Source organism: Camellia sinensis, chromosome 2 (assembly GCF_055761805.1).
Source record: "Camellia sinensis isolate YWXY chromosome 2, ASM5576180v1, whole genome shotgun sequence".
NCBI lineage: Eukaryota > Viridiplantae > Streptophyta > Magnoliopsida > Ericales > Theaceae > Camellia > Camellia sinensis.
This window is the reverse complement of record NC_138962.1, coordinates 21,591,320-21,663,408: the sequence shown is the minus strand read 5'-3', so window position 1 is coordinate 21,663,408 and position 72,089 is coordinate 21,591,320. Positions and strand designations below refer to the sequence as shown.

Genomic DNA, 72,089 nt, shown 5'->3' with positions numbered 1-72,089 from the left:
TCCCTGTGGAAGTCTTCATTGTTACAACTACCGAATGAATGAATAAAATGAGATCTTTGAGTTAATGAGTTTCCAAAAATTCTCAGTTGACTCTGACCCTAGTTCTACATCTGTCTCTCTTCAAAAACACACTTTAGATCTAAATTAACCCTACATAATTGCCTTGATAAGCAGGCCCCATCATATATTCTCTAAATCTCAAGTATAAGATATTTTAATGAGATTACTGTGTTGGAAAGATATTGGGTGACATTGAGATCATGGGAATAGGAACCCAAAGAAAAAAAAGAAAAAAAGCATCAAATTAAGTTTTATCTTTTCATCTTTAAATTTTTATTTGGGCATAAACATTTTTCTAGAATGTCATGTTGAGCATAATCAATATTTCAGCTTAGAAGCTTAATTTCATCTGTTTACTTATTATGTTTGAATAAAAAAGAATATTTACAAAGTGGGAGAGAAATTCAAACCAATTCAAAGGGAATAAGATTCACATACAAGTTTGAAGTTCTGGTCAAAGATATTAAAATTTATTATGTTTAAATTACAAGAATAAATGAATGCCATTATTGAGAATTTTCAACTCCTATAAAATAAACAAGAACATATAGTTATATTATTGCATAAATTTCATGGGCATTCCCCATTTGGTGCCTCAATATGAACATAATTTTAGTTCCTAAGTTATGTTACTGTTTCCACTTAATGAGGAACTGAAGATGATTGGTGAACTAACTACCTGTTTGCAAATGATCCTTCTGGTCTCCCATCACATGGCCTTGACCACATCACAAACAACATGTTATTATAATATTAATTTTGAAATATTATGTAATATTGTTTATGAGTACTCTTAATTAATGATGCAATGAAATTTTTTTATTGGTAAGAAAATACTAACTTGCTTTTATTAAGTAATTAGAAAATAAAAAATAATTCATTAATTTTTTATTAGGATTTCGTTAACGAGTATTTTAAGAATATTAATTAACAAAGTTTTAAAATTATACAAATATTTTAACAAATGCCCGAGCACTGTTAACAATTTTTAATTTTTTTTTAAATGAGAGCTTTAAGAGCTGTTTAGTGCAACTTAAATGAACTGTTAATACTTTTTTATTTTTGTTTTTTAATTATCGACTTTCACTTATAAGAATTTGCATGAATAGGCCCAATGACATAAGGTATTTCATACAACCTAATTATTTTCACAAACAGATAATCTTGCAAAAATCTCCACTCAAGGGCATTTTGGTCATATAATCACCTTATAAAAACTACTCTAATCTACGCTCCTATTGCCTATCAACAAATTCAAACACAAGAGTTCCAATCCAACACTAACCCCACCCCCCCCCCCCCCCCCCCCCCCCCTCTCTCTCTCTCGATCGATATAGCTATAGAGATACATTTTACATATACATACATATATTTTTGTAATTGACGGAAATGCCACCGGCGATTGGAAAATCAAATAAAATCAGACACATTGTCAGAATCCGGCAGATGCTCCGGCGGTGGCGCAACAAGGCACGCATCGCCGCCGGCGGAGTTCCGTCCGACGTACCGGCGGGGCACGTGGCGATCTGCGTGGGGAGAGAGTGTAGGAGGTTCGTAGTTCGCGCGACGTACCTGAACCACCCCATCTTCAAGAGACTCTTGGCTCAAGCCGAGGAAGAGTACGGGTTCACAAACCAAGGACCCTTGGTCCTACCCTGCGACGAGTCGGTCTTCGAAGAGATCCTCCGAGTCGTGTCCCGATCCGAGTCCTGTAACTCGGCTCGGTTCCTCAATCTGGAGGACTTCCAGAGATGTTGCCACGTGGGTCATAGAAGTAATCTTGATATTTTGGGTGAATCTCGGCCGTTGCTTCGTGGGTTTGCTGATAAATCAGTCTGTTAAAAGCAATTCTCTGCTTTGTCCATATGGAGCGAGTCAAGATGAGTCAACTCGCTCTATTTAACTAATTTTTGAGTGAATTTTAGTGGGTTTTTTTATTCTATTATTTTTATTTTTCTTGGGTGGTGAGTGATAACTCAATGTTTTTATTTTTAGCTCTGGAGATGGCAAATATGGGTGGTAATTTAACCGAGTCATCCCGAGTTGGAGTTGGACCGAGTTGAGTATCAAGATATGTTTTTTTTTGGTAATATTTTGTAAATTTCTTGATTTATTGACTATTTAATTGTAGGAATTGCAAATAAGCTTGCCAACCAAATTGGTGAATTTCATCATAATATGAACATAATATATATATATATATATCAATGATAACATTTGTTGAAGGTTAGCTGTTTTTTCATTTATGTTATATGATAGAAAATGATATAAATGTAATTCAAAATGCTCTAATAAATAGCAATATTTGATTGTTGGGTAAATATTTTCCGATGTATCCAAAAAAAAAAAAACAAAAAAAAAAAATAAAAATTGTTGGGTAAACAATATAAATTTATGGACTTCAATATTGGGAAAATAGCATTTTAGTATATAATGACAGATATAATATTTTTTTTAAGACTTTTATCAAATATGGAAAATGATTTACACTATATACATGAGCAACTTAAGACCCATGAAATTGGGATTGTTTTTAGTTTAATTAGATTATGATCCCTTCAACAATTAACTAATATCATTTTATCACATCATCTATGATGCCATATATATTTACTCCATTAATTGTGAGAATTGTATAAATATTTTTATTTTGGAAGTGGTTTAAATAGGATCGGTTGAAAGTGAAAGTGATATAATTTTATAAGTGAGATAGTCAAAATTTATAAATGTCTAAATAATCCATTATTTTTCAGTGTCCATCTAAAATATAATTTTTCCTTTAATATTAAACAAGTCGTGGTTTTATCAAGTAAGTCCAGGTGGGAAAAGTGATGATGATTTTGTTTTGGAGTATGGAGTTGGGTTTTGCTTGAAGTATACACATCAGGTGGTTGTGATGGATCCAAACGCCAAACTTTGATGCTAAAAAGGGGGAGAAAAATTTGTGTTGGACCAACACCAACTTCACTCCATTATGGCATGGAAAAAAAGAGAGGAGAAAAGCAAAACACATTTCACTTTAGGTCGATTTTACTCATTTGTTCAACACACTCACATAGCCTTTCCATCATCATGAAATGAGTCATTAATTTTATTTTCAAATTTGAACAAATTTTCCTAGGACAACAAACTTTGGAATGGATCTCAATTATTAGAAAACATAAGTTGTTTAAGTTAGGGCTAGAATAAAAGAGAAGTTAATTAGAAAGTTTGATCAATCAAATAACGATGTATCTATTTTTATGTGAAGAAGATTGATGTTTCCTTACTACAGGAAAAAGGTATTCCGTAGTTTAGGATCATAGCGTAATTTTTTGTTTCAATCAATTATAATTAACGGAATCAGTAAAAGTAACGTTCACAATTTTAAAAATTGTCTTTTTTATATGACATAGAGATGAGTTGAAAGTGCAACTGAAAGAATTTACACTTTACATCTTGTGGGGATATATTTTCTGAGTACCAACATGTGGCATGGTGACGCCGACGTGTCAGCCAAGGTGCCACGTGTCGTGGTAGTTACGCCGAGGTGGTCCCGAAGTAGCCGAGGTTATCTCCGAAGGTATCGGAATCCGAGATAATCGGATGGAGGATAAGAGTCCTAGGACAAAGAGGAGACTTAGCCAAGATAAGAATAAAACTCTTAGGGAGTTTATCTTTATTTCTTGAGGAGTCCAAAGTAAGCACAGAATTGGAATCCATAGAAGTCAGGTTTCAGTGGGATTAGGATTGAGAAAACTATAAAAGAGAGGCACCCCCGTGGGTCTAAGGTACGCAATTTATGTTTTGAGTATTAAGTTTAGTACTTGATTATCTTTGAGAGAAATACTGACTTGATCGTCGGAGTGCCCCCGGGGGGAAGAACCACCGCCGGAGCCTTTTCTTTCTGTTACAGGTTAGCTGAAGCCATCTATTCTGCCAGTGCTCTCCAGTTGATTACTAAGCGGGCAGTGTGGTCAGATTTTTACTCACACAATTTGACGCCGTCTGTGGGAAAGATAGACGAATAGATGGCTAGTGACGGATAGAGGGAGAAGATAGGGGACAACGCTCCTACTGGGAGTGGCAGACCAATTGACCTTGACATCGAAGGAGACAACCACAATGCAGAAACCCGTGACCAGGGTCACAGAGAGAAGGACGTTGGCCAGGAGGGCGACACTTCAAAGAGGACAGACCACAGCAAATACTACAACGAAGATGATCTCCAGGTGTGGAGGGATCGGTGCCTACGGAGGGATGAGGAAGTAAAGGAGTTGGCAAACAAGCTGGCAGACCTACAGTCAGTCGTCAACTTCATGATGCAGAACAATGTTATGCAGCCACCATACCCGCTGCAAGATACGCCGATGCCAGCAATTAATACCCAGAAGGGAGGAAGGAAAGCAATCCCCGAAGCCCCTCAGCACACCAGGAGCGGAAGGCACTCTCACCGACCTTCCAGGGAAGTCGGACGAGAGGAGCCGAGGCAAGAAGAGTCCCAAAAGACGCATCACACAAAGGATCCAGAGCCCAAAGAGCATCGGCATGTTCAAAGGCAAGCACTCTGCTTTGACACAACCCATGGAGAAAGATCGAAAAGGGCCCGCCACGAGGCCGAGAGTAGTATGCCGAAGAAACTAAAGTCGGTAGATAGCCGAGCTCTTGGACGAAGCAAAGAAGACTTGAGAAACTACCTCAAGAGGAAGCAACAGAACGGAGAAGCCGAGGTTACTTCACCCGACAAACCGAAGACACCGTTCTCGGTAGAACTGGACAAATTTGAGGCGCCAAAGAGATTCAGTATGCCGAGGTTTCAAATATACGATGGTAAGTCAGATCCTAACTTCCACGTTGGATTATTCTTGAACTCGATAGCATTGTACAGTGGAAACGAGCCGTTGCTCTACAAAGTGTTCCCCTCGTCCTTTGGGGAGATTGCGTCAGATTGGTTCCACAAACTGCCAAAAGGAAGCGTAAATAACTGGGAAGGCCTGGCCGAGATGTTTGTGGCCAGGTTCGTAACGAACAAACTACAGCCCTTGAGGGTTGACGCTCTAATGGCTTTAAGAATCACCAAGGATGAAGGCCTGAGGGCCTATGCAAAGAGGTACTACGAGGTGTTCAATCGAATACCCGAATGTAACCAAGAGGTGGCGGTCGTGTCTTTTAAGAACAGCCTGAAAGATGATTGCCCACTATGGAAGTCTTTGGCAAAAACACTGCCAAAAAGTATGGAAGAACTCATGGCAAGAATCGAGAAGTATGCCAGAGCCGAGGAAGATACGTCGGGAAACAAAGAGATAAAGCAGGAGAAGGGAAACGGCTCGCCGAAGCGAGGCCGAGGTAACAACGGGGCGACCAAACAAGAGACAAAATTAAGGAATAAACAGGCGGTGACGACAGTGTTCCGAATCCTTATCCATAAAGTCCTAGATCAAATTTGAAACCAACCTTACTTCAAGGCGCCAGCAAGAGCACCGGGAGAGTTTATGGGAAGAAACGTTGGTAGGCGTTGTGCTTACCACAATGAAGAAGGGCACCAAACTCAGGGTTGCAGAACCTTAAAAGCACACTTAGAAGACTTGGTAAGGCAAGGCTTTCTGAGGGACCTGGTCGATGAAGCCAGGATAAGGGAAGAACAGGCAAGATTGCCTCAAGCACCAGCAGCTCCGCCACCTCCAGCACAGTAACCACAGGCAGGAGGACCACGGGTGGTTAATGTGATCCACTCAATGGTCAACGAGAACGAAGTCAGAGGAGAGACCCAGAAGGTAAGGCATTTACAACACGTCTACCAGGTCGGGGAGAAGAGACCTCGCCCAGAAGAGTGCCAGGGACCAATGATAGCCTTTACTGAAGCTGATCTGGAGTTGGTCTAACATCCGCATAATGATGCCTTGGTAGTATCCCTCCAGGTTGGGGAGTGCCAAGTGAAACGCATCCTGATAGATCAAGGCAGCTCTTGTGACATCATGTATGTTAGATGTTACAAGGAGCTGGACCTCCACCCAGACGACATGGAGCAATCGAATGGCCCGATGGTCGGCTTCAACGGAATGCCGACGTGGCTACTGGGCGCAACAAGCTTGGAAGTCCAAGCCGGCACGAAGAAAATCAGGACAGAATTTCTGGTAATTGACACACCCTCACCATACAACATCATCTTGGGAAGGCTGTGGTTGCACGCAATGGGGGCAGTTCCCTCAACGCTGCATCAACTACTGCGGTTCCCAACAGAGCATGGGATTGAAGAAGTCAGAGGAGATCAATTGCAGGCAAAGAATTGCTCCATGGTAGCAATAAAATCTACTTGCAGCATACGGGAGCCAAAGAAGGCAGAAATTGAAGATGAGGACGCAGAGGTCCTAGAAGACGTCGGCAAGGAACCAGCCGAAAAGAGCGAAGAGGGGTTAAAAAAAGTCCTCGTCCAGGAGGGCGACGAAGAGCGTTTCTTTCTTCTTGGCTCAGGCTTAGCCGAAGAAGAGGAAAGAGAACTGGAGGATTTTTTGAGAACAAACATAGAGGTGTTCGCCTGGTCACCTTACGAAATGCCTGGCATTAACCCCGCGGTCACTTGCCGTAGACTGAATGTCGACAGGTCGGCAAAACCTGTGATACAACGAGCCAGAAGACCGACGTTGATGCACGTCGAAGCAGTAGAAGAAGAGATAGACAAACTTCTGGAGGCCAGGGCCATCCGAGAAGTTCACTACCCGACATGGCTGTCCAACACAGTAGTGGTGAAGAAGAAGAACGGCAAATGGAGGGTCTGTGTAGACTTTACCAGCCTCAACAAAGCCTGCCCCAAAGACAGCTTTCCTTTGCCCAAAATCGACCAGCTAGTGGATGCTACTTCGGGGCACGGAAGAATGAGTTTTTTAGATGCCTACCGAGGTTACCACCAGATAGCCATGTACCCTCTAGACGAAGAGAAGACCGCATTCATCACCCCAAAAGGCCTGTACTGTTACAGAGTGATGCCTTTTGGGTTGAAAAACGCAGGAACAACCTACCAAAGGCTGGTGACCAAGATGTTCAAACATCTCATTGGTAAAACGGTAGACGTCTACATCGACGACATGGTCGTGAAGACCAAGGAATCTCAGGGTCATCTCGCCGACCTAAAAGAAGTTTTTGATATACTCAAAACATACCGGCTCCGACTCAACGCATCGAAGTGCGCTTTTGGAGTTGGATCAGGTAAGTTTTTGGGGTACCTGGTAACGAGAAAGGGCATTGAGGCCAGCCTAGACCAAATCAAAGCCATCCTAGAGCTGCAGAGCCCGACGTCGGCAAAACAGGTTCAGATGCTTACTGGAAGGGCCGCAGCCCTAAACAGATTCATCACCAGAAGCTCAGATAGGTGCAGACCCTTCTTTAACTTGGCGAAAAAAGTCACAGACTTCCTGTGGACAGAAGAATGCGAAGTCGCCTTAACCAACCTAAAGAAGTACTTGACCACGGCCCCAGTCCTCTCAACACCTGAACCTGGGGAAGGGCTGTTTTTATACTTAGCAGTTTCAGAACACGCAGTCATTGCAGTGCTAATCTGAGAGGAAAAAGGGGAGCAAAAGGCTGTCTACTATGTAAGTAAAACCTTAGCCGATGCAGAAACAAGGTACTTACCACTAGAGAAACTAATGCTGGCCTTAGTAGTGGCCTCAAAGAAGCTAAACCACTATTTTCAAGCACACAAGATCATAGTGCTAACAGAGCACCCACTGAAGTTCTTGTTACAACAAGGAGATTTGACTGGAAGAATAGCAAGGTGGGCAGTGGCCTTAGGCCAGTATGACCTGGAGTTCAAGCCGAGAACAGCAATCAAGGGCCAAGTTTTGGCCGACTTTGTGGCCGAATTCACGCCAGAGTCCATCGAACATCGGGCTCCGTTGAGCTAAGATGAACGATGTCCAAGCAAACAAGGGGAATCCCAGTCTAAGGCAAAAGAACAAAGGCAGGAAAAACTCAGACCCTGCAGCATCTACATCGGCGACTCATTCAGACTGTTTGTCGATGGAAGTTCGAACCGACAAGGAGCGGGGGCAGGAGTACTGCTGATATCTCCAAATGGAGAAATAATAGAACAGTCTATTCGTTTGGGGTTCAAGGCCTCAAACAATGAAGCGGAATACGAAGCATTAATTGTAGGGCTAAAACTGGCAGCAGCAGCAGAGGCAGATGAGGTAATAGTTTTTTGTGACTCACAACTTATTGTTAACCAATCAACAGGAGAATTTGCAGTCAGAGACGAAAGGATGTCGGCATATGCAAAAGAGGTCATCAGATTGGCAGACCTATTTCAGAACTGCCGACTTCTCTAAGTCAGCCGAGATGACAACACCCACGCCGACGCGTTGGCAAACTTGGCAAGTTCAGTACAGACCGAAAAAACAAGGACAATTATGATTGACTATATGTCGAGCCCGAGCATAGAACAGCCGACCACAGAACAAGAAGCATGTGCGTGGACATGGGGCCAAGCTGGATGGATGCAATTGTTGCATTCTTGAAAGAAGAAAAATTGCCAGAAGATCGTAAGGAGGCACACAAAATCAGATTAAAATCGGCAAGATTCAGTTTGGCAGCAGATGGACACCTCTACAGTTGGTCCTTCACCGGACCCCTTTTAAGGTGCGTACACCCTTTGCAGGTTGAAGATTTCCTATATGAGATTCATGAAGGAATTTGTGGAAGTCATACTGGGGGCAGATCATTAGCCCACAGGGCCATTACCCAGGGGTATTGGTAGCCCTACATGCAAAAGGATGCTGAAGCCTACGTAAAGAAGTGTGAACAATGCCAAAAGTTTGCACCTTTGATACACCAGCCAGCTGCTGACCTAAACCCAGTATCCAACCCTTGGCCGTTTGCCCAATGGGGCATGGATCTTGTTGGGCAACTTCCTCAGGCAACTGGGCAGAGAAAATACTTACTGGTAGTGACAGACTACTTCACAAAGTGGATAGAGGCAGAACCTCTTGCCAAAATCCGAGATGTGGACGTCAAGAACTTTATATGGAGAAACATCATCACCAGATTTGGGATTCCAAGAGCAATAGTTGCCGACAACGGAACACAGTTTGACAGCAAACTCATCAAGAACTTTTGTGCGAAATTCAAGATCAAGAATTACTTTTCAATACCAAGTTTTCCCCAAAGTAATGGACAAGCAGAAGCATCCAACAAAGTAATTTTGGATGGAATAAAGAAAAGGCTGCAGGCAGCAAAAGGAAAATGGGTAGACGAATTGCCCAACGTGCTTTGGGCATATCGGACTACGCCGAGAAGATCAACAGGGGAATCCCCTTTTGCCATGACTTATGGCACAGAAGCAGTCATCCCATTGGAGATCGGCATCCCAGGGATCAGAACCCAGGGAGTAAAGAATGGCACTAATGACATACTCTTAGCCCGAGATCTGGATCTTTTGGAAGAACGAAGAGAGAAGGCTGCAATTCAGCTTGCAGTGTACCAGCAACAGCTTGCCAGAGCTTACAACAAGAAGGTCAATCCAAGAGATTTTCAAGTCGGTGACCTAGTCTTGCGAAAAGTCGTCGGCAACAAGAAGGATCCCAGGGAGGGCAAGCTTGGCCCAAACTGGGAAGGACCCTACAGAATTACTTCGGTATTAGGCAATGGAGCTTATCGGCTTGAAGATAACGAGAGCAAAGCACTGCCAAGACCTTGGAACACTTGTAATTTGAAATTCTTCTATCATTAAATGTGCATTACTTTTGGCCGATGTCATCAATAAAATCTTTTCCCTTTTCTTGGAAACTCATATGATTGATAAAGTTACATATTGGTGTTTTTGGAGACATGAAGAATGAGAACCCAAATAGAACTCAGGTTCACATTGGGGGCAGAGAGAAGACAGTAATTATTCCTTAATTCACTTGTTGAAATTTGTAGCAATTTACAAGTTGGAATTAAGCTGATTCCTTATCTTCACTTGTTGAAATTTGTAGCAATTTACAAGTCGAAGTTAAGCCGAGATTATTCCCTAATTCACTTGTTGAAATTTGTAGCAATTTACAAGTTGGAATTAAGCTGATTCCTTATCTTCACTTGTTAAAATTTGTAGCAATTTATAAGTCGAAGTTAAGCCGAGATTATTCCTTAATTCACTTGTTGAAATTTGTAGCAATTTACAAGTTGGAATTAAGCTAATTCCTTATCTTCACTTGTTGAAATTTGTAGCAATTTACAAGTTGAAGCTAAGCCGATATTATTGCCTAAGCCCTTATAGCAATATATAGGTTGCCTAAACCTAAGGAAGATGCTTAACACTTGTTGAAATTTGTAGCAATTTACAAGTTGATGTTAAGCCGACATATGATCATCCATTGAAATTTGTAGCAATTTACAGGTTGAAGTAAAAGATAAGTATATTGTTTAAACACTTGTTGAAATTTATAGCAATTTACAAGTAGATCATTGCTTAAACACTTGTTATAACTTGAGAAAAGTTTACAACACTTGTTGAAATTTGTAGCAATTTACAAGTAGGTTAGACCGAAATCACAGTTTAAATACTTGTTGAAACTTGAGAAACGTTTGCAGAGTTGACATTCAATAGTATATGTTTTACACTTGTTGAAATTTATGAAAAGTTTGCAGGTCTGTATCTTGCTGAAGTAAAAGTTTTGTAGTTATTATACCCGAGGTATGTAACCCTGAGAAGATTGCACAAGGAAGGAAGAAGTATGTAAATCATACAAAATATTCTAAGTACAGAACCATGCAGAAGCAAAACAAGAGAAATTAAAAGTTTGAAGCATCCATAGAAAAACAGTTGCAATTATGTACAAAGGAAGGCACATCGGCCATAAAAGGAAGCTTATATTGTCCAGAAAAGAAAACAAAATACAAGTAAGCAAAAGAAGAACATAAAACTAAGGGTCTTCTCCTCCAGATTGTTGAATTTGGAGATCAGATACCACCTCGGCCTCCTTCTCTGCCGCTATTTCGGCGTCAATTTCCTAAAGAGTTTGTTCAACAGTCTTAACCTCGGAAGGGATGTCGGCTGGAATAGTGTCAGGAGCAGCTTCAGGAATAACCTCATCACCTTCTTCATCTTGAGTCAAGTCAAGGACTTGCTCATTCTGAGGAGGGGACTTAGCCCCATCAGCATCCTTTGATTTTCTGACCAAAGCCTCATCCTCTTCCTTATCGGCATCTTCAGACTCAGATTCAGATTCTCCTTCAGGTTGACTTGGTGGAGGAGGAGGGGGGAACGACAGAGGAATAGCGTCAGCTTTGCGCAATGGCGACTCGTTAGGAATGTTAAGCTTCTTGGCAAGGGCCATCCAACCAAGGGAGAAGCCCCTATTGCATGCCTGCTTAACTTGCAGTTTGTAGTCCTCAGTGACGTCGGCCATGCCCTGGGTGTAAGCCTTCTCATCAGCTTCTTTGATTTCAGCCTCCTTGGTAGCCAGGGCCTCCTGCAGCTCCTTTTCAACTTGGGCCTTTCTATCCTCGGTCTCTATCTTCTCGGCTTCAGCAACCTTCCTTATAGCCTCGGCTGATTCAGCCTTTTCCTCGACTATTTGTTGGGCCTTAGTTGCAGCCTCAGCCTGATCTTCTAGCTTCTTCATTTTTAATTGAAGACCTTTATTGGTCTTCTGCAGGGCAGAAAGCTCCCTCTTCATATCGGCCAATCTTTGCCGATTTTCAAATGATTGCATTGAAAACGAATGGGCATGCTGGATGGCCTGAAAGAAAACAGAAGTGTTAGAAAATATTTTTAAGTACAAAAACAGAATAGAAGAAAAGTACCAAGCAGGAACACTTACTTGAACAGAGTGCTGGAGCATTAGGGCATAGTTCTCATATTCACTATACCCGGCATTCCGCTCCAAGTCACCAGGAAGGAGCAGCGCCGTAGTAAGGGCAACGCCGACATTAATGTCATCGGCGCTTTCATTGGTCATTATGGGCCTATTTTCCAGAGTAATCTGGGGAGCCCAAGGAACATCAGATTTTTTTGACCCCGAGGTCGTCGCGGACGATGACCTCGGCTTCTTGGGTTGAGTAGATTCTGATGGCTGGGATTCTGTACGCCTCTTCCCAGCGAAAGGTTGAGATTTGCTGCTTTCAGCCAGCTTGGAGATGGGTAGAGCATCCTCAGCCTCAACCTCAGTAGCCTTGGCCTTAGGCTGGGCCTTCTTGGTTCTTCTTGGCTTCGGTGGGGGCATAGATTGGGTCGGAACAGCATCGACGTCGGTTGGAAGGTCGGCTAGGAGATCTTGGGCGACAGGCTTTGGGCGAACCATCTCGGCAGTTTTTACAACTCTGCGTCGGCGTTTGCGTTCGGGTACGGGTATTAAGTATGGGGTTGAAGTTGATGGTTGATCGGTTGGATCAGAGGTTGACCCTTGATCTGTTCGTGATGTAAAGGCGGTTTGAGTTGTGGCAGTTGGGGGAGAAAGGCTCTTTTTCTTCGACCTTGGGACGTCGGGCAGAGTTGACTTGTATGTCGGAATAAAATTCAGTAACACGGGAGCCTTGCGCTTATGGATTGAAAGATCTAGGAGCTTCTTTAAATCTTTTCCTGGGAAGAAGGATTGACGGAAGTTTTTTGGTGGCTGATGAAGATCTGCAAAACAAACAAACAGACATTAGAAACAGACACAGTTTTGAAGACTTAAAAAAGAAACAACTAAGTATTGACGCTGGGCTCTTACCCTTGCCCTCTTTAACTGTTCGAGGAAGAGGGTATAGGTGAACATCTTCGTCTGGGCCAAATTCCCAACTTCCCGAAGCAATGACATAGTCATCCCCGGCTCCCTTGTTGGAGTCTGGGAGGTCGGCAACAATTTTGTATTCGGTAGACCTTGGCTTGAGGTAGTAAATGTAACCTTTTTCCTTCAGGTTAAGGGGGCACATGGTATAACAATATTGAACATCGGCAAAGGTGATCCTAACGTTCTCCTACCTAGTTAGGGCTATGATACCATTAATCACTCGATAGGAATTGATGGTAAGTTGCATAGGGTTCAACTTATAGAAGTGGAGAACTTCGCGAAAAAGGGGATTAAGTGGAAGCCGGAGTCCACATTCAGTAAAGGCTACAATAGGAAAGGGCATCGTGTGATCTGTGGGCATGATGGAATCATCATCCCCGGCTAGCCTGAGGTGAACAACGGCTGGGATGGAGAACTCCTGCCTAAAATATTCGAGTTTTGTTGGGGTATTTACCTTATGTCTCCACATACCCATAACGTCGGCCTAAAGTCAGAGGGCTAGGTCTCAGAAAGAAGGTGTTCTTAAAGGGTTATTGAAACCTCGGCAAAACCCTAGGTAAGGACTGATAAGGCTTGTTTTAGTTTTTCCTAAAAATTGAAGATTCTATAGACAAATCCCAAACTTAAAACTATGAAGACCAAGATCAAGGGCACAAATCTGGAAAAGATACAAAAAGCAGAAAATAAAGACGAAGTTTCAGATTCAAGAACAGGTATGGGCTATCAGAAATACGGGGAATACAAAGGGTTGAAGACCAGGAACAGTGGTGAAATAGTGCAAGTGTTCATTACATGTGCAAGATCAAGAAATAAGACACATTCAGGTGAATGATTCACAAATTAAATGCTTGAACAGAACAATAATAGCAAGAAATTCCAGAAACAATGAAGAAACGGAGAAAAGAAGGGCCAGTTGCTTACCAGACGAAGTGAGGCCGGAACGAAATTCACCGAGGACAGACGACGGTTGTAACAGTGGCGAGAGATTCGCAGGAATAGAAAAATGAAGATGGTTGCAGAGCTTGGAGCTCAGAGCAATGGCATATTCGAAAAGAAAGAGCTTTAGAGAGAGAAAAAAGCAAGTAGAAAATCGAATGCAAAGGTAAAGAAATGAAAACGGAAAGAAAAAGTTTTATCAAAAAACTTGAAACGGCGGCAAAACAGGGCATTTATTGCGCCTGGAAGAATGTACGTGTCAGACGGCGCAGACGGATGAAAGGCGGCTTATAAGCACGTCGCAGACACGGACCAGTAAAGATAAAGCACGTAAGGGGAACGGTTAAAAGTGCATGACAGCTCATGCGCGTGGGAAAGTTCATTTGAATTCTTGTTCTCGGAAGAGAACACGTCGGATTGAAGTGAATGATCTCGGCTAAACAGTTTTTGAGCCAATATGCAGAAAAAAAAATATTGATATAGGTTTCATCACCTCAGAATGCCGAGGTAATAGAACCTAGGGGGCAGTGTGGGGATCTATTTTCTGAGTACCAACATGTGGCATGGTGACGCCGACGTGTCAGCTGAGGTGCCACGTGTCGTGGTAGTTACGCCGAGGTGATCCCAGAGTAGCCGAGGTTATCTCTGAAGATATCGGAATCCGAGATAATCGGATGGAGGACAAGAGTCCTAGGACAAAGAGGAGACTTAGCCAAGATAAGGATAAAGCTCTTAGGGAGTTTATCTTTATCTCTTGAGGAGTTCAAAGTAAGCACAGAATTGGAATCCATAGAAGTCAGGCTTCTAGTGGGACTAGGATTGAGAAAACTATAAAAGAGAGGCACCCTCGTGGGTCTAAGGTATGCAATTTATGTTTTGAGTATTAAGTTTAGTACTTGATTATCTTTGAGAGATATACTGACTTGATCGTCGGAGTACCCCCGGGTGGAAGAACCACCGCCGAAGCCTTTTGTTTCTGTTACAGGTTAGCTGAAGCCATCTATTCTGCCAGTGCTCTCTAGTTGATTACTAAGCGGGCAGTGTGGTCAGATTTTTACTCACACACATCTTATTCAAATAATAATAACAATAATAAAGTGTGGAATGGCAAGTGTTTTTATATCTTATGTTTATTTTCACAATTTTAAAAATTGTCCTTTTTATATGACATAGACATGAGTTGAACGTCAACTGAAAGAATTTACACTTTACATCTTATTCAAATAATAATAATAATAATAATAATAAAAAAGTGTGGAATGGCAAGTGTTTTTATATCTTATACTAAAATAGACAGTTATGTCGTTCATGAAACAATAATTCAATTACATGGAAACTTATATATAAAAATCTCATAATTGTCTCAATTAATTATTCATTACTCATGTCACATACACAAACATTACATCACATGGTGTACACGAGAGGTTTATGCCGTGCAAACAATGCGAAGCTATTACAACAACGCCACAAGTCTCAAGTAACCAATAATTGGACTTGGTTGGGGAATGACAATGTTGTATAGGCAAACCATAAAATTAAGTTGAATTTAATAGCTAAAGCTGTACTAACTACAAAAAGAGTTAGGGGGTTTGATTCTTATTTCTCCTCCATTGATTGAAAAAGAATAATAAAAGATAGAATTGACTTGATGTGGATTCACACCATACTTTGCGTTTGTTTATTACAATATTGTCAATACTGGCATAACAATATGTGAATGCTGAGTTAAGGTAATGTATTTCTAAATTAGATTGACCATCATGAGAATATGACAAGGTTGTCCATAAGGAAAATATACAAATGTGGGTTTTTGTTTGAATGCTAGACTTATGAAGTATTTCCATGTCTAATCAATAATTTTTTTGAAGAAAGATGGAAGATTCATATGTAGATTGCAGTCACTTTCACTTGTGAAAGAAATGTTGATGTTGCACTTATTTATCAATGGGTGGAATTGGCAAATGGTCCTCATTTTCCAAACAACACGCCAATCAGATAAAGATTGGATAAGATTAGATTAGTTCTCCTTCATTTCATATTGGTGAAACTTTGATGGAGATCACTCTTAGACTAGAACATGAAAGAGTTACTGATGATGATGGTGACCAAGATTTGGAATTTGCTACACAACTTAGCAGTTACTCAATGCTACAAGTAACTATAAGCTCGAATAAGTGATTTTTGACCACTGTATTGGAAATAGACATAAGTGATGAGACTTATTAAATTAATAAATTGTGACACATAATAAACAAAAATGTATAAAAAAAAGTACGATTATATCATAACATGCATCAGTTTTATGTATGTTGTGTGAGATTCAATAATACATTAATGTAAAAGAAAGTTATTTACAAAATGAGCTGTTTATTATATATATAGTTGACTCTAGCAAAACTAGCTTGAGTATTATAGTGAGACACCTTGTAATATAATGGTGTCCAAATAGACTTCAAGCATTAGGGAAAACTAAGGAAACTAGGTAGTTAATATTATACATTTATATTTTATCGTTATAGATGGAGTTATACAACATGATCCTCTTAGGTAAGGGTTTGGCAGAGAGAAGAATTTTTTTACATTTTCTGATCAATACTAAAAATGTAGGGTTACTTGTATACTCTTCGTTTTGTTGGAAATAACTCTTTAAAGTTCATTATTGTGAAGTAGATGAAAAGATTTATTTTTATTTTATTTTCAAATCTCATCACCTGTAAACAAAAATAAAAACACTTGAAAATGTTTGTGAAGAAGTCCATTTGAGATGACCCACTTATGCCACCAAAAACTATCAGGGCCTGTAAGCCCTGTTGTGAAAATGAAGTTGAAGTTGAAGTTGAAGTTGAAGTTGAACTGAACTAAGTTAGTACTCTCTCTTTTACTGTAGACTTTTGTGAAAATTAGTAACAATTCAAGATTTTTTTTTGACATTTTAAGCTTAAACATCAAAATGAGACCAGAGCCTTTGAAAACGGGAGCCTTCAACAATAAGAATATTTTCAAATTTTTTTGTGGGCTAAGTGATAGATTAAATGACTTAATGGTCGAGGTACTGGAAAAAAATTATATGTGATATTTTTATTTGAATTTTATTAACTGAAACAATAAAATTAATGAACTTTGTGTCTCTATTTAGAGGCAGACAATGTATATCACGAAATGCATGGCAAGTAGATAATTCAGATGGGAAACACAAAGTTTGTGAGATTGTGTGAACATAACCAAAAGAGTATTTGCGTAAAATGATGAAACTTTGTGATTAGAAAATTTTCATTATTATAAGTGTGGAATATATCATGTCATCATGTATAGGTGACATTACAAACTAATGAAAAGCTAGCATGTGTGTATTGGCCTTGACTTGATACATGGCACGAGGCAATTGGTTTAAGAATTTGTTTAATTCTCATTAGTTGATGTTAATTAATTTAAAATATGAAAGAAGATAATAGTTGGTTGGGTTTAAACTTTAATTGGGCCAAGTATCAAATCCATACAGCTAACTTAAAGATGGGACGGCATTGTCTTACTTTCAAGGTATTGGATTTTCAAAATATGCTGCAAACAAGTTAACTGTTTCTGAAAAACTGTCTCTCTGTTCTTCATGGGGGCCCCTTTAAGGTCATTTCTAAAAAAAAATATCCACCCTTTTTTGTTTTTTTAGGTTGATTTGAAATAACAATATATTGGAGGATAAACAAAGGAAAACACTTATACAAACTCATAAATGAAATGGTGTAAAGTACCATGAAAAATCCTTCTTGCAAAGCATTTTTTATTTTTATAAATTGGCGGAAGAGTTTAATTAAAAAATATGCAAAAGAAATTGTGAGTCCCACTACTAGACTTGTTCTCGCATAATTTGAGTGGGGCCATACAGTTAGCGGTAGAGAAAGTAGACACTTCATACTTGCGTGTGACTAATGCTGTAATTAATTAGAAAATACTATATAAATAAAATAATTTTTCTTATCAGTAAACACAAAAACAATGTCTTAAATATAGGTTCTACTTATTTTTATGTTTAGAAATTCATTTTTATATAGCATTATTCTAATTAATTTTGATCTCTATAAAGAAGTTAAATAATTGTGTTTTCAAGTCAAAGACACCATTAAACAATTTGATGATGATTATAACTTGATGATGTAGTTATCAATTCAATTTGTGGACCATAAAATTTTCCAAAATTCATGTCTTGATTGTTTCCTAGCCTTTATTCACAAGCACATGGAGTTGAATCAACTTGTTCATAGCTATCAAAGGGTCAATGGCTATCAAAGAGAGATATATATGCATGAAATATTGAATCCCATGCATATGCAACTACTATTCTATCAAGGTCTCATATGGATTAATTGTCTAGGGGGGCACATGGTTTTGTACCTTTTGTGTTCCTCAAGTTGCATGAAAATGGTCCCAATTGTGGGCTACCATTCACATGCCGTCATCCACTTAAAAGAGTAATACAATGGGAACTCACAATTAGATCTTTAATCCGCTCATCAATCACTTAAGTTGTGTTTAAATTTTAAGTTAAAAAAAAATTGTGAAGAAAAATGAAAATAATAGGAAGAATTGTATAAAATATAAATTTTGTTCTGTAAAATGTACTTTTCACCTTTTTATTTTTTATTTTTCTTTTACTATGCTTTTTCGATGACCTAAACAGTTTTGAATTATTAAAATTCGATTTCCTGATTAAATAAAGATTCCTCCATCACTTTCATGTTTTGGTGTTTTGCTTCATTTCAAGTAAAAAATGGTGGCGTTTAATGGTGAAGCCATTGATATTATTTTTTATTTTATTTTTTTTTTGTTGCGGACAAAATCGGGTTTTGGTTTGGGTAGTGGATGGATCACCTCCCAGTACAGATTCGTACCTATTGACTATTGTTGGAACATTTTTGTAATATATTTATATACATTTAAATGTGTAATATAGTTATATGAATTATTAAAGAGATGTGACTTTTGCATTTAAATCAAATGGTGTAATCATTAAGTTTAAACAAAAGGTGTGTCTGTTGGATTTAAATCATGAGGTCTAACCATTAAATTTAAACCAAAAGACATGAGTCTTGGTTTAAAGTGTTTCACTTTCGAATTTACAGGACACCACCTTTGGTCTAAAGAAGACAAACCCATGCCTATATAAAGGCAAAGTGGGTTGAAAATTGGATAGAAATCATTCATATGAAATCTATGGAATTTCTCTTTAACATTTATATTATTATTTTCCTCTATACTTGGTGGATTAAAAAAATCTAAAAGCATTCGAAATAGGATTTCGTTCGTGCATAAAGCAGTTAGATATCAATCTTTAAATTGGGGTTCATTGTATCATGGAGACGGATTCACGGGTAGCTCGGTGCACACCATAATTGATAGAATTGGTGGAGACGAATATCGTCTTAAGAAAAGTGACATTGTAACACGTCTTGAAACAATACTAATTATTTTTTATTTTGTCCCCCTCCATCACATTTACTAAATTTGCACCAACAACTAGGACTTTTTTGGTCCTAGGGCCCTTGTATATACATATATGCCCAACACATGATTCACAAAGACAGGTGAATTGAAGCAAAAAACTCACAAAAATTACTTTGCAAATTAAATATGTGGCTAAGATTTAGTCATACCATATTAAATTTGAATATATGAAATACTTAATTTTTGAAGTACCTTTTAAAATGAAAGTCACTATATATCACTAAAATATTTCATTAGAACTTGTTATTTTTATATGGTTTTCATTACTTTTTAAAAGAAAAATTACGTTTCAATATAAATAATTCAAAATAATTATGACATTGTTGGCTTTTTGACTTTCGAAGGTTATTTTTGTAATTGCGAGTGTGCCAGCAACGATCAATCAGTCCTTACAGAAATTTTAATTGCCAACTAATTATCAGACGATTGTGTTTTAGTTCTTTCAGCCTCAATGAAGAGGACTTTTACTGGTGGCTTGATTTAGGAGAATTAAGCAAGATAACAATCAAATGAAGCACAATTGAAGTATTTCATTAAAATGAAAAACTTACAATGATCCAAACTCAGCCTCGTAGAGGTTTACAGCGACAATTTACTTGAAACTACTCCTATGAATCGAAGTGCAATGCAGGAATTTAAAGTGCAGGAATGTAAAGAACAGGCAATGTAAGATTGGAAATGTAAAACTGGAAAGAAAAATAAGTAAAGTAAGACTGGTTTTTTGGATCTGAGCCTGGGGGTCTTTTCTGGGGCCTTCTCTACTATTTATACTCCTCAAGAATGACCATCGAACTGCACTTCAAACCGTCGAATTACTCCTCCATGATTGCTGATCATGTTCCCTTATAAGTAGTTCCACTACGCCATCACTTGCAGTTAGGCTTCCCTCCTATATTTGAATTTGAATATGAGTAACTGTTGAAGTCACGTCACCCTGCATCTCTTTGTTGATTCACTGCTACTCAAATCTCGTAATAACCAATGCTAACTGCCACGTGTACGATCAGGATCGAAGATTTAAACATTTTTCCTGTATTGCCCTTACTCCGCCACGTGTTGAATTGTAATTGGCTTATACAAAATATGTAGCCAACATTACCCCCCGCACTAATATACCCAATACTTGGTGATATTAGTGAATCTAAGTCGTGCATGGGCTTTGTATTTTAGAAACACAACCGTCATCCATTGATGATCACTTGCATTGATTTCATTCCAACCTTTGGAACATCCCCACCACCTTAGTAATCGAACGGACTGATATCTCTTTTATGGCCAAATCAACCTTCTTCTCTATTGATCAAGCACATGAAGAGTCATCTGATGGTGCTGTTTTTCCTCGAAGGAAACTCCTTCCTTTATTAGCCACCTTTACTCACTTTCCTATATTTAAGTCATGGAAGCTTTCGCAGATTGTCAATCCTTGGACTATGAACATATTGCTCTCAATCCTTTGATTCAGAAAGTTGCAGATTATGGACATAGGAGGCTCTTCTTCACAATCTTCTGCATGGGATAGAGCTGTGGCTTCTTCTCCCTTTGAGGGTTCTGGGGCTTTTGGCTGGTTGGAATCTGAGGCCTGTGACTTAAGGGAGCGAATTAACCACCATTTCGTTGAGTTCATTGACCCTTTAGATTTCCCTTCTGATGCTCGAAGTTCGGTAGTTTATCCTTATGTGCCCATCGACTGTTGACGCAATTTGGAGGACAATTTACTCGTAGCATGGTACACATCCTCCATGCCTACAAGGATAGTGTCTGCCACCCGACGCCTAGAAGAGGCCTAAGGGCACAATCCATCATCTTTAGCCAAGAAGGTGAAGCTCTGCTCTTCCGATTGGCTCGATTACATTAATGCCTTTGTTCCTTCTGCTCTTGCGCCATCTCCTGAAATAGAAGCATCCACACCTTCTTCTCCATCTCCTAAAATAAAAGCATCCACACCTTCTCCTCTGCCCACTCCTTGCTGGACAGAGAGACTGGGGCTTGCCTTTTTTGCGGATAAGGTCTTTCTTCCTTACATGCCTCCACCTTTCCCTACCCCAGCTGAGCGAAAACAAGCCCAGTTTTGCTTGCAGCCTTCTCTCACTTGTCTTTCGACGTTCTTGAGGACGATGTTCCTCTCAAGAACTTTCGATGGGCTTGTGATATTCTAACTCAGGGTCAGGTCCTCAGCCCCATCGCTCAAGCAGAACTCCACATGTTTCTAGACCAACTCCCATTACTCCTTCACTGGCATCGGACTGCTATGGCAACCGCACAATCTTTGGACCAACTCTCATTTATTCAAGTTCATGCCCAGTATGAAGCAGAGAGACTGATCGAGAAATTCGATGACTTCCAGAATAAAGACTCTGCGTACGGGGATGACATGGATATGGGCGAACTGGAGCGAGGATTGAAAGAAGCAGCATTCGAAATAAAGGCTAAAGAGCTCTTTTACCAAGTGAGAGCACATCAACTTCAGCAGCCAATCTTGGAAGAAATGAAGGATAAAATAAAGAAAGAAAAGAAATTCATTGACCATAGTTGGACAACATTTCATGATCTTGTTATTTATTCTATTCCTTATTTCTATGAGCTTAAACTTGTACCCAAAGAGGGTCATTCAATGTAGCTGCTTTTGCTTTAATAGAACTAGGACTGTCTGGCATTATTTGATTTTTGCCTCCATTCATCTTTAAAAGCAATTTTAGAACTTCTTTCTGAACAAACTCTTCCTTCGAAACTGGACAAAATTGTTAAAACACTAAAAACCAACACGAATTTTTCCAACTTTTGGAATAAAATTGACAATTTTGCTAATTTTCATTTAGAATCAGTGCTTCGAATTTAACAATCTTATCCTTTGAATATAGATCCAATCAATTCCAATAAGAATCTGGAATGAATTTTCCAACTTATGGACTATGGTTACCAACTTTTGTTGATTTTTGTTTAGAATTGGTGCTTCGAATTTAACAATCTTTCCCCTTAAAGCCTGTTTTAATCATAACCAAAATATAGTCATGGTTAGTACTGACTATTTTTGCTTCGAGCAACAGTCCATACTTACAACAATATGAAAACTGCTCTTGGGGCTGCACTGTTTTAATCTGAAAAGACAATTCTCTCTGTGTATATATAAACCGACTATTGGTTTTGATGTTTCGAACACCAATTTTCATCCTTAAAGTGCCTCAAGCTTTGCCTCGAAAGATAATACTTTCATTAAGAAACCTACTACAGGTCTTTGATCTCTTTGAAGTAAATAAATACTTGAGTATTCTTACACTTTTAAGTATGGAATGTGCTTCGAAGCCGATCTCTCTATTTTGAAGTCGTTGTTATTTGACTTTTGGAGCCAAATCTGGTTTCGAAGCCAAATACTTTACTTCGAAGCTGGCATCAACATCCGGGATGTGTTTTCCCTCCAAAAACTATCAATATTGAAGGAAACTCTTTGTATTCGTACTTTTAGTACTTAACGAATCAAGCGCTATATATCTCCCAGACACAAAGGCTTTTAAAACCCTTTTATTTCGTGTTCTGAAATCATTTGCTCGCTCAACACACAAACCCTTTATCTCTGCCGATCTTCTACTTCTCTTTATTCCCTTTCTCAGCTTCACCTTCTGAAAAAGCGTACTATCAATGGCTTCTTCTTCATTGAAAGTGCCAGTCATAGAGCGTGCGAGCCCATCTGTAGCCCTGAAGAGGATCATTGATGCAAAATGTGAGAAGTACAAAGTTGGGGAGAAAAGCACTATCGATGGACGCATCTTCATCCCTTGTCGCCATGTGCAGCAAGACTACGTGCTTGGGCCCATATTCAAGGAGATTCTTACTGAGCTTCCAGCTCTATACCCACGTCTGGAACACCAATGTCTCCTTTACGAAGGTGGTCTTGACTGGAGGAATTAGAGGATGAACCGCTCCCACCGATGCTGGCCCACAATGAGACCGAAGTGGCAAGAATGGTATGACCGGGTTGTCCCTGTTAGGACTCTGGACCTTCAAGAGCTCTTCCTTCTCGACGCCCTTCGATTATCCAGGTTAACTATCTCAGAAGACCCTTTCCCAATTCCCGCTGCCTTATGTTTTTGGAATCTTGTCTTTAATTTCTTTCAATTCAGATGTGGGATGATGACTCTTACTGTTCTTGACATTTGCCATCTATTAGGATTATCCCCCATTGGTACCCCTATCGAACTAGATTATCCTGACTCAGCAGTCCCTTTTTCCCTCCCCTTCCTTAACTCATCCTATAGTGATTTCGTCAAGGCTGAGAATAGAAGAGAGGACCTTGTGATTGATAGGGAATTTTTTTCTTTCTTATTATATTGGCTTTGCAAATTCCTTTTCTGCACATCCTCTTAGAGAATTATGCTTGAATTTGCCCATCTTGCCAAAGCCCTTGTTTTACAGAAAAAGGTGGCCTTAGCTCCATACGTTCTAGGTCACATGTATAGAGTCTGTTCTCTTTTCTGTAAGAAACCCTTAGATGCCAATCAAGGGGGGCCATTCTAGATTCTTCAACTTTGGCTTTTTGCCTACTTCACTAAGTTACAATCCAAATGCCTTAAATTTCTTGAGCCAAACCCTCCTACTTATGGCATGAGGCTAGCCAATACTTCACTTTACCCCTCTACTTTTGCTTTTTACTTCTCTTTCTTTCACCAACTTCCAGCTTCCCTTCCTTCTTACAGCTTCCGTCCCTTCGAACCTACCATTGGCCCATCTTGGTTGAAGAATTTCCTAAGTGACAGGCTATGTGCTTCACTTGTTCACAAAGATATATGGGCTTCCATTCTGATCCCCAGAGAGTTATTTATCGGGACCTTGAACCCCAGAGCCTACAATTGCATCGCTGAGCCCTACTGTCCTGCTTAATTTGCTAGACAATTTGGCTTCACACAAGGGGTCCCAATACCTCTCTGTAGAACACCAATCTAAGTCTTACTAGCAGGGATCTAAAAGTTCGGAGGTCCAGACTAGAAGAGGCAACTTCCAAGTTTATACAGGACTTGGTCAATTTCGAGTATACCCCTTTCCTTCCTTATGGTACCCTGTTAAAAAGGTACCAGAACTGGTGGGTGACCAACATGGAAGTATACTTGGCCATTTCACCTCAAAACCTACTAATGGTGTTGGATGTGCCCAAGCCCAAAGGAGCTGGAATTGTCACTTCTTCCACTGTTTCAGTTGCAGTGCATGCCACAACCCAGTCTGCTCTTGCTGCCTCAACTCCTCCCAGAGTCACTCGGGCTGCCTCAAAAAAAGATGTATACCTTTGTTTCTTTTCCTTTGGCCTTCTCTATAATGCTTGTAGTCTTATTCTTAGTTCTTCTTTTGTGAAGGTGGCCAACAACAAAAGAAAATGAGACTCCTTGAGCCTGAAAAGGAAACACCTAAGGTTCAAGCAGAAGAAGAAGCAGATCAAAAGCAGGAGTCGCCCTTGAAAAGAAGGAAAAGAGTGATCGTCCCTTTTTCTGACTTGGTTCAAGATGAGATAATTACCGGAGAGGTAGAAGAGAAGCTCATTTCTACGGAATCTGGATCTTAGATTGAAGAAGTTGATAAGGAAATTGAGAAAGAGCAGACAATACCAATACAGAGAAAAAAAAGAAGAAAGATGACTATCTCTCCTTCTGATTTCTTCGAAGATCCTGTATATGAGGCAGTAGAGCAGGAACACTCTAAGGCCATAATCATTTTCAAGAGAGCTGAGAAGAGCCGACAACAATAATTTCTGAGAAATGATGCTGCTGTTGCTAATGCGTTACAAAAGGAAACTATAAGAAGGCAACAAACTGCCGAACATTACTCCCTTCGTAGCTCTCCCATCATTGCCAGCACTTCTGGAACAAGTAATTTCTTTCATGCTTCTGCTGCTTTTCCTTGTCAAATTTTGATTTTGAAGCTTGACATTACTTTACATTTCTTCCTTTTGCAGCAACAACTATTGAGCCTATTCTTCCAATGAGGACTCCCTCAATTTCAGTTGAAGTTGATCAGATGTAGAATGTGAGGGCTATTTAGATATTACTCCCACTTCCCAGGCCTACATTCGATGTGCCTTCTTTGAGTCCCAGCATTCCTACAACTCTTTCTTTTGGTTTGACTCCATATCTTCCTCACTTGACTTTTGACCTACCTCGATTTACTTCTCTCTGATGGTAGTTGATTCTCCTAGAGAGGGTGCTGGCAGCTCTCCATCCCATGGTTCATTACCTCTGCCTTACTCCAGTCTTTCTTCCCTTGATTTATTGGTGGCTAGGACCATAGAGACTGCTAAAGATGCGCCACACATTTCTTCTATCCCTATGCAGTCCTCTGTGACTTCCACTACAGCTCTCTCTGCGCCCCTCATGTCTACGGATGAGGTAGATATCTTCGAAGCAAGACTAGCCAATCTCTTCGACATACCCTTTACCGCTCTAACAGTCAATGATGAAGCTAAGCCATTAGTCTTGGCTAACTCCTTGCTAGAAATTCTTAAAAGCTCCTCTTCCTCCAGTAGCAAGCCTTCTGCACCTCTGATGGACTTAGACACTTGCCTGGAACTATTAATCTCCTTTTCGAGGATCCCTTTTGAGACTTTACAAAGGCCTATAATAAGAAATGGGTTCCTTCAGTGCTGCAAAGTTGCTGAGCAGTCCGGTATGAATGTCTCAAGTCATCTATCCCAGGCAACAGCTACTATCAACTTCTACATCAGCATTTGCCATGCTGCCAAGGCTGCGGAGGAGAAATTGGCTAGAGACCAGAGTTTTGTTTCCAAAGTGCATACTGAAGTCTCAGGGCTAAAGGAATAACACTCCTTTGTCTCTCAGTTTCGAATTTAGCTGCTGGAGAGGAAAGCTCAACTTGATGAGGAGCTATCTGCAGTGAACCAGGCCTTAATCTGAACTGTTACCAAACTGCAAATCACCAACCAAGGATTGGCCGATCGAAAGGAAGAAATGACTACAGCTATTCAGTTGTTTTCATCATTTAGCAATAGGAAATCTGTTATAAAAGAACAATTAAGACATTGTAATGATTTTTGGGCCAATTTGTGGCAAAATGTACTTAACTCTTTATGAAAAACAAATTCTTGTCTATCATTTAAGCAATCTTGTGTTCTTGTATTTAGTGTTTATTTTATTCCTTGTGTTTCCCAAATAGTTGGAAAATAAGGCTTCAAATATCTGCCATTAATCTTTTTGGGATGTACATATCCATTTAAATTTCTCAAATGGTATGCTCCAAAAGGCAGGACTCTATGAATTTGATATGGTCCTTCCTAGTTAGGTAACCATTTACCAAACGTATGACTTTTAATTCCTATTGGGAGTATTGTCTTCCATACCAAATCACCTTTATCAAAGCCAATATGTTTGACTTTTTTATTGTAATTTTTGGCTGCTTTCTTCTTTTGAAAGAAAATGCTATTTAATGCCAGAATTCTAGTTTCATCTATGCTTTCTAATTCCAAGCACATACTCTGATGGTACTGCTTAGGATCTAACTAGTCTTGACATCTTACCCTCAAAGACTTAACATTAATCTCCACAGGTAACACTCCATCATGCCCATATATTAAGGCATAAGGAGTGACTCCTGTGCTTGACCTTGGGGAAGTTCTATAAGGCCACAACACATCCAACAATAAGTTATGCTAATCCCTAGGATTGTCCTCCACAACCTTTTGTATTCTTTTTTTCAAGGACTTATTGGATGATTCAGCTTGACCATTGGCTTGTGCATAATATGGGGTGGAATTAATAAGGCTAATTCCAAACTCTGTCACAAAAGACTTCACCATTTTCCAATCGAACACAGTCCCATTATCAACAGTTATAGTTTGTGGGATGCCAAATCTATGGATTAAATCCTTAATGAATCCAATGACCTCTGTCTGGTCTACAGTCTTGTATGGCTTAGCTTCGACCCACTTAGTGAAGTAATCAGTGGCCACTAAAATGAAACAATGATGCTTCGAAGAAAGTGGGTGTATTTTCCCCATCATATCCATGGCTCATCCTCTGAATGGCCAAGGCTTCACTACTGTATGTAAGTCGGTTATGAGCACATGCCTTATTGTGCCATGCTTTTGACATGCCTGACAACTCTTTGCATATTCTATACAGTCTTTAAGGATAGTTGGCCAATAGTAGGAATGCCTTCGAAGCAACCATCTCATCTTTACACCAGGCTGATGAGCACCACAGATGCCTTCATGAACCTCAGCCATAGCTGTTAATGCTTCTTTTGGACCTAAACATTCCAGCAACAAACCATCTCCTCCTCTTTTGTAGAGGGCATTACCATATATCATGTATTGCATAGACTGCAATTTAATTTTCCTGCTGGCCTTCGAAGATGGACCAGCTAAGTACTGCATTATTGGATGCCTCCAATCTTGTTCTTGTAAGTCATTATGATTGACTTCCAAGACCACATTCTTTTTATTCAAAGATGGTATTAATTTCTGATATGTTGTTTGGCTTATGTCCCTTTGAGCATTATCTCTTCTCTTGAAGTTCGAAACTTTCTGAGCCACATCATTAGCTTTATTATTCAAGAATCTCGGGACATGAGTTACATTTGCTATTTGAAATTGAGAAAGCATATGTAATGCAACAACATAGTATGACAAAATGCTTATACTTTGAGATTTGAAAATCCTTTTCACTTGGTCAACCACCAATTGAGAATCTCCAAATATGTCAACTGCATGAACTTGTAATTTAATAAGAATTTCTAGTCCCACTATTAAGGCTTTATATTCAGCTTAGTTATTGGAACAGGTAGCTTCATCCACTCTGAAACCATGTGTGGTTTCTACTCCTTGTGGTGACTTAATCACAATACCAATTCCAGTTAAGCCATTGGCTTTCGACCCATCGAACCACATTTGTCATGGCTCAACACTAGCCATACCAAGTTCCATTATCTATTGGCTTTCTGTTTGAGATAGATGATCTGCCAAAAAATTGGCTAAAACTTATCATTTTACTACCTTTTAGGGAACATATTCTAAATGAAATTCTGATAAGGCTAATATCCATTTGCCAATTCTTCCCCTCAACATAGGTCTAGATAACATGTATTTAACCAAATCTGTGGTTGCAATTACCAAGACAGCTGTAAGTAAAAGATAGTATCTTAATTTCATTGTAGCAAAATACAATACAAGGCACAGTGTTTCTACAGCTGAGTATTTACATTCACAAGAATTTAAAAACCTACTAAGGTAATAAACAGCTTGCTCCTTGCCTTCTTCATTGTCTTGGGCCAAGAAAGCTCCTAATAAATCTTCTGCTGCAGGTATGTACAACTTTAAGGGCTTGTCACCCTTTGGTGGTATTAGCACTGGAAGATTGGCCAAGTAGGCTTTGATTCCTTCAAAAGCAATTTGATGCTCTGCTGTCCACACAAATTCATCTTCATCTTTTACCCTTAACAAGGAAGAAAATACTTTAGTTTTCCCTGCAGTGTTAGAAATGAATCTTCGATGAAAATTAACCTGCCCAATAAACCTTTGTAATTCTATCTACTTGATGGAGGTCTGGCTTTGATGATGGCTTTGGCTTTATTCTGGTCAATCTGTATTCCTTTCTTGTGTACTACATAGCCCAAGAAGTTTCCAGATGATACGCCAAAAGCACACTTAAGAGGATTGAGTTTCAACTTGAACTTCCTCATTCTTTCAAAAGCTGCTTCTAAATGAAACAGATGTTCCTCCATGGATTGGGATTTCACTACAATGTCATCAATATAATACTCTAAATACCCCCCAATGAGGTCATGAAAGATAGTGTTCATAGCCCTCTGATATATAGCCCCAGCATTCTTTAGGCCAAATGGCATTTTAATTCATTCGAAGGTGCCAATATTCCCAGAACATCTGAATCTGTTTTGTGGACATCCTCCTCTACAATGCAGATTTGGTTATAACCAGAGTGCCCATCGATCATTGATAAAATTTGATGCTCTGCCAAACTGTCTACCAACAAATCTACTATAGGCATAGGGTATTCATCTTTTGGAGTTGCTAGATTTAAGTTTCTGAAATCAATGCATACCCTCATTTTACCATTCTTCTTAACTACAAGCACAATATTAGATAGCCATTCAACATACCTGGTTGTCCTAATAAAGCCTGCCTTGAGTAGTCTAGGAATCTCCTCCTTAACTTTCTGAATCACTTCTGGACTCATTCTTCTTGGTTTTTGCTTGTATGGCTTGAAATTAGGCTTCATAGGGAGCCTATGTTCTACCAATGACCTATCCAATCCTGGTAGCTCATTATAAGACCATGAAAAACAATGTTTGTATTTCTTGAGGACAACCAATAACTGGTCCCTGTCAAGAGCATTCAACCAAGCACTTACATAGGTGAACTGTTGTATAGAACCTTTCCCTAAATTTATTTCTTCTAAGGGGTCTTGTGTCTGAGAACTTACTGAAGCTCCTTCTTTGATTTCTTCCACCTTCGAAGCAATCTTCTTGCTTTGTTCGGCTCCCAGGTTCTTTGATTCAACATCTTTACCCTCCTCTTCATAGACAAAGTCTGTCCATAAGACTTCTTCTTCCTGTATCTCCTGGACTTTTGTCTCAATGTCCAATGCACAGTATTTATCGAAGGCCAAAACTCTGACATGATGCTGCTCCTGTTTGCAGCCAATCATCATGGCTTCTTCCTCTTGCTCTTGTACTTTCTGGACTATTGATTTTACATCCAATGTTGAGAACTTAATTAGAGCCAAAGACTTGGCTTCTTGTGCTTCATCTCTTTGCTTACAACCAGGCATCATTGTCATCCTTAACGATAACCTCTTCTTCAGCACTCTCCTGGCCTAAGTGTATCAGGTGTGTCACTTCCTCATCAGCCGTCAGGTTTCCTCAGTATACTGAGTGGTGTCACTCCCTCAATATACAAGTTGGCCTCTGCGAAGTCTGCACAGGCTATGAAGGGTTTAGGATCTACATCAATTTCCTCTGTCTCTCTATTGCCCAAAGCCATCATTATTTTCTGATGCAAAGAGGAAGGCACACATTTGTTAGTGTGAATCCAATCTCTCCCAAGTAAAGCATTGTATTTAGCATTACTGTCGATTACGAAGAATACTGTCATGCAGTCCTTGGTTCCTACACTCAGGTTGATGGGCAGAATTCCCTGAGCCATCTGTTTGTCTCCAGCGAAGCCAGCAATAGTTATGCTGGTTGGGATTAACCTGGGATTCCTTTTCCCTAGTTTCTTCAAGGAAGATTTCGGTAGTAGGTTCACTGTTGCCCCATTATCTATCAAGACTCGGTTCAATTGTATCCCATCGAAGAAAGCCTTGATATACAAAGGCTTGACATGTTGTGTCATAGAGTTCGAGAGATATTCAAAAGGATATGAGAGGTTAATGCTCACCTCTTCTTCGCTCTCATATTCAGTTTCCATTGGGGTAGCCATTCCGGAATCATCTTGTACCATACTCACTTGTGAGTCTTCACTAGAGACTGGAATTTGATCAATTTCTTGACCATCTTGGTTCTTATCTCCAGCTTGGAACTCATGAGGCAGTATATGTACCATATTTACTGATACTGGAGGAAACGAGCCAAACTGGATGGCTGGCTATGCTTGTTTCCCCTCTTGGCTACCTTGTTCAGTTACCTCAGAAGTATCTTCCATGCTGCATTCTGGCACTTCATTGCTAACAGATTCCTTCGAATGGTTTTTCTTGACTGGGTTTTCAACCAAAAATGTTTGTTCAGCCATGAAGGCTTCGAACATTTTTTCCTCCACCATTTCTTTCTTTTGGCTTACGCCAATTTCTTCCTCCGTCTCGCTATCACTCTCCATCAGAGCTTTCTCTAATCCTGCTAAGCTAGACTTCTCTCTGGCTTTTAGTTCAGAATGAACCTTGGCCAACTGTTCTCTGCTGCAACCCACCTTGCCTTGTAGAGTTGGCTTTGGAGTATGGTCTGACTTTGGATTCTTCTTTCCCTCTGGCTGGACCAATGAAGAGCTTTCTCCACTTTCTTTTATGTCTTTCTGGTACTGAGTGTACCTACGCTGAATCTTTCTTCTTTGTGATCTCGAAATGAGTAGGACCATATCTGGTTCCTTTGTCTTTGGGTGTTTAAGCAATACCCAATTGTTCGGAGCCACCAAAGGAGGTTTAACCATCCTACCTTGGTTTCCAACATCTCTCTGGGTAGGCACTTCCCTAGGTTTGTTCTGCATCACAAACCAATCTGGAACTCTAGGTACCACGAACTTACTGACCCAGATGTTGAGCTGCCCTTTTCTTCCTTCGAAGCCATCTTCGAAGCTGGCTGTGAAGGCAATTGCTTGGCCCTGACCACAAGTTTCGAGCCTGATTCAGGTCTTCGATGAAGGTGGCCACTTTCTGTCCTGCGTGAGGCTGGTCTAGGGGGCCAATCTCTGGCTTTGATCCCATAACTTGAACTCTTCTCCAGTCTTCTTTCAAAATGACTGCTCTCCATTCTGTAATAGTTAGGTGGCCTGGACTCATATAAGGGCCTCTTGCCTTTAGCATGCATTCTATCGACTGCTGGTTAAACTACCAATGGCTGCTGCCTACCACTAGTTGGATTCGGCCTTTTGTTATAAGCATTAGTTGGTTTAGGACGCCGCTGCACATCCTTGTAATATTGCTTCCCATCAATTGGAAGCCCTCTCAACCACTTATACTCAGTCTGCACCTGGGACACATCCTTTGCATTACAACTACCTCTAAGGAATTATCATCCAGTGTTTCTTCATCAGAGTCTTCCCTCTGGTGTGAGAAACCTTGTCCAATAGTTGGTGGATTTCTAGTGTCCTTCTTGATGGTTGTCTGGTTGGCAACATGCATCTGCACATTGACTTCGTCCAATTCTGTCAAGGACAAGTTCTGGAAATCTGACATAATGACATTGGCTGCCACCTCTCCAACTTCTGGAAATAGATTGCTGTCGATCCTCATGGCCTTTTTTGCTTTGGCTGGGAATTTCAAACTTCCTTTTCGAATTTGTTCTTGGATCCTGTCTCGAAAAACAATGCAGTTTTTAGTCGAGTGAGACCAAGAGTTATGCCATTTACAATATAATTTTTCCTTAAGTTCATCTAGAGATGGAAGTTTTACTCCTTTTGGTAACTTAAGGAAGTTGGCTGCAAGCAAATGATCAAAAATGTCATTTGCCTTTGTTAAATCGAAAGAGTACTTCCTGTGAAGGTCTTTTTTTTCAAACTACTGGTTAATTGTTGTATCCTTATGAATTAATGCTTTACAGATCACAGGTTCTTTGCCCACAATATCTTTTACATTGATCTCATAATTAGGATCTTTATAATGTCTTGTATGGTGCATTATTTCGATCTTGTTCCTCCTCTAATAATGCTTCATGCCTAGACACCTTATAGGTTAGTTCCACCAAATCTCTAAATTCAGTTGAGTCAAATTTCTTTCGAAGCCTGAACTCTAAGCCATTTTGAGCCAATCTTACGAATTCTGGCTCTGGCAGGATGACTCTATATTTATTTTGAGCCCTTTTAAATCTGGCAATAAACTGAGTAGCTTTTTCTTCAGGTTTTTGACTCAATCTTGCCAAGTCTACCATGGAAACCTCTGGCTCTGATTGGAAGAATTGGGCATGAAATGCCTCTTCCATTTGTTGCCAAGTTTGGATGGAGCTAAGTGTAAGGTTTATGTACCATACAAATGCTCCCCCAGTTAGAGAATTTGGGAATAATCTCAACTTCATATAGTCATTATTAGTAAATTCACCGCATTGAGCAGCAAACCTAGCAATATGCTCTACTGTTGATTGGTTTCCATTCCCATAGAAAAGGGTAAAATCTGGTATCCTGAACCCTCTTGGGTATTCATGTACCCTATCTACCCATTCTGGGTATGGTTTTCTGTACACAGGAGTTTGGATCCCCCGAGCCATCGGTCCACACATCTCTCTAACAATATTAGCAATTTGGTCCCTAGGGACCATATTTTGTGCTTACTGAACCACTACTAGAGGAACGAACACAGGATTTGGTGGACAAACTTATGCTTGTGGTCCTCTTGGTCCATAAGGTGGTATATTTGGGATTGGTTGTCCTTGTGGTGCAGGTTGCTGTTGGGGGTGTGGGTAACCCCTTTGAGCTTGTCCTGCGAAGGGACCTGCGAAAGGTGTTAGAGCAGGTGTTGTGTCTCTTCCATTTGCAAGAAAACCTTCCAACCCCCCGGGTATAAATTCGAATAAGGGATTAGTGAACCCCCTTGTACCAGGTATAGCTTCAAACATGGGATTTGTGCCCATTCTTATGCCATTTTCTTGTACTGGGCCAGATCCACCAATTTGCATGGCTTCACTGTTAAGTACTGAGGCATTTTGACCTACTATAGGCCTCAAAATAGGTTTGTACCAAGACTGGGGTAATGGTCTTTCATAGTTCTGATTACTAGTTTGACCATTAGAAGAATGTCCATTGACTTGTATAGGCTGTTTATCTCTAGCCAATCTTTGCTAAGGGACATTTAAAACTTCCTCTATGTGTCTTGCGTTTGTTGGTTAGTGGTTATTCATTCGATCCAAAAAGGATGTTGCCCACATTTCCATTGTGTTCATTAATTGCTGTCCCATAGCATCTACTAGGCCATTCCATGGATTTATTGGCTGAGTAGATGGAGCAGTGGATGGTCCAATTCCTTGGTTTCATCCAATACTATGAACATGTGGTTCTTGTCCCGAGGTACTGGTTTGTTCGACCATAGGTTCTGATAAAATGGGAGTTTCCACATGATGTGTTATCACATTATCCTCTGGATTAGGTATTTCTACCTCTTCTTCTACGCCTTCTTCCAAGCGTTCATTTTCTCCTTGTCTTCTACGTCTAGCCATTTTAATTAGTCCCACTGGGCGTGTCAAAAATATATGTTGGCTTTTTGGCTTTCGAAGGTTATTTTTGTAATTGCGAGCATGGCAGTAAGGATCAATCAGTCCTTACAGAAATTTTAATTACCAACCAATTATCAGACGATTGTGTTTTAGTTCTTTCAGCCTCAATGAAGAGGACTTTTACTGGTGGCTTGATTTAGGAGAATTAAGCAAGATAACAATCAAATGAAGCACAATTGAAGTATTTCATTAAAATAAAAAACTTATAATGATCCAAACTCAGCCTCGTAGAGGTTTACAGCGACAATTTACTTGAAACTACTCCTATGAATCGAAGTGCAGTGCAAGAATTTAAAGTGCAGGAATGTAAAGAACAGGAAATGTAAGACTGAAAATGTAAAACTGGAAAGAAAAATAAGTAAAGTAAGACTGGTTTTTTGGATCTGAGTCTGGGGGTCTTTTCTGGGGCCTTCTCTGCTATTTATACTCCTCAAGGATGACCATCGAACTGCACTTCAAACCGTCGAACTGCTCCTCTATGATTGCTGATCATGTTCCCTTATAAGTAGTTCCACTACGCCATCACTTGCAGTTAGGCTTCCCTCCTATATTTGAATTTGAATATGAGTAACCGTTGAAGCCACGTCACCTTGCATCTCTTTGTTGATTCACTGCTACTCAGATCTCGTAATAACTAATGCTAACTGTCACGTGTGCGATCAGGATCGAAGATTTAAACATTTTTCTTGTATTGCCCTTACTCCGCCATGTGTTGAATTGTAATTGACTTATACAAAATATGTAGCCAACCGACATTATAAAAAATACAAGTGAATTTGTGTACGGTGCAATGAACAGCGCATGCGACAAATCTCATTTGTGCTTGTACGAAAGTGCAATTGCTTTGAATTGATTTCGTTGTAATACAATTTTTTTTGTTTATTTAAAAATATGCTCAATAATGTGGAGAGAAGAACAGAGCTTGAACAACTTATAAAGTTTGAAAAACAGAGAGAGAGAGTAGCTCCCCTGCTTGTACAACTGACTGAGTGAGAGAGAGAGAGAGAGAGAGAGAGAGTAGCTCTCCTGCTTGTACAACTGGCTCCCTGCTTATTCCTCATCCAATCCAAGTCACACAAACAAAGAAGAAAATAACCAAAAAAAAAAAAATTTCAAAAATCAAATGGAAATATATATATAGAGAAAGACTATCAGACAAACCATAATATACCACACTATGTAATATAAACAACAAAAACAACATAATTTTAGAGAGAGAGAGAAAGAAAGCTTAATGAATAGACAACAAGCAGAGATGCAAAAATAAAGAGTCAAAATTCATTTTACCCCTCGTAATTTGAGGTTAGAACATTTTATCTCCTGTGATTCAAATATAGTCGGAAAGTCTTTCGACCTCAAACTGCTATAGAATTTCAGCCGAAATAAAAATGCATGCATGAAGTTACATACTCAGAACACACACTCAAGTCTACCATGAAATTAGTATAACAAATAAAATTTTATAGTTTATGGGAGAAATGGTGTACACTCACACGTCAGAGGAAATTTTAGCCATTGATGCTACCCATCTATTACACTCAACTGCCTGTGTCTCCTAACCCGAGCAGTATGGGCTTGCACCTATAGTATTGAAAAATAAATGAATAAATAAGTCAAAGAATCAGTTTACTCATGCTGTCAAAAATTGAAACAATTGTCTCTACCTCAAAAATCAGATTTTTCAGCTACATATTAGACAATTAGTTGCAAAGAACTTAAGTTATTAGGGACTGGGTTGAATATTGTACATCAAGCTCTCTGCACTTGGGCTACATTTATTTCAACTAGAAAAAATGCTTAAAAAAAAAGATCAATCAAACACTGTCAACTGATGTGTGTATGACTAAATGAGATGATTGTGCCTTAATGAAGTATTAAGACAATTTGCAATGACAAACAGCGCATAATGAACCACATCAAGGAATCCCAAAACTAACATGTAAGCTACATACCAAAATGTTAAAGAATGATAGGTTGTTTTCAACAACTTATCAAGCTTTCTGCTCTGTGAAGACAAAAGTATTAGAACCATGCCTAAACCATGTTTCCTCCCAAACCATATACAGCCTTAATGTGATCACAGAATTAATGTATGCACATTCTTCAGCAAAGCCGGTCAGTCATTAAATGTATAGGCTTCCCCTCAAATTCAACTTATTACCTCTATCAAACTACACCAAATATCTTTATGTTGTTGGAATACTACTTACCCCACAAATTTGACATCAGACAATGGCTTGAATGGTTAGAAAACCACATGCAAATTTGATCATGGAACCAACTGATGCTTAGATTATGGACAAACTTGACACTCCTTATGTCATGCATATAGAAATCCAGCAAACATAAGCAAGTCAAGCAAGTACATGATACATCTTCATTGCCAAATTTCTCATTTGGTAGTGATGATATTGAACTAACCAAATATTATTTGAATTTCAGAGAAGAATAAATTAACCATAGTAATTAATGCAATCTTATCATCAAGTGGAATAACAGAGGCCATCCACTAAGGTCCCAGAATTGCATCCACAATGTGCAGGTTCTGGTTCGTGTTAAATAAATTACCACAAAGTCAAGAAAAGCTTAGAGCAGCCCCACACAAGGGAGAAAAGGCTTGAAATAGAATGAGCTCAACCAATTGTGTACTATAAAAACATATGCCTTGCTACAAAATAACACAAAACCATATCATCCATACTTCTGAAAATATTTATACGTCTTCATTGACTTTCATCCATTTCAATGTAAGTGAGACAAATGAATGTGTCTATTATGCTCTGTTCAAATTGTTGTACTACCCACAGATGATCAGACGTTCTTCAACTTGCTTGGCATGTTTTCAAATGAAGGCTGGTGTATGCTATTGGAACCACAAATTGCAATTTAACATTACTGCGAAGTAGCACTTCAGAACATTTCATCTGTCTCTGGGCAACAATGTACTATTGACTGTTTGGATTGAAGACTAAGGCCAAGTTTGGCATGTCATGAAAAGCCAAAAAGTCAAAAAGTTAAAAAGTTAACACTATTCACCAAAAATCAACAATTACGGCTACACAACTCCCAATTCTAATTTTCTCCTAAAACCAATTTTTACAATTTTTTATTACACATTTTTCCATAAAAAGTCAAAAAGTTAACCCAAACATCTATATTTTCTTTCTCCAATTTTTTAGTCCAAAAAGACAAAAAGTGCACTTATTTAGGACACCCTAAACAACCCCTAAATAGTAAGGACTTATCATGATGAATACAACTCATATATTCGTTGAGTAGCCCATAATCTAACTGTGTTACATACTTAACTATTGAGAACTGAGATCAAATAAACACAATGGAAAAAAGTGTTAGGTGTGTTATGACACCACCAAACATAGGATTCCACAGTACTGAATATTTTTTTATTTTTTATTTTTGGCACAAGAAAAGAACATCATTCATTAATACATATAGAAAGTAACATAGTTCAGGAAACAACCACCAATAACTTGAATAAGCCTTACAAACACTGAAGCAAAAAAAAAAAAAAAAAAACCACCAGAGGTATCATGTAGACCTTAATTGAGAACAGACGTGAAGCTAACGGTAGATTGACTAGAGGCTGTCAAGTAGGCCTCTTCATGAGAAGAAGAGACGAACGAAAATGCTGCAAACCAGGCTAAGGAAAAGGCTGCTGTGAGCGAACTCCGTGGCTGTAGAGATAATTGGCATAAATGAAAAGATTGTGCGAGATAACAACAATCCAAAAACAATGGAGATGCCACCACCTGGATATATTTACTGTCCTTCATCTGCTGAAATAGAGTCAGAGTTAGTAACAACATTAATATGCAAAAAATTGTGCTTATGAGCCCATTTAAGAGCAGAAACAGATGCCAATAGTGGAGCACAAGGCCTGTGCACAGAACAATCATAAAATTTGGATTTAAAATTCGTTCAAACGTCCAAAAGTTTGGCGAATGGACAATGCCATTAAAATAAAATGTCTAGATATGTAGACTATTTGAACAGTGGTTTTCTGATGAAGTCTATGGAATGCTGAACCAAGTGAACAAATCATCATTTACTTGCAAAACTACAACAGAGATTGCACATCATATGGCCTTCCCACTTTAATGTTCCCAGGACTAATAGGAGAAGCAAGCGACAATTCATTTTGCATATTCAAACAATAAATGAGGATTGGCCAACAGGATTAACTACAGTAGAATTCAGGTCATTTTAATGATAGTTTCAGAATTTGCTAGCACAAAAGTTATTGGAAAGCTAAAGCAAGGCAAATGTGGGATTTTCTTGTACTAAATTCATTGGAATATGTGATTTAAAGTTCAATTGTGAAACTGCTCTTGATACAATTCTTGACTTGTTTAGAATCTGCAATTATCACTGTAACAATAAGTGAAAGCTAGTTGAATATGTTTAACTTCAACAAATCAAAATCAGTCCACAAGCTTCTCTGCATTTTGAAGATTGTCATAAAATCAAGTTTCCAAGTGGGTTCTTATGCATTTGAAGGGTAGTAGGTTGATTTTTGAAAGGGAAAGGGTTGATTCTTTAGTTCTGTTTTTTGTCCACACCCAGCTATTGTACCCTTTGAGCAACCGGGAAGGGAAAAAAATGAGAAACTTAATTTTCTCTGCAAGGATGCCTTGTAAACGTTGGAGTATGAATAATTATTTATGTTTTTCAAGAAGTGGTGATAGTAGCTAAGCACAAGATTTCACATACTAATTCTCTAATATCTCCATTCTATGAACAAAGACATGTTATTAGATTCATAAACAATACTAGAAAATTTTTTATCCTGCACACACACAAACAACAAAGGAGAATTGCTTCGTGTGTTGTATGCAAACATAAAACGAGTTACTTAAGTTGCATAAGATCATATTTCTCCAACACCAATTGAGCCATGAGATTGCAACAGTGACCACTCTGAGAACATCATAAGAATTTTTGAACCAAGTAAGCTTGTTTGATTTCATAACTCATGATTCATTTTTCAGAAAATTAAAATTTTTTGTTTTTACTGAATTCATTTTTCAGGAAATTAAAATTTTTTGTTTTTACTGAATTTTTTTAATATTTTAAGCAATTTTTTTTTAAATTTTTTTTTAGATACACTTAATATAAATATTCTTAAAAAGTATAATATTTGTGAAAAAAATCTTTACATAAATACCAAAAACACAAAAAAAAAAAAAAAAAAAAAACAAAACAAAATTCAGTACATTTTGGTATTCTTGTGTATTTATTGATTTTTTAAAATATTTTTTTATAAATATTTTACTTTTTAGATACATTTAAGTAAGGTGCATCTAAAAAAGTAAAAAAATTGCTTAAAATTTTAAAAATATTCATCAAAAAAAACACGAAAAACAAAAAACTTATTTCTAAAAAATTAAAATCAAATACTTTGAAAAATTCATTCGGACATGGCTTCGAATCATTGAAGTCACAAATATCACCATTTTTTTCTATTTCATTCATAAACTATCATTTTCGTTTATTTAGTTCCTAAAGTTTTGAATTTATGTTTTTGTAGTCCAATTGGAGACAATTATACAAATAAATAATTGTTAAAACTTAATTTGATTAAAAAAAATGTTATTTGAGAATTTGAACATCTTAAAACATATAACAAAACACTAATTTTTCTTGTTATTTTGAATAAATTACAACCTACAACCAACTTAATGGGTGTTTAATTGTATGATTTAAGTTGTTTAAATTATAAAATTATCTTCTTTTTTTTTTTTTTCAATGGTTATTGATTTTTACAATTAGACCACATGAACAAAAATTAGAAATTTAATGGATTAAATAGCCGAAATTGATAGCTTAGAGAAGAAATAAAAAATTAAAAAATGTTGATAGTTTAGAGATAAAAGTGAAATTAACTCTAAACAAAAAGAAGGAAAGGAAAGGAAAGGAAAGGAAAGAAAAGAGAGGGGAAAGAAGCTAAGCATGGACCCACCAACCAACCTGATGTAAATGTAGGAAGATCCGAGAAAGCCTCAATTCTTTCCAATATGAAGGCACTGTAATGTGATGGAGGGCACGTGCTGGACTTTGTACAAGTCCTCTCCTCCTTCTCTAACCCTGTCTAGGAGTGCTTCAGATTCAAACGATACGATCTGCAATTCACGGAGGGTGGTAATGAACCTCAATCCGTCCGGAATCTCCTTCAATTTTTCGCATTCAAAAATTTGTAAACGGAAGAGACAAGGCATGGCTCCTTGTTCCACCCTCCACTCCTCCAAGTTATGAAGAGAGCTGATATCTAAAGATATGAGTTTCGGAAAACCTCCAACATCAAAGCCGCCATAGCCCCCTCCTCCTCCTCCTCCACCGCTGATGCTGGATGGTCCAGAAGAACAAACCATCTCCTTCCCAATGTAGGAATTCCAATCTAAGCTGAGACTCCTTAAGTTGGGCAACTTCTCCAATGTTGGCATTGGGTCTTCCACTAGTTTACTATGCACCAAGGTTAACGTGGTGAGATTTGGAGGGAATTGGTCTGCCAATTTCTTAACCGGATTCAGGGACCCCTGTAATTCCAATTTGCGTAGATGGTGGCATCCTAAAAGTTGCCTTAAAAGGCTTTGTTCTTCTTCCGTTCGGAAATCTTCTCCCAAAATCCTGAAGGATGAATATTGCAGAAGGCGGTTTGAATTGTTGAAAATTGGGGATTTCAATATCACGACCAAGTCTTTGGGGGTTACATAATTACCACTGAATTTTCGAAGATTTGTCAGTTTAGATAAGCATCTGACATCACACTCCCTTGCATCAAAGTTTTCTAGCGTCTCCAATTTGCTTAAACCATCCAATCGCAACGTACCTATGCAAGACAGCTTGATAAAACAAGGAAGATATAGATGTCTCAATTGTTTCAACCTCCACAAGACATTGGGTATTCTTAAAATATCGCCCCAAGTGCTTCTTAAATCTAGGGTTTGAAGGAATCGCAAGTTGCCTATAGAGGAAGGCAAACTTTTAATATCAGAATCTCTTATACTTAAATACCTCAAGTGAATTAGGTTTCCTATTGCTCTCGGAAACTTCTTTCTTCCCCCAGGTATAGTAATTCTTTCAAGGTCTAAAACGGTAAGCAATGTGAGACCCTTCAAGAGTAATTTTAATTTTTGCCAACCAGAACTTTCCAATTCATGGCCAAAAGAGTAAAATTGGCATGATCGGATATGGTTGTGATTCTTCATTTCATGTCCAGATAGGGGAATAACATTTTCACTTTCTATAAAGTTGGCATCATGGTCATCCAAATAGTACACAGCAAGTCTACGAATTGTTGTTAATGGTGATGATGAAGAAGGCAGCGCAGAGTCTGCCCACGTGAGCTGATGACCAGAGGCTTTAATGCGAACAATCTTGAGAAAATTCTCCTCTTTGGCCTTCAACAAGCACAAGTCTCTCATGAGATCGTGGAGGCGACAAAATTTGATCCTTTTTCTGAAGCTTGTTAATTCGACTTGAACCATGCATCTCTGGACTAACTCACCCAAGTAACTCATTCCAACATCCAACATTGTTTTCTCTTTTACTTCTATTTGTGTTGGTATCGATGACGGTGACACAATGCCTTCAGCCATCCACATTTGAATTAGTTTTATTGCGCGAATATTATGATCTTCAGGAAAATGGCTCAAATACAAAAAACATGCCTTAAGATGGTAAGGCAAGTCTTGGTAGCTTAAGGCTAAAATTTCTGTTATTGGGACTCCTGCTCGGCCTTTGCCCTTGCCTAAGTCATAACTAATGCTTTCACTCACCTCTTTCCAGTCGTTCAGTGTGCATTTTGTTGCCAAAAGTCCTCCTAATACCACAATGGCCAATGGTACACCACCACAATGCTTGACCATTGCCTTCCCTAACTCAATCATTTCTGTGTTTAATGTGAATCCTGCAAAATTAAAGGGGAAAAAAATGCATCTATTGGTAAGTTTGTACTAGTCTATACGGGCGGTATTGATATAAATAAAAAATAGCAATGTGTATTTATATCAAAAACAATAATGCTAAGAATACCAATAAATATACCAACGAATTTATTAACTACAATACAAAAATTATATGTAAGTTTCATCAATTGACGTGAGGTCCACTAACATTGTGTTTAGGCTAAAATTCTTTGTTCCCAAAAGTAGAAAAAAAAAAATTAAAATGATACACAAAAATGCATTGAGTGGAACTATTTTTAAAATTGATTTTGAGAAAATTCTCAAAATTTTAAACCTTACATAAAAAATGAAAATAATACCAACTTTTAACAAACCAACCTCAAACAAACTTTGAACAAGTTGAACATGAATTAAGATTAAGTAGCATTGTCTCTTTTACTGTCCTAATTTTTAACAAAATATTGTAACATAAGTTGTTTTCATATATATTATATTTGTTATCTAGACGTATTTAGAGCATGGATCCCTACGGACATAGGTGCGCATCGTAAGAAAGTTACAATTTTATGTGATGAAAATAATGAATATTTGTAGTGTGTTACCACTAGTGAATTTATGTTGTGCATATTAAAGTTATTAATGGTGAAGTTATGACTTTTGTAAGAATTTATGTATTATTGATTGATGTTTTATTGATATCTATTACAATGATTCATGATTCCTATATATAGAAGAGGGTGAGTGTGTAGTAGGTAAGGAGTAGGTGAAGTGGAGGTGGTAGTGGTGTAGTGGGTTAGGTTTAGTGGAGTAGGTGAGGTGGTAGTGGTGTAGTGGGTTAGGTTTAGTGGAGTAGGTTTAAGTGGGTGAAGTAGGTGGAGAGTAGGTGGAGTGGTGTAGTGGGTTAGGTTTAGTGGAGTAGGTTTAAGTGGGTGAAGTAGGTGGAGAGTAGGTGGATTTTAACAGCCCCCCGCAAACTCAAGGGGGATAGGAACTAACCAACTTGAGTTTGGAGAGAGTAACAAAACAAGAAAATACATAAAAATAAAAGAGGGTAAGAGACACTGTATGGTCGTGTCAGACCATTGGTGAAGACACTGGATGGTGGTGTCATAACATTGTAGAGGACACTGTATGGGGTGTCATAACCATGTAGAGGACACTGTATGGTGGTGTCATAACGGTGTAGAGGACACTGGATGGCGGTGTCAGACCGATGTAGAAGACAGTTTATAGGGTCATGTCGGACCGTTGTAGCAGACACTGTGTGGTCGTGTCAGACCGATGTAGAAGACAGTTTATGGGGTCATGTCGGACCGATGTAGAAGACAGTTTACGGGGTCATGTCGGACCGTTGTAGCAGACAATGTTGTGACAGTTGTTGTGACAGTTTACAGAGTCTTGCTGGACCCTTGTAGAAACTAACCGGAATCAATGTCGGGACAGTTTACAGAGTCTTGTCGGACCCATAAAGGAGCTAACCGGAAGTAATGTCGGGACAGTTTATAGAGTCTTGTCGGACCCATGAAGGAGCTAACCGGAATCAATGTCGGGACAGTTTACAGAGTCTTGTCGGACCCATGAAGGAGCTAACCGGAATCAATGTCGGGACAGTTTACAGAGTCTTGTCGGACCCCTAAAAAGTCGCACCCTCAAAAGGTGTGCCCAATCTTTCAAAAGGCGTGCCATCAAAAGGCGTGCCCAATCCATAAAAAGACGTGCCATCAAAATGCGTGCCCAATCCATAAAAAGACGTGCCATCAAAAGTTGCGCCCTCAAAAGGCGCTCCTACTTCATCAAAAGTCGTGCCCGACAGAAAGCGTCGAGCCATCAAAAGGTGAGCCGGAGACGCGGCGAGGCACGTGAGCGACAGAGTGGCGTGTCGGCCGCGTCGTCAGTGTCGATATAAACCAATGCGGAGGCTGTGCTTGAGGCAGAAGCGAAGACAAAAAAACCTGGGAAAAAACTTCTGAAAAACTCTTCATTTTCTGAGAGAGATATTCGTTTTTCTGAGAGATTGCCTCTAAGAGCTGCAAATCTTGAAACACTCCCCTTCCGAACATTATCAGTCTGAAATTGCTATTTCGCTGAAACATTCAGCAACCCAAAAAAACATGGCCTCTTCTTCCCGTTCAGCTACCCAGAATATGGCCTCTTCATCCCGTGGTCTACTCACTCTCTTTCCCGACCTCAACGAGTCAACAAGAGAGATAACTGGTGCGGAGGCCCGTGAACCTCAACCAAACACCTCTAGTTTTGCTCCGTTGAACTTTCCGATGCGGTCGGTGGAGCAAAGAATGGCAGTGCAGTCGGATGTGGAGGCCAATCAGTATACATTGAAGTCATGTGTGGAAACCATGACTGCGGTTACAAATTTGTCGAACCGGCTGCAGAGTAGGACAAATGAGGTGCAGCAGTTAAACGCCCAACTGGCTCTGCTCCAACGCATGTATAAGGATGCGCGAGCAGAGTTAAGTGTGCTAAAGGCGGAAAATAAGGAGCTGAAGCGGAAGGCCACCGTGATGTTCCGATTTGGAGGTCCACCGTATGCTGTAGTGGAGGAGCAGGGAGGAGGCAACTTGCTTGGTGGTCTAGGAAGCACGGAGGCAACACCGGCAAGGACCACCCAGGACGGAGGCAAGAAGAAAAGACCGGCGGCTGAGTAGAGAAGAAAAATCCCACTGTGGGTGTGGTAGTTTTGTTTTTGTTTGTGTGGGTTTTTTTTTTTTTTTTTTTTTTTTTTTTTTTTTTTGATGTAAAAGTGTGATCGGGGTTGATCCCCTGATATGAATAAAATGACAAGGTTGTGGAATGTTGTTGGTGTTATTTTGTGGTGTTGTTTTGTTTAATAAGAAAAATAAAATAAAAGAAAATAATGGATAAAGAAAATAGAGAAAAATATTTGTGGATGGAATAAATTAAGAGAAATGAGAGATATGATTAAAGTGGGTTTGAAAGTGGGAAAAGATGAGAGAGAGGGAGATAGAGTGGGTGCATGATGATGATGTTGGGTCCATGGAGAGAGAGAGAGAGGGATGTCCAAGAAGCTTGTGCTTTTGATAGTTACACATTACCCAAGCTGTATGTGAAGATGCATGTTACTGTCTTACACTTCTGCAGGCTTGGTATTCTTTGTGGGGCACTTGCAACACGTGACATTGAAAATTGTATTCGAAAATGATGACATCTCCAACATGAAACGTCTTGGAAGCAGCCCAGGCCTTGTAATCAATATTCCCAATGATGGTTCAACCAGCGGAGTCCCCAACCTTGTACACTGCTGCCATTGAAACCTTCAAGCCAGCAAACATGGCTACCAACAACAGAGCCACAGCTCTACACCCCACACCCAAATCCATGGCTAAGAGAGAGAGAGCAAATCGGGAAAAAAAAAAACAGCAGTGACGAGCAGAAAAGCAGCGCCAGAAACGCCAACGACGACGACGAGTAAGAGTACAACCACGGATATGTGAGAGGCAAGGTGAACGGCGATAGAGGCTAGACGATGATGCGGGTGCCGCTGCCGACATAGTGGAGGAGGGGTGTAAGAAAATGTTGAAGAAGTCAAGGTATGTGTAGAAAATAAGCGGAATAGGTTGAGGTCCGGCGGGCGGCCAAGGCGAGGTTGCCGCCCGCCGGTGAAGCGAGAAATACTAAGGTCTTAACCTTGCTCTGATACCATGTAAGAATTTATGTATTATTGATTGATGTTTTATTGATATCTATTACAATGATTCATGATTCCTATATATAGAAGAGGGTGAGTGTGTAGTAGGTAAGGAGTAGGTGAAGTGGAGGTGGTAGTGGTGTAGTGGGTTAGGTTTAGTGGAGTAGGTGAGGTGGTAGTGGTGTAGTGGGTTAGGTTTAGTGGAGTAGGTTTAAGTGGGTGAAGTAGGTGGAGAGTAGGTGGAGTGGTGTAGTGGGTTAGGTTTAGTGGAGTAGGTTTAAGTGGGTGAAGTAGGTGGAGAGTAGGTGGATTTTAACAACTTTTGATTTTTAATGATATGTTATGGTGAGAATTTATAAAGAAGATACCATATGCACCCTTTTGAGATGCACATTGTAACCTCATATTATATATAGAAGAAATTATAACAACAACAGCAACAAAAATCCCAAGATTGGACCTCCGTAACAAATCAAATCTTAACTTTTTAATTGTTTCAATTTAAACCCTAAACTTTTACAATTTATCAATTCTTAATTAGTAGAATAAACATTATACACTTAATCTTAATTAATTAAAGAAAAAATAATATCACTTTATTAAATAGTATTCAAGGTCCCTCTCTCCATTCACATACAACACATAATGTCCCTAGAAGCTTGCCATTGTATCACTGGGAGAGCAGTGGTACTACACAGACCAATTATTATATTAATTAGTGTACCAACACATACTAGCATTGCAACTTCAAAATTATGGATCCCACTTATTATACACACTACAAAGACTCAAAGCCAATAAAATTATGCCACATCATCCGTTAATACACTAATTAATATACCAATTAGTGTGTATAGATCCCAAGAGAAAACAAACATAATAGCATGATTGAAGAGAGATACTTTGAATTTACACCATATTTGTTGGTGTAAAGATTAAAGTTTTTAGTGTAGGGATTAATAATAATTAGTTTGTGACCATGTTTCATTAGTAAATAATAGCATAGGAATAGGATTGTTAATTTATGAACTCACAATCTCATTTTTTATTACAAATTTTATTAACTGGATTACATATCGACAGACATTCAATTCTAGAAAATTAGCGAATTTTTAATATTGAGAGGGTGTAGGGATCATAATTTCAAGTATAAAATAAGAAAATCAAAATGAATATTAATAAATAGTTATCTCACTAATTTAATTGGATAACTAATCCCATACTAATTCGTAAAATTATTAATTATTTCACCATTAATCTTGCTAATTAAGCAGGGCCTTAGTTATTCTTGAATTCTACCATAACTGCATGGCCCAAGGTATATATGGTTTGTTTTGTTCTAGTTACTTTATTGGATAAAAGACAGTTTTAGTCTTTAAAATATGCATTAATTTTCATTTTAATCCATTAAGTTTTAATTTTGTCATTTTAGTCCTTAAAATTGTCAATTTGAGTCAATTAGGTCATAGGTTTAACGTCCATCAACAGAAATATGAATAAAAGATAGTTTTGTCCCTAAAGTATGCATTTATTTTCATTTTAGTTCCTCAAATTTTAAATTGTCATTTTGGTCCTCAAAGTTGTCAATTTGAGTTAAGACCAAATTGATTCAAATTGACAACTTTAAAGACCAAAATGACAAAAATTAAAACTTGAGAGACTAAAATGACAAGAATTGCATACTTTAGATATCAAAACTGTCTTTTATTTATATTTCTATTAATGGACATTAAATCCAAGACCAAGTTGACAACTTTGAAGACCAAAATGACAAAATTAAAACTTAAGGGACTCAAATGACAAAGAATAAATACTTTAAGAACTAAAATTGTCTTCTATCCTAGTTTTTTATTATTACATAACTAATCATCTTTGTTGATCTAATTTTTGCAGATGTTAAAAGTTTTCTAACACAAAGCATCTTCAATCGTTCACTAATTTTTTCATTTAATTTGATTTTAAATTTGAGTAAAAAGAATGATTTTATATGAATTATTCCTTTTCTTTCATTAAAATCTTTATAAAAATTCCCCTCTTATTCCAAATTTTTGTTTTCATCAAATTTGATGAAAAAAAAAAAAAAAAATCACCCCCAATGCTTTATTTGTCTAAATTTTCATCAAATTTAAATTTGATTAAGGATTTGATGATTTTTTAATTTGATAAAAAAAATTAGTTTCCCTTAATTTGATGAACAATTGATGAAATGAGTGGAGATTAAACGCTTTTAAATTTGATGGAAAAAAAATAAAATAAAGGATTAAAAATGTTCTTACAAGAGAGGCTTGCAAGAGAGGCTATCTCGGCACATTTTCTCCTTTAAATTTGATGGAAAAAAAAAAAAATAAAGGATTAAAAATGTTCTTACAAGACAGGCTTGCAAGAGAGGCTATCTCGGCACATTTTCTCCTCTTTGTTCTATTTACAAGTGATATGTGTGTATATATATATATTTATATATATAATAAGCTCTTTTTTTTCTATGGCTTGCCATTTATTTTCCTATTTTGCCCTTACCTTATTTTGGAATTGCTATTTTGCCCTTTAGTTGGTTGGTGAAACAATTTGAGTGGTGGCATCTTGGAAATTATGTAAGACATTTTGCCTCCGTTTGGGAAGTGGGTTGACTTTTTGGCTTTTTGGTTTTTTTGGCTATTTTAGCCTGGGCTAAAAAGCATGGTTTGGGAAGGGCTTTTTGGCTTTTTTGACTTTTTTTGTGAGAGAAGAATGTAATGATTATGGGTTGGATGTGATGTTTTGTTTGTTATGGCTAAAATAGTCTATTTTGTTTTTTGTGGCTAAAATAACCAAAAAAGCCCAACCAACTTCTTTCCAAACGGTTGGTTGCTTCTATTTGCACATCCTCATTCCCCTCTTTGCACACACTTAATAAAAATTATTTTTATTATAATTTTATTTTCAAGTGAAATTATTATTATGGACATCAAATAAACACATTTGGAAGTTAAATATCAAAAAAATGAAAAAAATTCAGAATTCTACTTCCGAACAAATTGTTTATTTTCGAAATGCTACTTCCAAACTAATTATTTATTGAAAAAGATGTGTATATAGTGTAATGGGTGTGTGTAATAGAAGCTCCCCTTTGGTTGGGAAGGTTTGTTTTGGGTTGTCTATTTTGCCCTTAGCTTGTTTGGGAATTTCTTATTTTGACCTTTTATTTTGTATAATTTACTAATAGTGTAACAATTTGAATGAAGGTTTTCTCATAAATATGCAAATATTCTGGTCAATTGTAAAACGTAATTTTTTTATTTTTTAACAAATTAAAAATACATCCATAATGTTTGTTTAAAATATGAATTAGTCCTATAATAATACAAATTACAACTATCGTTTGTTATAAATTTTAATTTAACCCAATAATCAGAAGAAGAAAAAAACTACTCTCCTACACAATAATAAATTATCAAAATTGTTCGTTGAAAAATATTTCTTATATCATTAAAAACTCAAATGCTTTATTTATTAACAAAATGGTTAACTAAAAGATATTTTCCGTAACATTAAAAAATGTTCATTGACTTAAGGATTTATTTATTAATAAAATTGATCATTTTTATATATATATGAATTATCTTCTACTTCTTTATTCGTTCAGTTTTTTTTTAGATGGAAAATTATCTTATCTCTTTTATATTAAAATGTATACTTTATTTTGTTTATCTTAATGTCTTCACACTTAGTCTTACTGAAAAAGAAAAGAATATAATTATGTTCAAACGATAGGACTTAATATATTTTTTCTAATTGATATTATTTATAATATAATTTATATAATTCTATCATATATCTAATGATGTATTCTATTTAATTTCATAAAATCATATTCTTATTTTTAAAAATTATTAAAATACAAAACTTAAATATACTGTAATAATAGCCCATGCCTTGCACGGGCCTTTATAACTAGTATATATATAAGAACCGTTTAGCTGCTTGAGATTTGCCTTTTCTTTTCGATTTTGCCTTTTCATTTTGAATAATTTACTAATGGTGACCTAAATATTGAGTGAAGGTTTTTTTTTGTAATTACGCAAACATTCTTGGTCAATTATGGAACATAAATCTTTTTATTTTTTAACAAATTACAAATACACCTATAAGGTTTGTTTAAAATAAGAATTGGTCCCATAATATTAGAAATTATAACTACCGTTTGTTATAAATTTTCATTTAACACAATACTCAATGAAAAAAAAAAAAACCAATTCTCGTATGCAATAATAAATTATCAAAATTGTTTATTGAAAATTATTTCTCATATCATTAAAAACTATTAATTGACTTAACGATTTATTTATTAACAAAATGGTTAACTAAAAAATATTTTTCATATCATTACAAATTTTTAATTTACTTAATGATTTACTTATTAATAAAATTGGTCATTCGTTATGCGAGTATGATTTATGTATTAATAAAATTAGTTATTTGTATATATATGTATTTTCTTTTGTTTCTTTATTAGTTTAGTGAATTATTTTAGTAGTTTTTTTTAGATAGGAGAATTATCTTAATATTTGTTTTATATTTATTTGTTGAGAAAAACTACACACCATATTTTCTTTTTTTATTTATTTATAAATTCAGAAGAAATGTTAAAGACTCATAAATTCACCTAAAAAGATATGGTAATAAAATTGGAGTCTACATCATTGGTTGTATAACAATTTAAAAAATGATACATATCATACCACATAATTCTATTATATATCTAATGATTTGTTCTATTCAATTTCATAAAATAATATTTTAATTTTTAAAAAATTATCAAAATACAAAACTTAAATATATTATAATAATAACCTGTATTTTATACGGGCTTCTTAAACTAGTGTATATATATATATATATAGGTTTAGAGGAAGTAGATTAATGTGTGTATAAAAATTTATAAATGCTGAATAATAAAAAATTCACAGTGCTGTAATTGAGTTTGTATAGTTGTGGCAGGGACATGTCTCTTATTGGTGTTCACTTGCACCTCATAAACTTTTGATTATTTTTTACTTCTCACTAATAATGTCACTGAAAATTATTCTTAAAAACTAGACAATTTGCCTACATAATTATTAAGTTGGTCATCCAACTTGAGAGAGGAGTTGGACTTAATCAATCATTTTGGAACTGATTTCTGTTCAATTTTTAAGATTCATTGACTAGAATAATCTAGTAAAAGATGAGATGATCAGACATCAATAGTTATATGTTTGAATCACATTTGTTATGAAAAATAAACAACAAATATATTTTCAAAAATAGCATCAATTTTTTGTAATATAAATATGACTTAAAAATATAGCTATTGATATCTGATTATATTAAATTTTGCATGAATATTCTACCTAATAAATTCTAAAAAAAAATGAACAATTTGAATTTACCGAAGTTGGTCCAAAATGGGCCCATCAAAACCAAACTATTCTCTCAAATTGGATTGTCAAATTGAAAGAATTCAAATACGAAGGGAAAGTAGTTTAAGAAAGACATTTGAAACTTTAAAAGCACAAATAATTAATTAGATCGTGTAGGATGTTAATAATTACCGTACCTTCGTTTCTTCTCAGAAATGTCTTCTCAAATAACTCCCAACTCTCCTTGTCTGTTAAGTGCCTCAATTTATAAAGCACGCATTGTTGATCTACATGCTTGGCAACATTTTCATTGCGAGTTGTTAGCAATATTTTGCTGCCTACCTCTGTAGTATTTGGGAAGCCTGGACTCAAACTATCCCAATCCGCATCCTTCCAAATGTCATCGAGAATCACCAAACATTTCTTCTCACTTTGGACTTGATGAAGTTTCTTGACTAGGTCATGATGTTTCGACTTTTCAATCTCTTCCCTTTCTTCTTTTGGTGGGGAGAGAAGTTTGATAAGAATCTCTACAAGAACGTCCCTTGTATTGCATTGTTGAGATACATAGGCCCAGGCAACACATTTAAAATGGCGCCTAATTTCAATGTGCTTGTAAACCGTCTTGGCAAGGGTGGTCTTGCCAAGACCACCCATCCCCCAAATGGAAACAACTCTATAATTTGTATTCTCCTTCACCAAAAGATCCACTACTGCTTTTACATCTTCTTCTGTGCCGACAACATCCTCCTCAACAATATGGGTATAGGATCTCCTTAATTGTAGCTGCCTCTCAGCCAGAGAAGTTGATGATGAACTTTCTACTACTCCTGTAGAATTTAGTATTCCACAAGTTTGAAAACCTGTTGTGAGGCTATTGGTGATCTTGGTATTAATAGCCTCAATCTTCAACCTAACCTCACGAAGGGCTAAACATTCCTTGAAGATACACAAATACCTCTTGAGAACGAAAGGGAAAGGGAACTGATCTGATCTCCCAATTTTGACAACAAAAGTTGCAATTGCAGCTTCAGCATCATAGGATGCTTCTCTGATCTCAGCAACGCAGTTGCGGATTATAATCTCATCTGCTCCTCCTCTTCGTCTTGCATCTGCAGCTACTAAGAAGCATTGCATCTGATTTAGCTGGGCTTGCAATTGCTCAACTTGAGACCTCACCCCACCCAAGTAATTCGCTTCCTGGATGAGAAACCCACCCAGACTTTTCACCACAAAGGTTGCAAAAGACAGAGCTACAGATTCCGCCATAGAGATCTCTCGCCACCAAAGTGTTCTTTCTTCTTCTTCTTTCACGGGGGTGTACTTGTTATATGGACGACGCAATTACCGTCCGCCCACGCGGCCGACAACCCACAATTATTGACTGTCTGCCAGATTGACAAAGGCCTCCTTTGGTATGCTTTATGAAAGAGTTAAAAAAATAAAGTTTCAAAGCGCGTAATCCAATAGATTCGATTCGAAGCTTATCTATTTCAATTTTAAATAACTCATCAACAATGCGCGTGTGGGTCCGATGGCGACGACAAGAATGACTCCCCAACAAACATAGACTCGAAGAGTTGAAGGCCCACCAATTTTGTTGTTTCTGGACCATGTCACATGAAGGACTGCCCACAAATTATTAAAGAAGCGAAGATTCAAATAAATAAATAAATAAATAATTGTTTTCAAATTTTTATTAGCATCTTGTGTCATTGTTTATATTAATTTTCATGGTTAATTTCTTGTTTGGATAAATTATGAAAGTAGTTTCTGTATTTTAGTCTGTGTCATTTTAATATTTGTAATTTCAATTAACTCGATTTTAATCATTTTTGTTTAAATTTGGTCTAATTGATTACAAATTTTAATATTTTTTATGAAAAATACGCATATAAATGTCATATGTCATATTTTTAAAATTAAAATTATAAATTTACTCAACTAAATGAGTTAACCTCAATTAATTTAGTGATAAATTTTCGTAAAAAACATTAACGATATTATTAATTGGACCAAATTGACACAAAATCTAAAAAAGTAAAGCTAGAGACCCTAAAAATTTTACCAAATGTCTCACATGGGTGTGGGACCCCCACAATGTGGGTCCCATGTGGGGGTCCCACACCCATGTGAGATTTACAAGTGATATGTGTGTATATATATATATATATATTTATATATATAAAAGGAAAATGCCTGGTAGCTCGAAGCTACTAGGCTCGAAATGGCTCGAGAGGAAGAGAGGGAGAGGGAGAGGAGAAAGAGAAGGGAGGGAGAGGAAGAAGGTCGGCGTCGCAGCTCCCCGCCCTGCCGTCGTCGCAGCTCCGGCCGCCGCTGCTGCTTCCTCCTCCGTCGCAGCCCCGCCTCCGTCGCAGCCCAGCCTCCCCTCCTCCTCAAACCGGTTTTTATGGCCCCCTCCCCTCCCTCCTCCTTCTCCTCCCTTCTCTTCTTCTCCCTTCTTCTTCTTCTTCTTCGTTCTGCAAAACCAAGAGAAAAAAAAAAAAAACAAAATCGACACCAAAACGACGTCGTTTTGGTGTCGAGCCGCGGTTCGAGCCGCGGTATTCGAGCTACGTAGCATGATCGTATATAAAATTTAAAAATTTTACCAAATAAGTCTTAACTTGTGCAAATCAAAATCAGTACACAAGTTTCCAAGCAGGATCTTATGCATTGATGAGTAGTAGGTTGATGATTTAAAAGGAATAGGTTGATTCTTTAGTTAGGTTGATTCTTTAGTTTTGTTGTCTCCACGTGCATCCATTGCAGCCTTTAGACAACCGGGGAGAACAAAAAAAAAAAAAAAAACTTAATTTTCTCTGCAAGGATGCCTTGTGAACATTGGAGTATGATTAATTATTTATGTTTTTCAAGAAGTTATGATCCTATCTAAGCACAAGAAATTACATACTAATTTTCTAATTTCTCCATTCTCTGAGAAGGACATTTTACTAGATTCATAAACAATACTACAAAAAATTCTATCCTGCACACAAACAACAGGGGAGAATTGCATCGTGTGTCGTACACAAACATAAAATGAGTTACCTGAGTTGCATAAGATCATATTTCTCCAACACAATTGAGCCATGAGATTGCAATAGTGGCAACTCTCAGAACATCATAAGATTGGAGAGCATATCTTGAGACATACATATATGCATGTATGTGTTCTCTATTATTTGACATGAAATTTGAAAGGTAGTTAATACTTCTTTTGCAAATTTAAAACATAGATGAAGTGTTGGTCAGTTTGTTCTATTTCAATAAGCGAAGGAAAGAACAAGGCCGAAAAGTTAGAATTTTCGAACCTAGTACCACTAATAATCTGAAAATTTTGTTTTGACATGGTTTTAGATCATTGAAGTCATAAATATCACCATTTTTTCTACTTGATTCAACTATCATTTTCATCTATTTAGTTCCTAAATTTTTTAATTTATGTTTATGTAGAGCCCAATTGGAGACAATTATACAAATTAATAATTGTTAAAACTTAATTTGATTAAAATAATGTTATTTGAGATTTGAACATCTTAAATCATACAATAAAACACTCATTTTTCTTACTATTTTGAATAAATTACAACCCACAACCAACTTAAGGTGTTTGATTGTATGATTTAAGTTGTTCAAATTACAAAATTATCTTTTTCCCCCCTCAAATTAGGATTTAATGGTTATTGATTTGTACAATTGTCTCTAATTGGACCACATGAATAAAAATTAAAAATTTTAGGAACTAAATAGACAAAATTGATGGTTTAGAGGAAACAAAAAAAAAATGTTGATAGTTTAGAGAATACAAGTGAAATTAACCCTTAATCCAAAAAAAAAAAAAAAAAAAAAGGAAAGAGAGGGGAAAGAAACTGAGCACAGGACCAACCAACCATATGTAAATGTAGTAAGATCGAAGACAGCTCAGGGAATTACGATGGAAGGCACGTGGTGGACCTTGTAGAAGTCCTCTCGTCCTTCTCTATGCCTGTCTCTGAGTGCTTCAGATACCCTTTGGATCTGCAATTCACGGAGAGTGGTAATGAACCTCAATCCGTCTGGAATCTCCTTCAATTTTGGGCAGTCAACAATTATTACTAAACGGAAGAGACAAGACATGGCTCCCTGTTCCACCTTCCACTCCTCCAAGTTTTGAATAGACTCGAGCATTAAAGATTTGAGTTAAGGAAAACATTTGCTGCTGCTGGATGGTGTTGTTGGTGCAGAAGAACAAACCATCTCCTTCCCAATGTAGGAATTCCAATCTAAGATGAGACTCCTTAAGTTGGGCAACTTCTCCAATGTTGGCATTGGGTCTTCCTCTAGTTCAGTATTCCCCATATGTAAGTAGGTGAGATTTGGAGGGAATTGATCTGGCAATTTATCAACCAGATTCAGGTACCCCCATAATGACAATTGGCGAAGATGGTGGCATCCTAAAAGTTGCTTTAAAAGGCTTTGTTCTTCTTCTGTTTCGAAATCTCCACTAATCTAGAAGGGCGAATATTGCAGAAGGCAGTTTGAATTGTTGAGGATTGGGGATTTCAACATCACGGCCAAGTCTTTGGGGGCTACCTCACCACTGAATTTTTGAAGATTTGTCAATTTAGATAAGCATCTGACATCACAATACTCTGTATCAAAGTATTCTAGCGTCTCCAGTTTGTTTAAACTATCCAACCGCAATTTATTTGTTCCAGCCAACTTAATTCGAGAAGGAAGATATAGATGTCTCAATTGTTTCGACCTCTACAAGACATTAGGTATTCTTAAACTGCTGATGCTCCATCTCCTTAAATCTAGGGTTTGGAGGAATCCCAAGTTGCCTATAGAGGAAGGCAAACTTGTAATAGTATCAGATTCTCTTATACTTAAATACCTCAAGTAAATTAGGTTTCCTATTGCTCTTGGAAACTTTTTTCCTTTCCCAGATGCAATAATTCTTTCAAGGTCTAAAACTGTAATCAATGTGAGGCCCTTGAAGAGTAATTTTAATTTTTGCCAGCCAGAACTTTCCAATTCATTGCCAAAAGAGTAAAATTGGCATGATCGGATATGGTGGTGATTCTTCATTTCATTTCCAAATAGGGGAATAATATTTCCGTTTTCTATAAAGTTGGCATCACGGTCACCCAAATAGTACACGGCAAATCTGCGAATTGTTGTTAATGATGATGAAGAAAACAGTGCAGGGTCTACCCACATGAGCTGATGACCAAAGGCTTTAATGTGAACAGTCTCAAGAAAATTCTCCTCTTTGGCCTTCAACAAGCATAAGTCTCTCATGAGATCATGGAGGTGACAAAGTTTAATCTTTTTGTTGAACCTTGTTAATTGGACTTGAACCATGCATCTGTGGACTAGCTCACCCAAATAACTCATTCCAACATCGAACATTGTTTCCTCTTCCACTTCTCCTACTCGTGTTGGTATCGATGACGGCAACACAATGCCTTCAGCCATCCACATCTGAATCAATTTTTTTTGCGTGAATAACATAGGGTGTGTTTGGTTTGTGTTTGTAGAGTTGTTTTTGAGATAAAAAGTACGCAAACTTGTTTGGTTTGCCTTTTTTCAGAAATGGCTTTGGAAAATTATTTTGGGGAGAGAGTTTTAAAAAAAGTGATTGATTTGATGTATATGAGAGAGAGAGAGTGATTTTGAAAAGTAGGTAACCAAACAAAATTTTGAAATTTTTTTTGAAAAAATTTGTTTGGTTTAATTACTCTTAAAATTTTGTTTGTAGAGAATTTTTCTCAAAAATTTTTCTGAAAAACAAACCAAACAACGCCATAATCTTCAGGAAGTTGGCTCAAATACAAAAAGCACACCTTAAGATGGTAAGGCAAGTCTTGGTAGCTCAAGGCTAAAATATCTATTATTGGAATTCCTCCCTGGCTTTTGCCCTTACCTAAGTCATAACCAATGTTTTTACTCACCTTCTTCCACTCAACCAGTTTGTCTTTCGTTGTCAAAAGTCCTCCTAATACCACAATTGCCAATGGTACACCACCACAATGCTTGACCATTGCCTTCACTAACTCAATCATTTATGTGCTTAATGTGAATCCTGCAAAATTAGAGGGAAAAAAAATACATCTGTTGGTAAGTTTGTACTAGTCTATATGGACGGTACTGATACAAAGAAAAAAATAGCAGTGTGTATTTATATTAAAAACACTAATGCTAAGAATACCAATAAATATACCAACGAATATATTAACTACAACACAATTATTATATGTAAGTTTCATCACTTAACATGAGGTCCAACTAACATTGTGTCTAGGCTAAAATTCTTTGTTCCCAAAACTATAAAAAATTAAAATGATACACAAAAATGCATTGGGTGGAACTATTTTAAAATTGATTTTGAGAAAATTCTCAAAATTTTAAACATTACATAAAAAATAAAAATAATACAAACTTTTAACAAACCGATCTCAAACAAGCTTTGAACAAGTCGAACATGATTTGAGCTTAAGTCACATAGTCTGTCTTACTGTCCTAATTTTTAACAAAATATCGTAACATAAGTTAGTTTCATATATTATATTTGTTATCTAGACAAATCTAGAGCATGCATCCCTAACGGTGCAGGTGCACATCGTAAGAAAGTTACGATTTTATGTGATGAAAGTAATGAATATTTGTAGTGTGTTATGTCACTATGTGATAAAGTTACCAATAGTGAATTTATGTTGTGCATCTTAAAGTTATTAATGGCGAAGTTATGACTTTTGATTCTTTTAATGGCATTTTGTGGTGAGAGATTATGACTTCTGTGGTGAGAATTTATAAAATTTAATGGTTTATGTTATTTGTAAAATTTTACAGGATTGTTATGAAGAAGATACCATATGCACCCTTTTGAGATACACATTGTAACCTCTTATATATATAGGAGAAATTACAAAAATAAATAAATAAAACCCAAGATTTAACCTCCATAACAAATCAAACCCTAAAATTTTACAATTTATCAATTCTTAATTAGTTGAATAATCATCATACACTTAATTAATTAAATAAAAAATAGGATCTTGTTATTAAATAGGATTCAAGGTCCCTCTCTCTATTCACATACAACACATAATTTTCCTAGAAGCTTAACATCATATCACTAGGAACATAATAGTGTGATTGAAGAGAGAGAAGACTTTGAATCTATACCATATTTGTTGGTGTAAAGATTAAAGCTTTAGTGTAGAGACTAATAGTAATTAAATTGTGGGCATGCTTAATTAGTAAGATTATAGCATAGGATTGAGATTGTTAATTTATGGACTTACAATTCCATGTTTGATTGTAAATTTTATTAATCGGATTACATGTCGGCAAACATTCAATTCGACGAAATTGACAAATTTTTATTATTAAGAGGAGCGGGGATCATAATTTCAAATATGAAAGAAAAAACCCAAAATGAATACATAATAATTGGTTATCTCACTAATTTAATTGGATAACTCATCTTACACTAATTTATGAAATTATTAATTCTGTCACTATTAATCCTGGCCTCATTTGGGAACAAGCTATTTAGTACCTTTTTGATTTTTTTGTCTAAAATATGAGGTAAAAAAAAAACTAGTATGTTTAGGATGAGTTTTTGACTTTTTATGAAAATATGTGTAAAAAGTTGAGGGAAAAGAGAATATTTGACTTTTTAATATAATTTGTTGACTTTTTGGATTTTTTTTTTTTTTTTTACTTTTTGATTTTTAGGCTAAAATTGAATGTTGCCAAACATTTGATATTCTTGAATTCTACCATAGCCCAAGGTATGTATGGTTTGTTTTGTTCTAGTTAGTTTATTATTACATAACCAATCATCTTTGTCCATCTAATTTTTGCCAATGTTAAAATTCTTCTAACAGATAGAGCATTTTCAATCTTCCACCAATTTTTTCATCTAATTTGATTTCAAATTTAAGCAAAAAGATTGATTTGATATGAATTATTCCTTTTCTTTCATTAAAATCTTTATAAAAAATCCCCTCTTATTCCAAATTTTCGTTTTCATCAAATTTGACGGGGGGAAAAAAAATCACCTCCAATGCGTTATCTTTCTAAATTTGAAATCATTCCTTTTCTTTCATTAAAATCTTTATAAAAAATCTCCTCTTATTCCAAATTTTTGTTTTCATCAAATTTAATCGGGAAAAAAAAATGATCTCCAATGCTTTATCTTTCTAAATTTTCATCAAATTCAAATTTGATAAAGGATTTGATGAGTTCTCAATTTGATAAAAAATTACTTTCCCTTGATTTGACGAACAATTGATGAAATGAGTGGAGATTGAACACTTTCAAATTTGATGAAAGAAAATGTGAAGGATTGAAGATGCTCTGACAAGAGAGGACCACCACCCCTATCTCCGCATGTCTTCTCCTCTGTTTTCTATTTACAAGTGGTGTGTGTGTGTGTATAGATTTAGAGGAAGTAGATTAGAGTGTTTAGATTAATACAAATATTCAAAGTCAGGCTTGCAAAAATTCTCTCTCTAGAATGAGCACACCAGAAATAGCAGAAATAGATCCCAACGGAAAGTCTCAAGAGGAAGAGGATCATCTGATCCGTAGCACCAAGAAGATTAAAAGCAAGGAATCAATGGGGGAAGTAGAGATGGTAATCACTACGGAAGTTTTGCCCCTTCAAAATCTCCCAGCTCCTTCTCAAGCAACAAGTTCTAAGCTAATGACTGCTCCAGCTGAGGGGACCAACGTTAAATCCTTCAAAGAAGCTCTTGCGGCACCCAAAACCAAAGATTTCTACTTTGATGATTTAACAGCCAATATTATCATTAAAGAGGAGGATGAGGATGAGGATGGAGACACACACATCCAAGTTGGGAATCAATCACAAAGGAACAATGGAATACCCAGAATCGCCCTCCCTAAAAAGCTATTGCAAGAAATCAGACAACCATGGACGAATGCACTCATCGTCAGATTGCTTGGCAAGAGTGTAGGATACAAAATGCTCTGTACTAGAGTTAAGACACTTTGGAGGCTGCAAGATGAATTCAACGTCATTGATTTGGGTAACAACTATTTCTTATTCAAGTTCTCCTCCAAAGAGGACTGTGCAATGGTTTATTCAGGAGGATCATGGGTAATCGTGGACCATTATCTTACAGTGCGTAAATGGGAGCTTGACTTCAAGGCATCAAAAGCCCTCGAAACCACCACTGCTGTTTGGGTTCGGTTTCCAGAGCTTCCGATTGAGTATTTTCAAGAGAAAGTCTTCTATACCATCTTGAAGCAACTAGGAAAACCACTGAAGATTGATCTCACCACAACCATGGCTACAAGAGGACGCTTCACAAGGGTTTGCATCAAAGTGGACCACGAAAACCACTTTGTCCAAGATTTGTATTAGGTAAGAAAAGTTATAATATCGAATATGAATCTATCCACTCTTTTGGTTTTCATTGTGGCAAGGTGGATCACCGAAAGGAGCTATGTAGATTGAAGGCTGTGAACCCAGTGTTCGAGTTGACTCAAAGCTCAAATCCTTAGCCGACGGGAAACCCACTAGCCATTACAGGAACTATCCAAATGGCACAACCAGTGGATAACGGTAACCTTCAAAAAATTGGGATAGAGGAAGGAGACGAAGCTTTTGGGCCATGGATGCTAGTAAAGAAAAAGATCCGGCACCTGAAATGCGTACAAGAAAGCCCAACATTATGAGGCCAACCCAAACACCAAGAAATTTGCTGAGTTAGGTAGCACCAGCCATCAGGAAGAGGAACCCACCAGAGGCAAGAAAACCACCAAATCGGGCCAAGAGAATGAGATCTCTAACTCTATTAAAACGCCCCAACCTAGGCCAGAGACATTCCCAACCTACAAGAAGCCCACTAACTATACTCAAAAGAACTCAAGCCCACCTAAAGGCCTAGCAAATCCTATGAATGTTGTAGCACTTAAGCTACATGCCAAAGCATAAGCCCTTTCACATCAAATGGCTGGAACCAGTCTGGATAAGGACATCACTGTCTTTGGTATGATACCTGCTCAATCCAGGCCTACAAACCCTAATCCCACGCTAGCAGAAATTGATTCCCCAGAAATCCCAATAAAGGAGGTAATAGATGACAACACTAACCCACCGCCACCTAACCCTCTTACTATAAACCAAACTTCCCCACTGGGAGATAGAGACCCAAGATCTTGAAAACCACCAGACCCAGGAATCGGCCATGGAGAGAGAGGAGGTAACTCCACCAATGGTCTTGATGCACAAGATGGAGGGCAGTGCGATGGGTCTTTTACTAGGACTAGGGATAGAAACAATTCACCGCGTAGACACAGTATAGTGGATCGAATAGATAAGGCTGAGAATCGAACCAGGATGGAGCACCATACTAGGTATTACGATCCACCCGTTCCAGATGACATCCATGAGGTCAATAGACCAAGACTATCATAAGATTCGAAGCATCATTATGAGGCTAGCCTCTGAACCCTTCCCAAATTATCCATCCATGGACTCTGTGAAGATCTTAATCTGGAACTATCGAGGGACAGGAACAACACTTTCAAGCGCAACTTAAGAGAGCTTATCAGGACACACAAACCAGAAATTTTGATCCCCATGGAAAAAAAAGTCATTTTCAGCTCCCTAGGGAATTTCTTTAACAATATGGGCTTCTCAGCTTCTACAGTGGTTGATCCAATAGGAAGAATGGGGGGATATCTGGCTTATATGGGATACAAATCATGTTAATGTCTGAACATTTGTTGTATTTAATCAGTATATACAGGCTACCATTCACAAGGAAGACTACGAAGAGTGGGTCTTATTAGCAGTGTATGCCAGTCCAAATCTAGCAGCTAGAGAGAATCTATGGGAGGAACTGGAGGAGACAGCTAACAACATGAACCAGCCATGGTTGGTTGCTGGGAACTTCAATGATTTCACTGTTCAAAGTGAAAGAAGGAGCTTCTCCCCCAACCACAACTTTAACAAAACTTAGAGATTCAGGGAGAGAATCAATAACTGCAACCTCATTGATCTGGGGAGCATAGGTCCTAGACTTACCTGGACTAACAACAGACAAGTACTGGCCAACACCATGGAACGATTAGACAGAGCAATGAGTAATGACAAATGGAGAGCCCTCTTTCCTGAAGGCACTGTGAGGACACTACCTCGAAAACACTCAGACCACTCCCCTCTAGTGGTATTCACCCAAGGTATGCATCCCTCTAACCCTTAGAATAGGCCGTTTAGATTTTAAGTTGCATGGTTAATGTCACCCTAATTTCACTGATGTTGTCCAGAATTCTTGGCTTAATATGGACAATGACCTCTTAAGTGCCATTGATGCTTTTACTTAGAACAACAAAATCTGGAATAAGGATGTGTTTGGAAACATTTTTAAAAGAAAAAGAACCCTCCTTGCTCACATAGAGGGAATCCAAAAAGCCCAAGCCTACTCCTTTTCTCACAACCTTCATGTTTTAGAAAAAGACCTAGTGAAACAATTTAATAATACTCTTTTTCAAGAGGAGACTCTCTGGTTTCAAAAGTCTAGATCCAAATGGCTCATTATGGGTGACCAAAACACTAGGTTTTTCCATATCTCTACCCTCAATAAGAGAAGGAAGTTAAAAATTAATGTTCTTAGAGATGATAGGGGTAACTAGATTTCTGACACCAATGACCTCAAAACCCATGTCATTGATCATGTTAATAACCTATTTAAGTATGAGGAAATCACCCTCTTGGAGAGTTGGACCAACATTGCTAGAACTAGATTTACCTTGGACAATGACAGGTTTTTAGCCCCTATTTCTAACTATGAGATCTAGAATGCCATCAAGAACATTAAAGCTTTCAAAGCACCTGGGAAAGATGGTATCCAAGCTATTTTCTATCACAGGAACTAGAACATTGTTGGCCCTTCTGTTTGCTATTTCATCAAGAATTGTTTTCATAACAAAATTGTCCCTAAGGAGATCAATGAAACACAAATTGTCCTCATTCCTAAACTGGATAACCTTGAGACCATTAAACAATTCAGACCTATTAGTCTCTGTAATGTCACCTATAAGATCATCACCAAGATCATTGTTAATAGAATAAGACCTCTCCTCTCTGACCTCATCAGTCCCAATCAGAGTAGCTTTATACCTGGCAGAACTACCATTGACAACATTATCATAACTCAAGAAATTATTCACTCTTAGATACAAAAAGGGTAAATCTGGGGGTATAGTTATTAAGATTGATCTTGAAAAAGCCTATGATAGAATCTCTTGGGATTTTATAAATGCAGTTAAAGGAGGTTGGTGGTAAGAAATGAGATAAATAATAAAAAATTCAGAGCTATAAATGAGTTTGTAAAGTTGTGGCAGGGAGATATCTCTTATTTGCATTCACTTGCACCTCATAAATTTTTAATTATTTTTTGCTTCTCACTAATTTTTAATTTCATTTAAAATTATCCTTCAAAAACTAGGCAATTTGTCTGCATAATTATAAAGTTGGCCATCCAACTTGAGAGAGCAATTGGGCTTAATCGGCCCGTTTTGGGCTGATCTCGGTGATAAACACTGTTCACTTTTTAAGATTCATTGAGTATAATATTCTTGTAAAAAAAAGATGATCAGATATCAATAATTATATGTTTGAATCACATTTGTCATGAAAATAGACAACAGATATATTTATAAAAATAGCATAAATTTTTTGTAATACAATTGTGACTTAAAAATATAGCTATTGATACCCTATCATTTTGAATTTTTGTATGAATATTCTACCTGATGAATTCTAAAAACAATGAACGATTCAAATTACTGAAATTGACTTCAAAATGGGTCCACCAAACCCAAACTGTTCTCTCAAATTGAATTGTAAAATTGAAAGAACTCAAATCCGAAAGGCAAGTAGTTTAAGAAAGACATTTGAAACTTTAAAAGCACAAATCATTTGATTGTGTAGGATGTTAATAATTACCGGTACCTTGTCTTCTCAGAAATGTTTTCTTCACAAACAGCTCCCAACTCTCCTTTTCTGTTAAGTGCCTCAATTTATAAAGCACGCATTGTTGATCTACATGCTTAGCAACATTTTCATTGCGAGTTGTTAGCAATATCTTGCTGCCTACCTTGTAGTATTTGGGAAGCCTGGACTTGGACTATCCCAATCCGCATCCTTCCAAATGTCATCAAGAATCACCAAACATTTCTTCTCACTTTGGACTTGATGAAGTTTCTTGACTAGCTCATCATGTTTCAACTTTCCAATCGCTTTCCTTTCTTCGTTTGATAAGAATCCCTTCAAGAACTTCCCTTGTATTGCGTTGTTGAGATATATAGGCCCACGCAACACATTTAACATGACGCATAATTTCAATGTGTTTGTAAACCATCATAGCAAGGGTGGTCTTGCAAGACCACCCATCCCCCGAATGGAAACAACTCTATAATGCATCTTCTCCTTCACCAAAAGATCCACTACTGTTTTTACATCTTCTTCTGTGCCGACAACATCCTCCTCAACAATATGGGTATAGGATCGCCTTAATTGTTGCTGCCTCTCAGCCATAGAAGTTGATGATGAACTTTCTCCTACTCCTGTAGAATTTAATATGCCACAAATTTGACAACCTGTTGTGCAGCTATTGGTGATCCTCGTATTAATAGCCTCAATCTCCAACCTAACCTCACGAAGGGCCAAACATTCCTTGAAGATACACAAATACCTCTTGAGAACGAAAGGGAACTGATCTGATCTCCCACAAGTACGAAATGCAATTTTGACAACAAAAGTTGAAAATGCAGCTTCAGCATCATAGGATGCTTCTCTGACCTCACCAATGCAGTTGTGGATTATATTCTCATCTGCTCCTCCTTTTGGTCTTGTGTCTGCAGCTTCTGAGAAGCATTGCATCCGGTTCAGTTGGGCTTGCAATTGCTCCTGGGCTTGCAATTGCTCAACTTACCCCACGCAAGTTTATCACCTCCTGGATGAGCAACCCACCCAGACTTTTCACCACAAAGGTTGCAAAAGATAGAGCTACAGATTCCGCCATAGCCATCTCTCACCACCAAAGGGTTCTTTCTTTCTTCTTCTTCTTTCACGGGGTTGTACTTCTTATATGGATGACATGATTACTGTCTGCAAGATTGACAAAGGCCTCATTTGGTATGTAAATCACCTTTATGAAAGAGTTGAACAAATATAGTCTCAAAGCGGGTTTTAATAGACTCAATGCCAACTCAATAATGAAGTGTGTGACTCAGATGGCAATGACATTAACAAGAATGACTGAGTAATGCTACGCTCACACAATCAAAACACAGATTGAAACAAAGAAGCAGATGTGGCACACCATGTCATTAGGTGTGGATGATTGAAGAGAGAAAATAACTCTCAGTAACACTCATTACAGGACAGAGAGAAACACCATCGTTGATCGGCGGTCACATTTTCACTATGGCAGCTAATGGTGGATCTCACCCCCTACCAGGGTTACAGTCCATCAAGTGTTTGGTAAAAAAAAAAAATTGATACATAAGAATATGCAACATTGGCCCATGGTCGTTCTTACAAGCAATGCTTAAACATCGATATCACTTTAACAATTAAAAATATGCAATCACTTTTACAAATACGGAGAAAATTGGAGTTGAATATCACTGCTCTCACAAATTTAATACAGAAAAAATTATTTGCTCCTCCATAGTCTCACGATTCAAATGGATAAAATTTATCAAACTAACGAAGTCCAAACCTGCAATATACTTAGGGTAATTAACTCATTTCTTTTGTCCCAAATCTAGAACTGACTTGACATATTCCAAAAATCCCTAAATTGAATTTAGAAAATCTTTAGAAAAAAAAAAAAAACTTTTGGGCGTGAAAACAGAAACTAAATTTATATCCCAAAAATCTAAATTATGTAAAAATAATGCAATATGCAAAATTTGGACAAACATTTGAAGATGAGCCAACTAGGGAAGTCTCTTTGAAAAGAGGTCTTTGGTTTATTCGTGGAAGAGCGAGTTTTGTCTCTCTTTCTCTTTGATTCGTTGGACTAACCTTTTTGAATGTTGAAGCTCAGCTCACTCTTCAATCTGCCAGCGAAATACGACCGCCGACGAAGCTTCAACGATGGAGTTTCTCTTCTCTCTCTCTCTCTCTCTCTCTCTCTTCAATCAAGTGATTGCTGCTGGTAGTATGGTAAGTGGGACTCCAACGTAAAATGCTTTTTTTTTTCCACGTATTTTACTCATTTTTCGTTTTGATTGAATAAAAAAAACAAGTAAAATATTTTAAAATAAATTATAAAAAAAATCTTATGATTTAGGCCTAGTTTGGGAAGACTAAATAAGTGCACTTTTTTACTTTTTATGAAATATGGGTTGGGTTTGGGTTGGGTTTGAAGTGATGTGTTAGAGAGGTGATGTGACTTAAATAAGATGATGTGACTTAAATAGGATAGTGACTTTTTGACTTTTTGTCTTTTTTCAATCTTTCCAAACTTATCGTCTTTTTTAAATTAAACTTCAAAATTTTAATTTCATCCATTTAAATCTTTAATTTTTTATTTTAAAACAATTTTAGTTATTTGTGTGTTTCAGTAAAATATAACTAACAAAGTTGGGATATTTTTGTAAATTAAATTTTCTATTAACTGTATATATTTTGTATATATTAGCGGGTGGCACACGTAATGCGTGTGCAATTCTAATAACTAATAATAAAAATAAATAATAAAGAATTTAATATCATAATATGTATATTGTCTAAGTGATAAATATATTCTTAATAAAACTCAGAGGTTGTTTGGGGTGTCTTAAATAAGTGCACTTTTTGTCTTTTTAGACTAAAAAGTTGAGGTTGAAAATATGAATATTTGGGTTAACTTTTTGACTTTTTATGAAAAAATGTGTATTAAAAAATTGTATAAATTAATGTATAGAGAAAAATTAGTATTGAGAGTTATGTAGCCGTAATTGTTGACTTTTGATAAATAGTGATAACTTTTTGACTTTTTAAGTAACTTTTTGACTTTTTTGAGACTCCCCAAACTTGACCTCAATGTATAATAATTTTTTTACTTTAATATATATACAGTTGTCACGTGGCATAAGGAGAATAATATTTCACTAAACTAATTTAGATCTTTAATAATAGTATACATATACACACCCATTCTGTATAGTACATTTGTGGCAATTTGGAAAGTAAATAAAAAGTCAATTTTTAACTTTTAATTAATTTTGAGTCACATCACCTCTCACATAACTTATTCATAAAAATCGATCAAAAAAAAAAAAAAAAAACCTTACCCACATAAGAGTCAAAAAATCAATTGTCAACTAATTTTCCAAAACACTCCACGTATCGAGAGAGAAAAAAGGTGAACAAATCTGTTGATTTTTTATTTTATCAAAAGAGCAGCAAATGGAGCGACGATCCGGACCCTAAGATCCAACTCCGAGCCTCCTTCAAGTCTGGACTCATCACCCTCGACGGTGGCCATGTAAACAATTGGAACGATATTGATGGATTCCATTTCTCTCTCTTACCGGCTTTGAATCTAGATTCCGACAAACTATACAACAGTGGAAAGTTTATCGTTAAGGTTTGTTTGAATCCATCATCTTTGTTCTCTCTCTCTCTCTCTCTCTCTCTCTCTCTTTATATATATATATATATATATTTGGCTGAGAATGGTTTTTAAAGAAATATGAGTAAAATGTTCCCCCTAAGAAATGTGGAGAGTAGCACAATGTTCACTTGATTATGAGATCAGTATGTTAATGCCCTGTTTGGTTTTGTTAATGAGAAAAGCAACAGACAAGAGGAACGAAAAAGTTAGAATAAGAGAAAAACTAAAAAATATATAATGTTAAATCTTATGTTTCTTGGCTACTATACAGTGCATTGTGAATTTTTTTTTTTTTTTGGATCAATTATGATTTTGGGTTTTGGGTATTTGTGTTTTTGTTTATAGAAGTTCGATGGACAGTTTGATTACAGGCTTTGCATAACGGTAACGAGGTATTCTTCATGTGCTCAAGAATCCCCTATCCCTAAATATTCTTATCTCCTGTCTCAAATCACTTACAACCATTGGATATGTTTTGAGATTCTCAAATCTTAGATTCTCATATGATCCAATGATTGTGAGTGATTTCGGATAAAAGGACAGGAATATTTAGGAACAAGGGATTCTTGCTCTCTTCATGTTACAAGTTGATGGGGATTATGTCTACACTAAAGGGTATGTTCTTTTATTTTCATGACCATCTTATCTCCTCCCTCTTCTGCCAAACCCAACCCACAACCCCCATCCCTTAGATTCATCTCTTCACCTTGCCAAAATAGAAACCCCAAAATGACGGCACGAGGGCAGAGGTTTGGCTGGGTTTGGATCGAAGTTGAAGTCATAATTGCATATCCATTGACGATTCACATTTTTCAGCACTTACGAACTATGCTGAATCCATATCCAATGACGTCACAATAACGCGTTGGGCTAGACCAGTGGAAGAAGAAGAAGAAGAAGAAGAAGAAGAATAAATGAAGGGGTGGTAGTCGCCTGTGGAAAGGGAAGTAAGAAAATGATGGTCGTCGGTGGAAGAGGGAATGTGAAGATGATGATCCTTGTACAGTGGGTATTGAAGGGGAAATTATTCAATAATTCCGGAACATTACGTGGTCATATTTCAAGTCAATCACCAATGACTTAGTCCTATGTTGTTCCCCATCTCTAACATAAATTGTGGACCCTTAGTCCTCTCTACCAATTAAAACCTTATGTAGCACCACGTGTCCATACTCCGGAAATACTAAATAATTAAAAGGTGAATGACAATAGATGGTGATGAGGTATAGTGGGGTTTGATACCATGTGTGTTAGTTCACGATATGTTTATTATTGATTGCTCAGACTTAATGAATGTGTGATAAATAGTGATAGTAATTTGGTGTAATTGAGTTTATGTATATGAGTAGTATCAAGTTAAGATAGCAAATGAAAGAGTGCTACGTGTGTTTTAAAGAAAAAAAATCTGTTAAACAAAGTAACTAAGATGAATCGGGGTGTAGATTGTGACACGGAATGAAATTCAGAGTTTAAATTGATGAAATTGAAATTTTGAGATTTAATTTGAAAAGCATGCTAAACCCTAGCTTTTTTTTCTTTTTTCTTTTGGGTGTAATTTGCCCAATATTTTTGTATCATTTTTTTAAAAATAATTTACTTTTAAAAATTTCGTAAGTCATTTTTTACAAAATTGATTCTCACTTACTATCTTTTAAAGACATTTATAAGAATTTTCAAATAAATATCTTAACTCACTAAAAAGTTATAAATAATACTTTATTGAATCAAAATTCCACTTTTAGGTAATAAAATGTTTTTATTTTAAATGTCAACCAAACGCCGAAAAACAAAAAAAAAATATTTTTTTTTTGTGTAAAATAATTTACGTTGAAACAAACAGAGCCCCTAATAACATGGGACTATTTGTTGTAACGTATTTTAAATTGAGAGTATATATCGGACTATTTGGTGCAGTTTCTACTTATAATTTATTAAGCAGAAATAGTTTAAATAAACCAAAAAAATTGATTATTTGGAAGTTAGAAAAAGGATACTTTCAGTTTCTATTTTATGATTATCAGTTTTAGCTTAAAAGAAATTGTAAACAAAGTATAAACGCAGCGGATGAAAAATTATGGTCATATCTTTTTCTGCAGAGTTTGAATTGAAGGATCTCGTGGGTAAATCACGTGCTTCCTGAATCTGATCAATCAACTCAGCAATGGCGTGATATTACAGAATGAATATCACCCACACAAATCACAGTGCAAAATGGCTCTTGATCGTTGTATTTTGGGAGAGAATCAGTACATGGGAAAAACATGCAACATACATTATTTTTCTCTTAATCACCCATATCCCATATCATCTCAAATATATAGGATAATATCTTATCTATCCATATCAGTTGATATGATAGATATGAATATCCTGAGTGGTTATCTAAGTAAGTTTTGAATTCAAATTCAAACATACATGGATAAGGTTCAAAAAGTTCAAAGGGTCATGCCACATGGGCGTCCAATTTCTAACAGAAACTTCACCAAAAAGATCATGGTGGGCCACATCTGCTTTTATGTTTCAATCTGTGTTTTGATTTTGTGAGTGTAGTATTATGGATGACTCCCCAACAAACATAAACTTAAGTAGGACTGTGCATAATACCGCATAATTTGTTAAAAATTGCACCAATTTACATTGTTTTATCCGCAAACTACGGATTAAACTTTAAAATTTATAATCCGCCTTCGAAACCGCTCCGCTCCGCTATAGTTAATACATATATATTTTTTAAACTCTAATGATATATCAAAATGAAAATGAGCGTGTGAGAAATTTAGAATGAAAAATTTGTTACAAATTAGTAGTTATATATATATATATATGAAAAATGTTATTATGTAACATATATATGAAAAATATTATGCAAATTAATGTTATATATTATGCAAATACTTGATAATTGATTAAGAATATTCTTCAATCCGCTAATATGTTCTAAACTACTCCAATCACGATTTGATTATCCACTAATCTGCCATTTAATTTATAATTTGACTCTCAAATCGTTGCATTACATTGTGCACACGCCTAGACTTAAGAGTTGAGGGCCAACCAATTTTGTTATTTTTTTGGACGATGTCACGTGAAGGATTGACTACACACAAATTATTAAGGCCTCATTTGACAAGGGTTAAAGTGACTAAATAAATATAAAAAGATAAAATAGGCTAATTTAGTTAATTGGACAAAATGTCATATTCAAACCATAATTATTTCATTTTTTCTCTTACAATTATCACATTCAAACAAAAAACAGAAATCAAATTTTTTCCCCCCCCCCAAATAGAGCTAATTTAGCTACATTAGTAAAAAAAAACTAAGAAGTTTGACTAAATTATCTCTTCCCAAACGAAGGCTAAAGAAGCGAAGATTCAAATTAAAAATAAAAAACAATTGTTATCAACTTTTTATGGGGGGAACTACTTACCATTTGGACAAATCAAAAAAAAAAAAAAATACCCAAACATGGAGGGGGTGCAAGCACAGTTTTTCACATGCACCCCATCTCAAAATTACTTGCACCCCCAATATTTTTGTAATTTTTTTTTTTCTATCCCCACTGTGAAATAATTCTCCCATTTTTTATTATCTTGTATCATTGTTTATATTAATTTTTATGATTAATTTGTTGTTTAAAAATAATTATTAAAAACTAACAAAAATACAAACACTAATGATACAAGATGATATATATTAATCTTCTTCAAATAAATTATAATAATGTCATGTTACATACATACACATAAAAAATTATTAAAATAAATAAATAATTCAAACTCAAAATTTGTATATGAGTGTACTTGTATGATTCCTAAAATAAATTTTGATTAACTTTTTGTTAAAATTTTTGTAATTGACAATCTCATTAAATAAAATATCATTCAATTATAAATATATTTTTGTTTTCATGTGAATGTGATTGTTTTTGATGTGAATTCAACTAAATTTGGCTCAATGCGCCACCTAATTCTAATTGTAGTGATACAAAACTAATCACAAAATCGACAATAGAGACTATCTATACCCATCAATAATGGGGCCCACTATCCAAGACATTTCTCCATTGCGACTTCTCTTCTTGTAGACACGTGAAGAAGGATCAACTACATCTCATTGTTGAAAAATAAGAAGAAAATAAATGAATGTGTCTATTTTGCTTGCTTGGCGTGTCTTCAAATGAAAGCTGTTGTATGCTCTACTAGAACCACAAATTGCAATGAAAATTGTTGAGAACATAACACAAATGGTGTGTGTTATGACACCACCAAGCATAGGATTGCACAGTAATTTAAGGAAGACAACATCACTCATTGACATATATATATATATATATA

General features: G+C 37.0%; 3 protein-coding genes and 1 long non-coding RNA gene across 6 annotated transcripts; 2 read left to right on the top strand and 2 right to left on the bottom strand.

The window, feature by feature from the left end:
• The first annotated feature begins 1,449 nt into the window (after positions 1 to 1,449).
• LOC114267397 (protein SMALL AUXIN UP-REGULATED RNA 12) lies at positions 1,450 to 1,902 on the top strand. Its single transcript, XM_028208429.2, has one exon. The coding sequence runs from the start codon at positions 1,450 to 1,452 to the stop codon at positions 1,900 to 1,902; it is 453 nt and encodes a 150-aa protein (XP_028064230.1).
• Positions 1,903 to 34,311: 32,409 nt separating this feature from the next.
• On the bottom strand, positions 34,312 to 52,586 carry LOC114267317 (putative disease resistance protein At1g50180). 3 transcript variants are annotated; one of them, XM_028208357.2, is made up of 3 exons: positions 51,310 to 52,521; positions 40,134 to 42,072; positions 34,312 to 37,939 (listed from the first exon to the last, which is right to left on the bottom strand). In XM_028208357.2, exons 1-2 carry the CDS (start codon positions 52,379 to 52,381, stop codon positions 40,166 to 40,168), a joined length of 2,979 nt encoding a protein of 992 aa, XP_028064158.2. In that variant the 5' UTR covers positions 52,382 to 52,521; the 3' UTR covers positions 34,312 to 37,939; positions 40,134 to 40,165. The 3 variants fall into 3 exon arrangements, with proteins under 3 accessions (XP_028064158.2, XP_028064157.2, XP_082770023.1); XM_028208356.2 differs by having other exon boundaries at positions 37,473 to 37,942; positions 51,310 to 52,586; XM_082913897.1 differs by having other exon boundaries at positions 37,473 to 37,939; positions 40,126 to 42,072.
• Positions 52,587 to 54,833: 2,247 nt separating this feature from the next.
• Positions 54,834 to 66,304, bottom strand: LOC114267370 (putative disease resistance RPP8-like protein 2). The gene is made up of 4 exons (XM_082913896.1): positions 66,177 to 66,304; positions 64,095 to 65,252; positions 57,052 to 57,182; positions 54,834 to 56,581 (listed from the first exon to the last, which is right to left on the bottom strand). The coding sequence occupies exons 3-4, from the start codon at positions 57,160 to 57,162 to the stop codon at positions 55,862 to 55,864; spliced, it is 831 nt and encodes a 276-aa protein (XP_082770022.1). The 5' UTR covers positions 57,163 to 57,182; positions 64,095 to 65,252; positions 66,177 to 66,304; the 3' UTR covers positions 54,834 to 55,861.
• Positions 66,305 to 67,483: 1,179 nt separating this feature from the next.
• LOC145819505 (uncharacterized) lies at positions 67,484 to 69,048 on the top strand. Its single transcript, XR_014360256.1, has 2 exons — positions 67,484 to 67,725; positions 68,098 to 69,048. It is a non-coding gene; the product is annotated as an uncharacterized LOC145819505 (long non-coding RNA).
• The last annotated feature ends 3,041 nt before the right edge of the window (positions 69,049 to 72,089 follow it).

What these genes read in the sequence shown, in the direction of transcription:
- LOC114267397 (XM_028208429.2), top strand. Translation starts at nt 1,450, where the DNA reads ATGCCACCGGCGATTGGAAAATCAAATAAAATCAGACACATTGTCAGA.
- LOC114267317 (XM_028208356.2), bottom strand. Translation starts at nt 52,381, where the DNA reads ATGGCGGAATCTGTAGCTCTGTCTTTTGCAACCTTTGTGGTGAAAAGT. An exon ending in ATTTCTGAGAAGAAACGAAG is followed by an intron (nt 42,073 to 51,309) that starts GTACGGTAATTA and finishes TTAATTTTGCAG; the next exon opens with GATTCACATTAAACACAGAA.
- LOC114267370 (XM_082913896.1), bottom strand. Translation starts at nt 57,162, where the DNA reads ATGATTGAGTTAGTGAAGGCAATGGTCAAGCATTGTGGTGGTGTACCA. An exon ending in AACTGGTTGAGTGGAAGAAG is followed by an intron (nt 56,582 to 57,051) that starts GTGAGTAAAAAC and finishes AAATTGATTCAG; the next exon opens with ATGTGGATGGCTGAAGGCAT.